The sequence below is a fragment of the Helianthus annuus genome, chromosome 2 (assembly GCF_002127325.2).
Source record: "Helianthus annuus cultivar XRQ/B chromosome 2, HanXRQr2.0-SUNRISE, whole genome shotgun sequence".
NCBI classification, from domain to species: Eukaryota; Viridiplantae; Streptophyta; class Magnoliopsida; order Asterales; family Asteraceae; genus Helianthus; species Helianthus annuus.
This window is the reverse complement of record NC_035434.2, coordinates 35,593,845-35,665,933: the sequence shown is the minus strand read 5'-3', so window position 1 is coordinate 35,665,933 and position 72,089 is coordinate 35,593,845. Positions and strand designations below refer to the sequence as shown.

The 72,089-nt window shown below is 39.0% G+C and overlaps 1 long non-coding RNA gene and 1 pseudogene across 1 annotated transcript; one reads left to right on the top strand and one right to left on the bottom strand.

Moving 5' to 3' along the window:
- Window positions 1–19,789: 19,789 nt before the first annotated feature.
- Window positions 19,790–45,230, top strand: LOC110926803 (annotated as a pseudogene).
- An 11,463-nt stretch (window positions 45,231–56,693) lies between these two features.
- Window positions 56,694–57,097, bottom strand: LOC110927495. Its single transcript, XR_002585669.2, has 3 exons — window positions 57,029–57,097; window positions 56,860–56,931; window positions 56,694–56,757 (listed from the first exon to the last, which is right to left on the bottom strand). It is a non-coding gene; the product is annotated as an uncharacterized LOC110927495 (long non-coding RNA).
- Between the last annotated feature and the right edge of the window lie 14,992 nt (window positions 57,098–72,089).

Sequence of the window (72,089 nt, the reverse complement as noted above, 5' to 3'; positions counted from 1 at the left end):
AACTAGAAAGAACTCAACATGAGGCAAAGACGTTGGGTCGAACTCCTAAACGACTATGATTGCGAAATTCGCTACCATCCTCGTAAAGCGAATGTTGTGGCTGACGCATTAAGTCGTAAGGAACGTACTGTGCTTCATTGTGCTCGTGTTCAATCTGCTATTCAAGCTCGATCTGATATCCAAGCACGCATTACTCAGGCTCAACAGGCTTGTGTTTCACAAGACATGATGGGTAAGGAATTACCCTATCACATTAAGCCTGATCTTGTGCTGAAGGAAGATGGATCGTATTATTTCATGGACCGTTTGTGGGTCCCAAGCCAAGATGATCTTCGCACTTTGCTTATGGATGAGGCCCATAAGTCTCGTTATTCTATTCATCCTGGCTCAGATAAAATGTATAAGGATCTTCGTACTCAGTATTGGTGGCCTGGTATGAAGAAAGACATTGCCTTGTACGTTTCCAAATGCCTTACGTGTCTCAAGGTTAAGGCTGAACACCAACATCCTTATGGTCTTTTGGAGCAACATGAGATCCCAGTTTGGAAATGGGAAAACATTGCTATGGATCTCATTACTAAACTTCCGCGCACTAAGAAAGGTCACGATGCCATTTGGGTAGTTGTTGATCGTCTTACAAAGTCAGCGCATTTCCTGCCGATCCGTGAGAATCTATCTGCTGAAGATCTGGCTAAAATCTATGTGGATGAAATTGTATCTCGACATGGTGTTCTTTTGAACATTATTTCTGATAGAGATGCTCGCTTCTCTTCTCGATTTTGGAGAACCATGCAATCTGCTATGGGGACCCAACTCAATCTGAGCACAGCTTATCATCCACAAACAGATGGCCAAACTGAAAGAACAATCCAGACTTTGGAGGATATGCTTAGAGCTTGTGTGATCGATTTTGGTGGTAGTTGGGATTCACATCTTCCATTGATTGAATTCTCCTACAACAATAGTTATCACTCCAGCATCAACATGGCTCCTTTCGAGGCTCTCTATGGTCGAAAATGTCGTTCACCGGTCTGCTGGAATGAAATAGGTGAGGCTCAGCTTACTGGACCTGACCTCATTCTAAAGACAACTGACAAGGTTAAGAAAGTTCGTGATAACTTACAGGCAGCTCGAAGCCGTCAAAAGAGTTATGTGGACCAACGACGCAAGCCCTTAGAATTCCAAGTCGGTGATCGTGTATTACTTAAGGTCTCACCTTGGAAAGGTGTGATCAGATTTGGAAAGAAAGGAAAACTTGCACCTAGATACGTTGGACCTTTCAAGATCGTTGAAAGAATCGGTAAGGTAGCCTACAGACTTGCATTACCTCCCGAACTTGGAAATGTTCATCCAACTTTCCACGTATCCAATCTCAAAAAGTGTTTAGCTGATGAGAACCTCCACATACCACTTGACGAAATCCGTGTTGATAAAACACTACATTTTGTTGAGAAACCTGTGGAAATTATGGATCGTGAAGTCAAATGGCTTAAACGCAAGCGCATTCCGTTGGTTAAAGTTCGCTGGGAATCTAAACGTGGACCTGAGTTTACTTGGGAACGTGAAGATCAAATGAAGGCAAAGTATCCACATCTATTCTCACGAGTTTCCTCTAAACAAATTTCGGGACGAAATTTCCACAAGTAGGGGAGACTGTGACATCTGTGCTTGTAATCATTGTAAACAGTTCAGTTATCAATGAAATAAAGTTATTTGATCCCTATGTTTGTTTGTTTATGTTTGATGTTTTTCATGTTTTGACTTTTATTCTATTTCAAACTCTATATCGCTTTCTGGAGAATTATACACAAACTGGTGCGTAAACGTAATCAGTTAAACACGACAAATACTCCGGAACATCAATTTATGCTTAACATACCTTAAATAACCTTTACATAACTTAGAAATAAGTTTTGAAGGCTTTGGTATGGCAAAATCCAGTTAATTCGCTTACAGAGACTAAAATTGACAAACTGCGAAAGTATGCCGATTTGAACTGTAACGAACATTCCGGAACATGATCATAAGTTAAACACACCCTAAATATCCTTTACATAGCTTAGAAATAGGCTTTGAGGGGTTCGGTGTGCTAAAATAAACTTTTGGGTCATTCAGGGACTAAAAGCGTCAAAAGTGCATAAGTTTGCATTTTCGCGCATAACTTACGTTCTGAATACATCCGGACATCCAAAAATTTATGTAAGCATTAAAATGTTATGTTTTAATGTTTGGCATGAGAAAAATCCATTCGTCGCGCAATTTGGATCGTTTTTCGCGCTTATGCGCATTCCGTCGTAATTAAGCAAACATCGCGATCGTACAGCCAAACGAACCGAAATCCGAGATATTTTTGAGCACATTTTAAGTTCCCTATACTTTAACTTCATTTTTGAGCTTTGAAATGGGGTTAACGGGGCTTAAACTTGTCAAAAATGGGCCGAAATGCATGTTTCTCAAGTGCAGGGACCATTTTGCAATTTCAGGAAAGTATCAGACCAGCAAGGTCCTACGGACCGTAAGACCTACTCCATACGGTCCGTAAGCAGGTCCCAGTTCAGTTGAAATCATTTTTAATAAAACTCAGCTGCTCCTTGGTTTTGCAAATGGTTTTAAGGTTCCTATGGGCTGGTTTTAAGGTCCCATGGTTTCATAAATCAGTGGGCATGAGGTGTATGGCTAAGATTGAAGCTCGGTTTTCGATAAACGATCCTAACGGTTGTGCGAAAACTATAAATACCCCCACCCATTTCATTCTTTCCCCACTTGAATTCTGAGATTTTCTCTAAGTTGAAGTGTAGAACACTTCATACCTGAGAAATACTTGGAATACCAATCTTGCGGGGACCTTCTGTAAGTATTCTTTCGTGTTTTTCGTTCGTTTTAGCGTTAAAGTCAAACTACGTTTGACTTTCTGCATTGACCAGTTTATGGTCAATGCGAAGTTCGTTTGAACTTCATAACGTGAGCGTAATCACGATGGTTATAGTCCCTAACGACTATACCTACTAATTACCACGTTATCTAGGCTCAGTGACGAGTCGTAGTTTCGGCCAAAATGCGTTTTCTCACGTATTTTGTAACCAAACTACTCTAGGGTATTAAAACCGTTTGTTTTAATACCAAACCTGTTTTCTAACTTTACTAAACATGTTCTAGCATGTTTAGCTCGTCGCTTTTAGATTTGTGCTTGTTTAGGGTCGTAAAGGTAAGCGATCTAATCAATCGCTTATGCTTACGAACCCGACCCATTTGGTCGATCATTAGGATCCGACCAAACATTTTTAGGTGACCATAGTTGTGTAGGGAATAACCTTCTGAGGTTATACCTTATGGTCACGACGTTTAAGTAGTTGTATGATAAGTAGTTCTTATGCCTTAGGTAAATTACCAAAATACCCTCTTTGCGCCAAAATTCATTTTAAGCCTATGTAACATAAATTTTGACATCTAAACTGATTTAGCAACAATATTAAGCATGTTAAGGCATAACTTGCTTGTCATAGGACTAGTTAAGCATTCCGAACGCGTTTTACGCGAGCGACGCGTTAAAGTAGCATAAGCTACCTAAACGGGTCGTAACGGGTCAAAAGCACTTAGGATAGGTTTCGTTTTAGTACGTAGGCTTTGTTAAACCATGTTACATAAGTTCCCCTACTTATTTGGTTTACGAACCCTCGTACTACCCGATCCTCCGATAGGTCCGTTTATTAATGTAGATACCTATATAGGTGCCGTTTGATTCCGTGATCTTCTAGCATTGCTTGGTGGTTATCCTACGACTTCTAAGCAATCACAAGTGAGTACATAGACCCCTCTTTTACTGTTTTTCAAACATTTTGGGGTGAAACACATGTGCCTACTTGTTACTTTCATACTTTCCATGTTTTCACAACTTATACTTGCTATGTTCATTAGTACACTATTAGTACATGATTTCATTATGTTTTGCTATGTATGTTTACTTAACATGCTAGCACATTGATTTACATTACATTACTTTGCGATATATGTTCACATGGCATATTAGCACATTGCTTTTCATGACTTTTCTGCTTTGTATGTTTACTTAGCATACTTAGTACATTGTTTTCACATAACTTGTTTACATTTGGTATAACATTTGGTTTGCATAAACGGTTCTTTACTACATTCATTAACATTAGCTACGCCGCTCGGTAGTAAGTAATGGTACCATAGGACTTGACAAATCCTGTTCCTAACATCCTGGGTTGGTTTGGATGAAAGGAATGACTGAATCCGAAAACATTTTACTTTGATAACCTTTACTCTAAGGTTATCCTGCTGTCTCAAGGCTTGAATGTAATGCGTTAACTTACCACATAAATGTTTGTATCAATAAAACAAGCTTTTACTTGGAAAAACATAACTTTTTGATTTATTCAAAATACTTTGTTTTGTTCCTTTTTACTTAAGGTTAAGTATTCTCATTTTGTTACTTACCATACATAACTTTTGTTTACACTTAACTACATGACTACATTTTGGGTTTTAAACATTGACAATGGTTTAGACAAGAACATTTGATGATTGGTTTGAACATGAACTATATGCTTTGGTGGTTTGTTTAAGTGACTTAAGTAACGATATGTGTGTAGTATGCTACAATCATGGTGGATACACCGCTGGTACTTCCTATATATAAGTGCTTGCATTATATTACATGACATACCGTTATTTAAATCATTCAATTTTGGACTTATACATTTTTGCAAATAACATATTTTTCACAAGACTTTGTTTTACAAAACAATTTATTCCATACAACTTATTTTTACTTGGTTATTCTTTTAACCATACATCATTCTTTTATACATACATATTAACTGATTTGTTATCGCTTTTCAAACATTTTATAAGCAAACACTTAAACTAGATTCATGACAAGTTTTCATTAAACATTTTCTTGAACCTAAGTCATGAATCCTATTTTCATAAAACCTATGTTACTCACAGGCATTTTTATGCTGACGTACCTATTTTCACATGTGTTTCAGGAGCTAATGCATAGGATGATCGTGACACGCTAGGGTGGACTTGGGCCTTAGTGACATAAAACAGAGCTAGACTTAGTTTAATTACGTTATGTACTCCTTAATTCTGTGGTTTTAAGACAATGTAACATGTTGGTTCTTGTTTCGAACGATGTATTCCACCCTTGGGTGATGAATAAAATATTATTTTAATTACCTTGGTTGTGGAACAATAATTCTGTTACAACACTCCCCGACGTTTCCGCCACGATTTGATGTTTTACGTGGTCGGGGTGTGACAGAAGAGTTGGTATCAGAGCCAATGGTTATAGGGAATTAGGTTATTAGTAATGCTTTGACCTAGACTATAACCTTTCTAGGACCCCAACACAAGTTGTCTTGTGTTTAGATCTTAAAACATGCACTTCACCTATCCTTAGGTGATCACCAAAACAAGAACCCAGTTTTCTAAAATGATTTTTGAAAAACAATCCTCTGTTTTCAAATGATTTATTATATGGTTTTGAACCCTTTTGATTTTTCAAATTGATTTTGAAATTTTATCATTTGTTTTTGAATGATTCTTATGGGCCTTGTGCCTTCCAAGTTTTCAAAATCTCGTCAAAGTTTTGGGTTCTAAATAGTGTGAACACGTGCAAACTGGAAGGGTGAATGCCTGTACCCTGGGTTTTCTGTCTAAGGCTAGAGTGTTCGTACAAATCCACATAATCGGACCAGTCACTCTTACCTGGGAACTCTTGGGGTGAGTGTTCACTTATAGGCGAGCATGTCTTCGCTAAGCATTATTTATGGACCCATTTACTTTGATTAGTCACTGTGTGTCATTTGTTTGCTTTGTGATACGGACGAATGACCACCATCCTTGCTTTGTTGATTTTGTTTCGTCTCGTTCTTTTCATCTAATCATCTCACTCGTTTCCTCTCATGTTTTCCTCTTTTTAGCATGCCTCCTCGACGCGAAAATCAGCTACCGAATGCCGAACTGGCAGAAATCATCGCACAGCATATGGCTGCTGCGTTCCCGAATCTTATTGCTCAGTTTAACCAAGCCAACATCAATCAGAACGCTCCTTGTAACTTCAAGAGCTTCAATTCGGCTAAACCACTCAAGTTCAGTGGTACTGAGGGGGCAACTGGGCTCCTTCAATGGTTTGAGAGCATTGAGAATACTTTTCGTCATGTTCAGTGTCCTGATAATCGCAAAGTCGAGTTTGCTTCTAGTGTTTTTCAGAAGAGGGCGCTGACATGGTGGAACGGGGTCATGAGGGATCGTGGTGCTGAAATTGCTTTAGCACAGACATGGGCTGAGTTGAGGACTCTCATGATGAGTGAGTTTTGTCCTCGTCATGAACTGCGAGCATTGGAAAGGGAGTTCGATGATCTGAAACAAGTAAGTGGTGAGCACCGGGCGTATACTGATAGGTACGAAGAGTTGAGTTTGTTATGCCCAACGATGGTTAACCCACTTGATAAGGCTATCGAAAGATACATCGATGGTCTACCTGACTGTGTGCAAGACATAGTTACTGGTAGTAAACCTACCACTGTTCGTCAGGCAATCGAACTATCTGCAACGTTGACTGAGTCGCAGATTCGAAAGGGTAAGTTGCACAGGAAGGGTGACAAGAAGGGTAAGAAGCAGGAGTCTGACAAGAAGGATAGCAAGAAAGGTAAAAGCAAGAAGGGGAGTGATGCAGGTTCTTCGAAGGGTTCTAGGAAGCGGAAGGCTTCCCAGAGCTATACCGTTACTACTCAGGCTCAAGCTGCTCAAAATCAGCCTGCGCAACCTCTCAAGAAACCATACTTTGGCAATGCACCTCTGTGCAATAAGTGTAACGGACATCATCAACCACACCACCAGTGCCGTCAATGCACCAACTGCGGAAGACCTGGTCATCTTGCTGCTACATGCCGCATTCCTGTCAATCAGAATCGGGCAGCTCAGAACCCGGCTCAACAGGTTGCTCAGCAACAAGGTCAAGCAGCACGACCTCACTTCCCACCAGGCTCTTGTTACAACTGTGGGGATCTGACCCACTACTGTAACCAATGTCCAAGGTTGATAAATGCAAACCCGGTTCAAGCTCAGGCTCGTGGACGAGCTTTTAACATAAATGTTGTTGAGGCGCAAGCAGACAACGAAGTGGTAAACGGTACGTTCTTTGTTAATAATCAACCTGCGTCTGTTCTTTTTGATTCAGGGGCAGATAAGAGTTTTGTGTCGTTATCTTTTGAGCCCTTGCTTCGCATGTCTAGAACGAAACTAGGTAAGCCTTTGACAGTAGAAGTTGCGAGTGGTGAACCCATTGTTCTTGATTCTGTTCTTCGCAACTGCCAGTTGAACCTTAACGACCATCTTTTTCCTATTGACCTCACGCCTATGCAACTTGGAGCTTCGACATTATTGTGGGTATGGATTGGTTAGCCAAGCATCGCGCAGAGGTAGTGTGTTTTGAGAAGATCGTTCGTGTGCCGCTTTCGTCAGGTGAGATACTACAGGTTCGTGGTGAGAAACCTGCTAGTAGCCTCAAGCTTATGTCTTGTTTTCAAGCTCGAAAGTATCTGTGAAAGAACTATGTGGCCTTCTTGGCACATGTTACAGCAGATAAAGACCAAGGTAAGTCTATGCAAGATATCCCTGTTGTTCGGGATTATCCGGAGCTGTTTCCTGAAGAGTTACCTGGTCTACCCCCAGCACGCCAAGTCGAGTTCCGTATTGATCTTATACCTGGTGCAAATCCTATTGCCAGGGCTCCATATCGTCTTGCACCTTCTGAGATGCAAGAGTTGTCTAAGCAGCTTCAGGAGCTTTCTGACAAAGGTTTTATCCGTCCTAGCTTTTCACCTTGGGGTGCTCCCGTTCTCTTTGTCAAAAAGAAGGATGGATCCTTCAGAATGTGTATCGATTATCGTGAGCTGAATAAGCTTACCATCAAGAATCGATATCCCCTACCTCGCATTGATGATCTCTTTGACCAGTTATAGGGTGCTACTTGCTTTTCGAAGATTGACCTTCGTTCTGGGTATCATCAACTTCGTGTGCATGCAGAGGATATTCCCAAAACAGCATTCCACACTCGATATGGGCATTATGAGTTCACAGTCATGCCATTCGATTTGACCAATGCTCCTGCTGTTTTCATGGACTTAATGAATAGGGTCTGCAAGCCTTATTTGGATAAGTTCATCATCGTTTTCATTGATGACATCTTGATTTACTCTAAGACGCGAGCTGATCACGAGCGCCATCTTCGTCTTACTCTGGAACTCCTAAAGAAAGAGCAACTTTTTGCCAAGTTCTCCAAGTTTGAATTTTGGCTTAAGGAAGTTCAATTTTTAGGACATATTGTCAACGAACAAGGTATTCATGTAGATCCCTCCAAGATCAGTGCGATTAAGGATTGGGATACGCCTACTACTCCTACTGAGGTTCGTTCTTTTCTTGGTCTTGCGGGTTATTACTGCCGCTTCATCGAGAACTTCTCAAAGATTGCAGTTCCTCTAACTGCTCTAACTCAGAAGAATAAACCCTTTGAATGGGGTTTTAAGCAAGAAGAAGCATTTCAGACCTTGAAGCAGAAGCTTTGTGATGCACCTATTCTGACTTTGCCTGAGGGTAATGATGATTTTGTTGTTTACTGTGATGCATCGAAATTGGGTCTTGGCTGTGTTCTGATGCAAAGGAACAAAGTCATAGCCTACGCATCAAGGCAATTGAAGGTACATGAGAGAAACTACACCACTCATGATCTTGAGTTGGGTGCAGTTGTCTTCGCTCTCAAAATCTGGAGACACTATTTGTATGGCACAAAATGTGTGGTTTTCACTGACCACAAAAGTCTCCAGCATATCTTCAACCAGAAAGAACTCAACATGAGGCAAAGACGTTGGGTCGAACTCCTAAACGACTATGATTGCGAAATTCGCTACCATCCTCATAAAGCGAATGTTGTGGCTGACGCATTAAGTCGTAAGGAACGTACTGTGCTTCATTGTGCTCGTGTTCAATCTGCTATTCAAGCTCGATCTGATATCCAAGCACGCATTACTCAGGCTCAACAGGCTTGTGTTTCACAAGACATGATGGGTAAGGAATTACCCTATCACATTAAGCCTGATCTTGTGCTGAAGGAAGATGGATCGTATTATTTCATGGACCGTTTGTGGGTCCCAAGCCAAGATGATCTTCGCACTTTGCTTATGGATGAGGCCCATAAGTCTCGTTATTCTATTCATCCTGACTCAGATAAAATGTATAAGGATCTTCGTACTCAGTATTGGTGGCCTAGTATGAAGAAAGACATTGCCTTGTACGTTTCCAAATGCCTTACGTGTCTCAAGGTTAAGGCTGAACACCAACATCCTTATGATCTTTTGGAGCAACCTGAGATCCCAGTTTGGAAATGGGAAAACATTGCTATGGATCTCATTACTAAACTTCCGCGCACTAAGAAAGGTCACGATGCCATTTGGGTAGTTGTTGATCGTCTTACAAAGTCAGCGCATTTCCTGCCGATCCGTGAGAATCTATCTGCTAAAGATCTGGCTAAAATCTATGTGGATGAAATTGTATCTCGACATGGTGTTCCTTTGAACATTATTTCTGATAGAGATGCTCGCTTCTCTTCTCGATTTTGGAGAACCATGCAATCTGCTATGGGGACCCAACTCAATCTGAGCACAGCTTATCATCCACAAACAGATGGCCAAACTGAATGAACAATCCAGACTTTGGAGGATATGCTTAGAGCTTGTGTGATCGATTTTGGTGGTAGTTGGGATTCACATCTTCCATTGATTGAATTCTCCTACAACAATAGTTATCACTCCAGCATCAACATGGCTCCTTTCGAGGCTCTCTATGGTCGAAAATGTCATTCACCGGTCTGCTGGAATGAAATAGGTGAGGCTCAGCTTACTGGACCTGACCTCATTCTAAAGACAACTGACAAGGTTAAGAAAGTTCGTGATAACTTATAGGCAGCTCGAAGCCGTCAAAAGAGTTACGCGGACCAACGACGCAAGCCCTTAGAATTCCAAGTCGGTGATCATGTATTACTTAAGGTCTCACCTTGGAAAGGTGAGATCAGATTTGGAAAGAAAGGAAAACTTGCACCTAGATACGTTGGACCATTCAAGATCGTTGAAAGAATCGGTAAGGTAGCCTACAGACTTGCATTACCTCCCAAACTTGGAAATGTTCATCCAACTTTCCACGTATCCAATCTCAAAAAGTGCTTAGCTGATGAGAACCTCCACATACCACTTGACGAAATCCGTGTTGATAAAACACTACATTTTGTTGAGAAACCTGTGGAAATTATGGATCGTGAAGTCAAATGGCTTAAACGCAAGCGCATTCCGTTGGTTAAAGTTCGCTGGGAATCTAAACGTGGACCTGAGTTTACTTGGGAACGTGAAGATCAAATGAAGGCGAAGTATCCACATCTATTCTCACGAGTTTCCTCTAAACAAATTTCGGGACAAAATTTCCACAAGTAGGGGAGACTGTGACATCTGTGCTTGTAATCATTGTAAATAGTTCAGTTATCAATGAAATAAAGTTATTTGATCCCTATGTTTGTTTGTTTATGTTTGTTGTTTTTCATGTTTTGACTTTTATTCGATTCAAACTCTATATCGCTTTCTGGAGAATTATACACAAACTGGTGCGTAAACGTAATCAGTTAAACATGAAAAATACTCTGGAACATCAATTTATGCTTAACATACCTTAAATAATCTTTACATAACTTAGAAATAAGTTTTGAAGGCTTTGGTATGGCAAAATCCAGTTAATTCGCTTACAGGGACTAAAATTGACAAACTGCGAAAGTATGCCGATTTGAACTATAACGAACATTCCGGAACATGATCATAAGTTAAACACACCCTAAATATCCTTTACATAGCTTAGAAATAGGCTTTGAGGGGTTCGGTGTGCTAAAATAAACTTTTGGGTCATTCAGGGACTAAAAGCGTCAAAAAGTGCATAAGATTGCATTTTCGCGCATAACTTACGTTCTGAATACATCCGGACATCCAAAAATTTATGTAAGCATTAAAATATTATGTTTTAATGTTTGGCATGAGAAAATCCATTCGTCGCGCAATTTGGATCGTTTTTCGCGCTTATGCGCATTCCGTCGTAATTAAGCAAACATCGCGATCGTACGGCCAAACGAACCGACATCCAAGATATTTTTGAGCACATTTTAAGTTCCCTATACTTTAACTTCATTTTTGAGCTTTGAAATGGGGTTAACGGGGCTTAAACGTGTCAAAAATGGGCCGAAATGCATGTTTCTCAAGTGCAGGGACCATTTTGCAATTTCTGGAAAGTATCAGACCTGCAAGGTCCTTACGGACCGTAAGACCTACTCCATACGGTCCGTAAGCAGGTCCCAGTTCAGCAGAAATCATTTTTAATAAAACCCAGCTGCTCCTTGGTTTTGCAAATGGTTTTAAGGTTCCTATGGGCTGGTTTTAAGGTCCCATGGTTTCATAAATCAGTGGGCATGAGGTGTATGGCTAAGATTGAAGCTCGGTTTTTTATAAACGATCCTAACGGTTGTGTGAAAACTATAAATACCCCCACCCATTTCATTCTTTCCCCACTTGAATTCTGAGATTTTCTCTAAGTTGAAGTGTAGAACACTTCAAACCTGAGAAATACTTGGAATATCAATCTTGCGGGGACCTTCTGTAAGTATTCTTTCGTGTTTTTCGTTCGTTTTAGCGTTATAGTCAAACTACGTTTGACTTTCTGCATTGACCAGTTTATGGTCAATGCGAAGTTCGTTTGAACTTCATAACGTGAGCGTAATCACGATGGTTATAGTCCCTAGCGACTATACCTACTGATTACCACGTTATCTAGGCTCAGTGACGAATCGTAGTTTCGGCCAAAATGCGTTTTCTCACGTATTTTGTAACCAAACTACTCTAGGGTATTAAAACCGTTTGTTTTAATACCAAACCTGTTTTCTAACTTTACTAAACATGTTCTAGCATGTTTAGCTCGTCGCTTTTAGATTTGCGCTTGTTTAGGGTCGTAAAGGTAAGCGATCTAATCAATCGCTTATGCTTACGAACCCGACCCATTTGGTCGATCATTAGGATCCGACCAAACATTTTTAGGTGACCATAGTTGTGTAGGGAATAACCTTCCGAGGTTATACCTTATGGTCACGACGTTTAAGTAGTTGTATGATAAGTAGTTCTTATGCCTTAGGTAAATTACCAAAATACCCTCTTTGCGCCAAAATTCATTTTAAGCCTATGTGACATAAATTTTGACATCTAAACTGATTTAGCAACAATATTAAGCATGTTAAGGCATAACTTGCTTGTCATAGGACTAGTTAAGCATTCCGAACGCGTTTTACGCGAGCGACGCGTTAAAGTAGCATAAGCTACCTAAACGGGTCGTAACGGGTCAAAAGCACTTAGGATAGGTTTCGTTTTAGTACGTAGGCTTTGTTAAACCATGTTACATAAGTTCCCCTACTTATTTGGTTTACGAACCCTCGTACTACCCGATCCTCCGATAGGTCCGTTTATTAATGTAGATACCTATATAGGTGCCGTTTGATTCCGTGATCTTCTAGCATTGCTTGGTGGTTATCCTACGACTTCTAAGCAATCACAAGTGAGTACATAGACCCCTCTTTTACTGTTTTTCAAACATTTTGGGGTGAAACACATGTGCCTACTTGTTACTTTCATACTTTCCATGTTTTCACAACTTATACTTGCTATGTTCATTAGTACACTATTAGTACATGATTTCATTATGTTTTGCTACGTATGTTTACTTAACATGCTAGCACATTGATTTACATTACATTACTTTGCGATATATGTTCACATGGCATATTAGCACATTGCTTTTCATGACTTTTCTGCTTTGTATGTTTACTTAGCATACTTAGTACATTGTTTTCACATAACTTGTTTACATTTGGTATAACATTTGGTTTGCATAAACGGTTCTTTACTACATTCATTAACATTAGCTACGCCGCTCGGTAGTAAGTAATGGTACCATAGGACTTGACAAATCCCGTTCCTAACATCCTGGGTTGGTTTGGATGAAAGGAATGACTGAATCCGAAAACATTTTACTTTGATAACCTTTACTCTAAGGTTATCCTGCTGTCTCAAGGCTTGAATGTAATGCATTAACTTACCACATAAATGTTTGTATCAATAAAACAAGCTTTTACTTGGCAAAACATAACTTTTTGATTTATTCAAAATACTTTGTTTTGTTCCTTTTTACTTATGGTTAAGTATTCTCATTTTGTTACTTACCATACATAACTTTTGTTTACACTTAACTACATGACTACATTTTGGGTTTTAAACATTGACAATGGTTTAGACAAGAATATTTGATGATTGGTTTGAACATGAACTATATGCTTTGGTGGTTTGTTTAAGTGACTTAAGTAACGATATGTGTGTAGTATGCTACAAGCATGGTGGATACGCTGCTGGTACTTTCTATATATAAGTGCTTGCATTATATTACATGACATACCGTTATTTAAATCATTCAATTTTGGACTTATACATTTTTGCAAATAACATATTTTTCACAAGACTTTGTTTTACAAAACAATTTATTCCATACAACTTATTTTTACTTGGTTATTCTTTTAACCATACATCATTCTTTTATACATACATATTAACTGATTTTTTATCGCTTTTCAAACATTTTATAAGCAAACACTTAAACTAGATTCATGACAAGTTTTCATTTAACATTTTCTTGAACCTAAGTCATGAATCCTATTTTCATAAAACCTATGTTACTCACAGGTATTTTTATGCTGACGTACCTATTTTCACATGTGTTTCAGGAGCTAATGCATAGGATGATCGTGACACGCTAGGGTGGACTTGGGCCTTAGTGACATAAAACAGAGCTAGACTTAGTTTAATTACGTTATGTACTCCTTAATTCTGTGGTTTTAAGACAATGTAACATGTTGGTTCTTGTTTCGAACGATGTATTCCACCCTTGGGTGATGAATAAAATATTATCTTAATTACCTTGGTTGTGGAACAATAATTCTGTTACAACACTCCCCGACGTTTCCGCCACGATATGATGTTTTACGTGGTCGGGGTGTGACAATCCCCTTCAAGGAACTCACTATTGACGAACAGCTACACTTTACTGAGGAACCGATTGAGATCACGGATCGAGAGATCAAAACCCCCAAACGTAGCCAGATACCTCTCGTGCGAGTTCGTTGGAACTCGCGACGTGGCCTAGAGTTTACCTGGGAGCGGGAAGACCAGATGAAGTGCAAGTATCCCCAGTTGTTCCCAAACGAAACCCCCAGCACTGAAGCTACAACCGAATTTCGGGACGAAATTCCAAACTAACGGGGGGATGATGTGACACCCCGTTGAAAAGTTCGCACTCATACTAACTTGAGAGTGGCTGCCTTAACTTTCGGGATGAAAGTTCTTAAAACTTGGGGATAATGTGACACTCTAGGTTTTCCCGAGTAACCCTCTTGTATTAGCAATGTGTACGTACGAATTATTAAATGAAAGTTGTGATTATCTCGTTATGTTATGTGTTGTATGTATGTATAAAATATATAAGTGTATAAATACTAGCGGGCCGAGAGCATGACTCGAGACCACTCGGTCTCGAGTGAACCGTAAATAGTAGGGGCCGGTTGGGCCGCAAACTCCCTTAGCCCACTCGGAAACCCACTTGGGGTGCACCACCTAGTATATATGCCTAAAACCCTCACACACTCTCCTCTACCCTCTCTCTCACCTCATCTTCTCTCTAAAAACCTTAAACCCTAGCAACACCACTCTCTCCTCTTGTCTCGGATCAAGTGTAGCAAAGATCAAGCTCTTGTCCTAGCTCGAAGGTCCTCCTTTCGGCTGATTCCACACTATTCTCACACCAAACACTATTCGGTTAGCATTACACACCTTTAGAATTTGTGAAGCTTGATTGATAAATGATATGCATGCTTTGTTTAAATGTTTTCCATGCATAATTTGTATGAGTAAATAATGTAGATGATCGGTTAAGGATGTCGAGTGATTATATGTTCCTGGTTGGAAATGATCTACATGTTGGTTATGCGTTAAATTGAATAAGAATGTTGTTAAAAATGGTGTGCTAGATTCTTATGACAAATGCATAAATACACTTGAATATAAGGATGAAACGGTGGCTATGTGCTAGATTTAGGACAGATGATGATGATTGAATTGTGACCCGGTTTGGGGTTATGTTTGAATGAATGAACATAGGTTTATAGGGTGAACATGTTTGATTTAAAATGATGAACTGTTTGAATGTGATATGAATGTGATATGAAGATTTGAAAAACTTGTGTTTGGTCCATTTTGGTTAATTGTTAGACAAAGAAACATATTTGTGAAACCTCATTAGATTGTACACAATATCATGAAATCAGAATTCTGTTGGATAGTACAATGCTGGCAGATGTATCAGAATCAGCAGGCAAACGAGTCGAGACCATTGGTTAGATTTTGACTGATCCAATAGTAGAGCAGGCCCAATAACTCAACATGTAACTGTATGCATGCTATGTGTTAGATTTTGTGTAAAATATACGTGACATTCTCTGTACCCAAAACTGACCTATACTGGTAACCATGCTAGGACGTGGTGACCAGCGTGCTTGACAAGTAACCTAATCTACCGAGCAACCCAAGGTGAGTTCACACACTAAAAGCATGCGTCCCAGGGAGGGACACGGACAAATTGCCAACTTTGGGAAAAATACTTTTGAACTATTATTTCCGGGGGAAATCCGAATGGGTAATTACTATCTCCGGGGGAGATACGTTTGGATATTATTTATAAATCACAACTAGCCAAGCTAAACGAAACTCTATCACCTTAAGTCCCTGCTTACAGTACCGATTAATCGCCGGGGGCGAACGGGTTATTAATTGATAGCGCTATTAGGTTTGACAACCTCACACCGTGACCGGGGGGATCGGGCGTGAACTAGTAGACCTTGCATCTTGGTCAATGACGATAGACATTGACTCGGGGCACAAAAACTTTCCGTCAAAAGTTTCGGTATCTACAGTTTAGTGAGCTTACAGATGGGGTAGCTCCCCACAACGTGATTATAAATGCTTTATCTAAACAACTTACGTTTTCAAAAAGTAAAACTTGACACCTCGTGGACTCGCCAACATTATGTTGATACCCTACTGCATGCTTTACAGGTACCCAGTGATTCAGGAGCTAGCAGCTTGCGGATGTGTAGTGGTCGTCTAACCCGTGTGTTGGGTTCTAAACAAACTTGAACTAAGAATCTTGTTCTAAACTATTTTGTCTATGCTTCCGCTACTTATCTGAACAATTACTTAAACTTAAAATTTTTGAACTTTGACTATGATATTTGCTAGCCTTGTGGTTGGTGAGTATTACTTACGTTATTAATTAAATTGCTCAGTATAATTGGTGGCTGGATCCTGGTCAGTCACGCCTCCAAGCGGTGGTACTCCGCATGTGGATTTTGGGGGTGTGACAATACCAAACCTGTTTTCTAAATTCGTTAAACATGTTTTAACATGTTTAGCTCGTCACTTTAGATTTGTGCTTATATAGGGTCGTAAGGTAAGCGATCTAAACAATCGCTTATACTTTCGAACCCGACCCATTTGGTCGATCATTAGGATCCGACCAAACACATTAGGTGACCATAGTTGCATAGGGAATAACCTTCCGAGGTTATACCTTATGGTCATGTCGTTTAAGTAGTTGTATGATAGGTAATTTATATGCCTTAGGAAAATTACCAAAATGCCCTTTTTGCGCCAAAATTCATTTTAAGCCTATGTAACCCAATTTTTGACCTCTAAACTGATTTGGCAACAATATTAGACATGTTAAGGCATATTTTACTTGTCATAAGACTAGTTAGGCGGGCCGAACGCGTTTTACGCGAACGACGTGTTAAAGTAGCATAAGCTACCTAAACGGGTCGTAATGGGTCAAAAGCACTTAGGATAGGTTCCGTTTTAGTATGTAGGCTTTGTTAACCATATTACATGAGTTCTTACGCTCATTTGGTTTACGAACCCTCATGCTACCCAATCCTCCGATTTAGGTCCGTTTATTAACGTAGTTACCTATATTAGGTGTCGTTTGATTCCGTGAGCTTCTAACATTGCTTGGTGGTTATTCTAGCACTTCTAAGCAATCTCAAGTGAGTACATAGTCCCCTCTTTTACTGTTTTTCAAACATTTTGGGGTGAAACACATGTGCCTACTTGTTACTTTCGTGCTTTCCATGTTTTCATATCATATACTTGCTATGTTCATTAGTAGGCATATAGTACATGATTTCAATTATGCTTTGCTATGTATGTTGACTGAGCATGCTAGCACATTGATTTACATTACATTTCTGCTATGTATGTTTACTTAGCATGCTAGCACATCATTACATTTTATGCTTTGTATGTTAACTTAGCATACTTAGTACATTGTTTTACATTACACTTCTGCTATGTATGTTTACTGAGCATGCTAGCACATTGATTTACATGACTTTTCTGCTTTGTATGTTAACTTAGCATACTTGGTACATTGTTTTCACATAACATGTTTACATTTGGTATAACATTTGGTTTGTTCAACGGGATTAAAATACGTTCATTAACATTAGCTACGCCGCTCGGTAGTAAGTAGTGGTACCATAGGACTTGACAAATCCCGTTCCTTACATCCTAGGTTTGTTTGGATGTAAGGAATGACTGAATCCGAAAACATTTTTTGATAACCTTTACTCTAAGGTTATCCTACTGTCTTAAGGCTTGAATGTATGCGTTTAACTTACCGCATAAGTGTTTGTATCAGTAAAGCATGCATTTATTTTGCAAAACATGACTTTTGATATATTCAATCACTTTGTTTTGTACATTTTTACATTCGGTTTAAGTAATCACATTTACTTACCATACATAACATTTGTTACCCATTATATGATTACATTTTAACATTTGACACGGTTTATACAATAACATTTGACAATTATTTTAAACATGAACATTATACATTGGTGGTTTGTTTAAGTGACTTAAGTAACGAGACGTGTGTAGTATGATACAAGCATGGTGGATACGTCGCTGGTACTTCCTATATATAAGTGCTTCTATGATATTACATATCGTAGCGTTATTTGAATCATTTCAATTTAGACATATAACATTTTTCACTAATAACATATTTTTCACAAGACATTGTTTTACCAAATAGATTGTTTTATACAACTCATTTTACTTGGTTATTTTATTAACCATACACCTTTCTTTTATATAATCTGATTTCTTATTACATTTTCATATGATTTATAAAAGAAAACTCTTAACTAGATTCATGACTAATTTTTATTAAACATTTCTTTAAACCTATGTCATGAATCCTATTTTCATAAAACCTATGTATCTCACAGTCATTTTTATGCTGACGTTCCTATTTTCACATATGTTTTCAGGAGCTGTTGCATAGGACGATCGTGACACACTAGGGTGGACCTGTGCTTTACTGACTTAAAAATGAAGATAGAACTAGTTTAATTTTTTTTATGTACTCTTGTTTCCTTTCGTTTAAGACAATGCAACTTTCATGTTTGATGAATAAAACATAACTTTGAATGCCATGGTTGTGAAACAATAATTCTGTTATAACACTCCCCGACGTTTTCGCCACAATTTGATGTTTTACGTGGTCGGGGTGTGACAGAAGAGTTGGTATTAGAGCCAATGGTTATAGGGAATTAGGTTATTAGTAATGCTTTGACCTAGACTATAACCTTTCTAGGATCCCAACACAAGTTGTCTTGTATTTAGATTTTAAAACATGTACTTCACCTATCCTTAGGTGATTGCCAAAACAAGAACCCAATTCTCCGAAACGATTTTAGAAAATCAATCATCTGTTTTTAAATGATTTATTATATGGTTTTGAACCCTTCCAGTTTGATTTTTGGCCTTGTGCCTTCCAAATTTTCAAAAACCTCGTCAAAGTTTTGGGTTCTAAATAGTGTGAACACGTGCAAACTGGAAGAGTGAATGCCTGTACCCTGGGTTTTCTGTTTAAGGCTTGAGTGTTCGTACAAATCCACATAATCGGACCAGTCACTCTTACCTGGGAACTCTTGGGGTTTGTGTTCACTTATAGGCGAGCATGTCTTCGCGATACATTATTTTTGACCCATTTACTATGATTAGTCACTGTGTGTCGTTTGTTTGCTTTGAGATACGGGCGAATGACCACCATCTTTGCTTTTGTCGATTTTGTTTCATCTCATTCTTTTCATCTAATCATCTCACTGGTTTCCTCTCATGTTTCCTCTTTTAGAATGCCTCCTCGACGCGAAAATCCGCTATCTAATGCCGAAATGGCAGATATCATGGCGCAACATATGGCTGCAGTACTCCCAAACATTATTGCTCAGGTGAACCAGGCCAACAACAACCAAAATGCTCCATGCAATTTCAAGAGTTTTAATTCGGCTAAACCACTCAAGTTTAGTGGTTCTGAAGGGGCAACTGGGCTCCTTCAATGGTTCGAGAGCATTGAGAGTACATTTCGTCACGTTCTATGTCCTGAGAATCGGAAAGTCGAGTTTGCTTCCAGCGTATTTCAGAAGAGGGTTCTTACTGGGTGGAAAAGGATTATGAGAGATCGTGGTGCCGAGGTTGCTTTAGCACAAACATGGGCTGAACTTAGGGCTCTTATGATGAGGGAGTTTTGCCCTCGTCATGAACTGAGAGCTTTGGAAAGAGAGTTTGATGACTTGAAACAGGATAGTGGCGAACACCGGGCGTATACTGACAGGTATGAAGAATTGAGTTTACTTTGCCCTACCATGGTTACCCCACTCGAGAAAGCTATCAAAAGGTATATTGATGGCTTACCTGACTCCATTTAAGACATCGTCACTGATAGTAACCCTACCACAGTTCGTCAGGCAATCGAGCCATTTGCGACTTTGACTGAGTCGCAGGTTCGAAAGGGTAAGCTGCATAAAAAGGGTGACAAGGGTAAGAAGCAGGCGTCTGATAAAGGTGAAAGCAAGAAGGGTAAGAACAAAAAGGGTAAGGATTCTGGTTCCTCGAAGGGTTCTAGGAAGCAAAAGGCTTCCCAAAAATTCGCCGTTACTGCGCAGGCAAATCAAGCTGCACCAAATCAGCCTGCGCAACCACTTGCCAAGAAACCATACCTTGGCAATGCACCTTTGTGCAACAGGTGTAACGGTCATCATCAGCCACACCTCCAGTGTCATCATTGCACCAACTGTAGAAGACATGGTTATCTTGCTGCCACATGCCGCCTTCCTGCCAAACAGAATCGGGCAGTTCAGAACCCGGCTCAACAAATTGCTCAGCCTCCTTTTCAGCAACAGGGTCAAGCTGCACGACCTCACTACCCACCGGGTTCTTGTTATACCTGTGGGGATCTGACCCACTACCGTAACCAATGCCCAAGACTCGCCGATGCGAATCCAGCTCAGGCTCAGGCTCGAGGTCAAGTCTTTAAAATGAATGTACAAGAGTCGCAAGCAGACAATGAAGTGGTCAATGGTACGTTCTTTGTAAATAATCAGTCTGCTACTGTTCTTTTTGATTCAGGTGCCGATAAGAGTTTTGTGTCATTATCTTTTGAGCCATTGCTTCGCGTGTCTAGAACGAAACTAGGAAAGCCTTTGACAGTAGAAGTTGCTAGTGGTGATCCCATTGTTCTCGATTCTGTTCTTCGTAACTGCCAGCTGAACCTTAACAACCATCTTTTTCCTATCGACCTCACGCCAATGGAACTGGGGAGTTTCGACATTATAGTGGGTATGGATTGGTTAGCCAAGCATCACGCGGAGGTAGTTTGTTTCAAGAAGATTGTTCGTGTGCCGCTTTCGTCAGGTGAGATTCTACAGGTTCGTGGTGAGAAACCTGCTAGTAATCTCAAACTCATGTCTTGTTTTCAAGCTCGGAAGTATCTGCGAAAGAACAATGTGGCCTTCTTGGCACGTGTTGTAGCAGATAAAGGCAAAGGTAAGTCTATTCAAGATATCCCTGTTGTTCGGGATTATCCAGAGTTGTTTCCTGAAGAGTTACCTAGTTTACCCCCAGCACGCCAATTCGAGTTCCGTATTGATCTCGTACCTGGTGCAAATCCTATTGCCAGATCTCCATATCGTCTTGCACCGTCTGAAATGCAGGAGTTGTCTAAGCAACTTCAGGAGCTTTCAGACAAAGGTTTTATTCGTCCTAGTTTTTCACCTTGGGGTGCTCCCGTTCTTTTTGTCAAGAAGAAGGATGGATCCTTCAGAATGTGTATCGATTATCATGAGCTTAATAAGCTTACCATCAAGAATCGATATCCCCTACCTCGCATTGATGATCTCTTCGATCAGTTACAGGGTTCTACTTGTTTTTCGAAGATCGATCTTCGTTCTGGGTATCATCAACTTTGTGTGCATGAAGAAGATATTCCCAAGACAGCTTTCCGCACTCGTTATGGGCATTATGAGTTCACAGTTATGCCATTCGGTTTGACTAATGCTCCTGCTGTTTTCATGGACTTGATGAATAGGGTCTGCAAGCCTAATTTAGATAAGTTCATCATCGTTTTCATTGACGACATCTTGATATATTCTAAGACACAAGCTGATCATGAGCAACATCTTCGTCTTACTCTGGAACTCCTGAAAAAAGAGCAACTTTTTGCCAAATTCACTAAGTGTGAATTTTGGCTTAAGGTAGTTAAATTTTTGGGGCATATTGTCAACAAACAAGGTATTCATGTAGATCCCTCCAAGATCAATGCAATTAAGGATTGGGATACGCCTACTACTCCTACTGAGGTTCGTTCTTTTCTTGGTCTTGCGGGTTATTACCGCCGCTTCATCGAAAATTTCTCGAAGATTGCAGTTCCCCTAACTGTTCTAACTCAGAAGAACAAACCCTTTGAATGGGGAACCAAACAAGAAGAAGCGTTTCAGACCTTGAAGCATAAACTTTGTGACGCGCCTATTTTATCATTGCCTGAGGGTAATGATGATTTTGTCGTGTGTTGTGATGCATCGAATTTGGGTCTTGGCTGTGTTCTCATGCAAAGGAACAAAGTCATAGCCTACGCGTTAAGGTAGTTGAAGGTGCATGAGAAGAACTACACCACTCATGATCTTGAGTTAGGTGCAGTTGTCTTCGCTCTCAAAATCTGGAGACACTATTTGTATGGTACAAAATGCGTGGTTTTCACTGACCACAAAAGTCTTCAGCACATCTTTAATCAGAAAGAACTCAACATGAGGCAACGACGATGGGTTGAACTTCTAAACGACTATGACTGCGAAATTCGCTACCATCCTGGTAAGGCGAATGTCGTGGCTGACGCTTTGAGTCGTAAATAACGTGTCAAGCTTCATTGTGTTCGTGTTCAATCTAATATTCAAGCTCGATCTGATATCCAAGCCCGCATTTCTCAGGCTCAACATACTTTTATTTCACAAGGTTTGATGGGTAAGGAATTACCCTATCACATTAAGCCTGATCTTGTGCTTAAAGACGATGGGTCATATTATTTCATGGACCATTTGTGGGTCCCAAGTCAAGACAATCTTCGCACCTTGCTTATGGATGAAGCTCATAAGTCTCGTTATTCTATTCATCCTGGCTCAGATAACATGTATAAGGTTCTTCGTACTCAGTATTGGTGGCCTGGTATGAAGAAAGACATTGCCTTATACATTTCAAAATTCCTTACTTGTCTTAAGGTTAAGGCTGAACATCAACATCCTTCTGGTTTATTAGAACAACTAGAGATTCCAGTTTGGAAATGGGAAAACATTGCTATGGATCTGATTACCAAACTTCCGCGCACTAAGAAAGGTCATGATGCCATCTGGGTAGTTGTAGATCGTCTTACAAAGTCAGCGCATTTCTTGCCGATCCGCGAGGATCTATCTGCTAAAAAGCTTGCTAAAATTTATGTCGATGAAATCGTATCTCGACATGGTGTTCCTTTGAACATTATTTCTGACAGAGATGCTCGCTACTCGTCTCGTTTTTGGAAAACCATGCAATCTGCTATGGGGACCCAACTTAATCCGAGCACAGCCTATCATCCACAATCAGATGGCCAAACGGAAAGAACAATCCAGACTTTGGAGGATATGCTTAGAGCTTGTGTGATCGATTTTGGTGGTAGTTGGGATTCACATCTACCATTGATTGAATTCTCCTACAACAACAGTTATCACTCCAGCATCAACATGGCTCCTTTCGAGGCTCTCTATGGTCGAAAATGTCGTTCACCAGTCTGCTGGAATGAGATAGGTGAGGCTCAGCTTACTGGACCTGACCTCATTCTAGAGACAACATATAAGGTTAAGAAAGTTCGCGATAACCTTCAGACAGCTCGAAGCCGTCAAAATAATTACGCGGACCGACGAGGCAAGCCCTTGGAGTTTCAAGTCGGTGATCGTGTATTACTTAAGGTCTCACCTTGGAAAAATGTGATCAGATTTGGAAAGACAGGAAAACTTGCACCTAGATACGTTGGACCATTCAAGATCGTCGAAAGAATCGGTAAGGTAGCCTACAGGCTTGAGTTACCTCCTGAACTTGGAAATGTTCATCCAACCTTCCACGTGTCCAATCTCAAGAAGTGTTTAGCTGATGAGAACCTCCACATACCGCTTGACGAAATTCGTGTTGACAAAACACTACATTTTGTTGAGAAACCTGTGGAAATTATGGATCGTGAAGTCAAGTGGCTTAAACGCAAGCGCATTCCTTTGGTCAAAGTTCGGTGGGAGTCTAAACGTGGACCAGAATTTACTTGGGAACGTGAAGATCAAGTGAAAGCGAAGTATCCACATCTTTTCTCACGAGTTTCCTCTAAACAAATTTCGGGACGAAATTTCCACAAGTAGGGGAGACTGTGACATCTGTGCTTGTAATCATTTCAAACAGTTCAATTATCAATGAAATAAAGTTATTTGATCCCAATATTTGTTTGTTTATGTTTGACATCTTTCATGTTTTGACTTTTATTCAATTTCAAACTCTATATCGCTTTCTTGGGAGTTATACGCAAGCTGGTGCATGAACACAATCAGTTTAACGCGACAAACACTCCGGAACATCAATTTATGCTTAACATACCTTAAATAACCTTTACATAACTTATAAATAAGTTTTGAAGGCTTTGGTATGGCAAAATCAAGTTTATTCGCTTACAGGGACTAAATTCGACAAACTGCGAAAGTATGCCGATTTGAACTGTAAAGGACATTTCCGGAACATGACCATAAGTTAAACATACCTTAAATATCCTTTGCATAGCTTAGAAATAGGCTTTGAGAGGTTCGGTATGCTAAAATAAACTTTATACTCATTCAGGGACTAAAAGCGTCAAAAAGTGCATATGTTTGCATTTTCGCGCATAACTTACGTTCTGAATACATCCGGACATCCAAAAATTTATGTAAGCATTAAAATATTTTATTTTAGTGTTTGGCATAAGAAAAATCCATTTGTCGCGCAATTTGGATCGTTTTTCGCGTTCGTGCGCATTTCGTCGTAATTAAGCGAATATCGCGATCGTACAACCAAACGAACCGACATCCGGCATATTTTTGAGCATGTTTCATGTCCACAATGTTAGGGCAACATTTTAGGGCCTTAAAGTTGGCTTAACGGGCCTTAAACATGTCAAAATGAGCTTAAAACACTAACAGGGACTGAAACTATAAATATGAAAAGCTGTTGCTGATCTGCAGAGTTCAGGCGGGCCGCGTAGCCCAAGCCTGTCTCTTACGCGGGCCGCGTGGGAACATCAGACCTGCACATAATCAATTTTCTTGTTGTTTCCAGTTGTTCCAGCTGTTATACACTCATGCAAATGGTATTTTTGATACTATGGGCCTTTCTAGGGGTGCCCATGGTTTTGCAAAACAAGGGGTGCAAGTGTACGGCCTAGATCGAAGCTCGTTTTACGATGAATGATCTTAAAGGTTGTGCCATATCTATAAATACCCCCACCCCATTTGCTCAAACCCACTTGATTTTTCTGAGATTTCTCTAAGTTGAAGTGTTACCACTTCATACCTGAGAATACTTGGAAAATCAAACTTGCTCGGACCCTTTGTAAGCATTTCTTCGTTCTTTTTATGCGTTTTTAGCTTAAAAGTCAAACTACGTTTGACTTTCTGCATTGACCAGATTATGGTCAACGCGAAGTTCGTTTGAACTTCATAACGTGAGCGTAATCACGATGGTTATAGTCCCTAGTGACTATAGCTAACTGATTACCAAGTTATCTAGGCTTAGTGACGAGTCGTAGTTTCGGCCAAAATGCGTGTTCTTGCGTATAACCAAACTACTTTTGGGTATCAAGACACTTTGTCTTGACACCAAACTTGTTTTCTAAATTCGTTAAACATGTTTTAACATGTTTAGCTCATCACTTTAGATTTGTGCTTATATAGGGTCGTAAGGTAAGCGATCAAAACAATCGCTTATACTTTCGAACCCGACCCATTTGGTCGATCATTAGGATCCGACCAAACACATTAGGTGACCATAGTTGCATAGGGAATAACCTTCCGAGGTTATACCTTATGGTCACGTCGTTTAAGTAGTTGTATGATAGGTAATTTATATGCCTTAGGAAAATTACCAAAATGCCCTTTTGCGCCAAAATTCATTTTAAGCCTATGTAACCCAATTTGTGACATCTAAATTGATTTGGCAACAATATTAGACATGTTAAGGCATATTTTACTTGTCATAAGACTAGTTAGGCGGTCCGAACTCGTTTTACGCGAACGACGCGTTAAAGTAGCATAAGCTACCTAAACGGGTCGTAATGGGTCAAAAGCACTTAGGATAGGTTCTGTTTTAGTATGTAGGCTTTGTTAAACCATATTACATGAGTTCTTACACTCATTTGGTTTACGAACCCTCATGCTACCCGATCCTCCGATTTAGGTCCGTTTATTAACGTAGTTACCTATATTAGGTGCTGTTTGATTCCGTGAGCTTCTAGCATTGCTTGGTGGTTATCCTAGGACTTCTAAGCAATCTCAAGTGAGTACATAGTCCCCTCTTTTATTGTTTTTCAAACATTTTGGGGTGAAACACATGTGCCTACTTGTTACTTTCGTGCTTTCCATGTTTTCATATCATATACTTGCTATGTTCATTAGTAGGCATATAGTACATGATTTCAATTATGCTTTGCTATGTATGTTGACTGAGCATGTTAGCACATTGATTTACATTACATTTCTGCTATGTATGTTTACTTAGCATGCTAGCACATCATTACATTTTATGATATGTATGTTAACTTAGCATACTTAGTACATTGTTTTACATTACACTTCTGCTATGTATGTTTACTGAGCATGATAGCACATTGATTTACCTGACTTTTCTGCTTTGTATGTTAACTTTGCATACTTGGTACATTGTTTTCACATAACATGTTTACACGTATGACATTTGGTTTGTTCAACTCAACGAGACTAAAATACGTTCATTAACATTAGCTACGCCGCTTGGTAGTAAGTAGTGGTACCATAGGACTTGATAAATCCCGTTCCTGACATGCTAGGTTTGTTTGGATGTAAGAAATGACTGAATCGGAAAACATTTTTTGATAACCTTTACTCTAAGGTTATCCTACTGTCTCAAGGCTTGAATGTATGCGTTTAACTTACCGCATAAGTGTTTGTATCAGTAAAGCATGCATTTATTTTACAAAACATGACTTTTGATATATTCAATCCCTTTGTTTTGTACATTTTTACATTCGGTTTAAGTAATCACATTTACTTACCATACATAACATTTGTTACCCATTACATGATTACATTTTAACATTTGACATGGTTTATACAATAACATTTTACAATCGTTTTAAACATGAACATTATACATTGGTGGTTTGTTTAAGTGACTTAAGTAACGAGACGTGTGTAGTATGATACAAGCATGGTGGATACGCCGCTAGTATTTCCTATATATAAGTGACTTTGTTTTGTATATTTTTCACAAGACATTGTTTTACAAAACAGATTGTTTTATACAACTCATTTTATTTGGTTATTTTATTAACCATACACCTTTTTTTTTATATAATCTGATTTCTTATTACATTTTCATATGATTTATAAAAGAAAACTCTTAACTAGATTCATGACTTATTTTTATTAAACATTTCTTGAAACCTAAGTCATGAATCCTATTTTCATAAAACCTATGTATCTCACAGTCATTTTTATGCTGACGTACCTATTTTCACATGTGTTTTCAAGAGCTGTTTCATAGGACGATCTTGACACACTAGGGCGGACCTGTGCTTTAGTGACTTAAAAATGAAGATAGAACTAGTTTAATTTTGTTATGTACTCTTGTTTCCTTTCGTTTAAGACAATGCAACTTTCATGTTTGATGAATAAAACATAACTTTGAATGCCAAGGTTATGAAACAATAATTCTGTTACAACACTCCCCGACGTTTCCGCCACGATTTGATGTTTTACGTGGTCGGGGTGTGACACTACGTCAGTTCTATAATTGGTGGGAGGTGGATATGTTTGATGGGGCCGTTTTGCACACCAAACTGACGATTTACGCCTCCCGGATTTGTCATCGGAATGGGTGGTCAGAAATGCGGGAAAGAAAAGGGGGGTGGGGTTGACTTTTAATATCTTTTCTTTATTTTGTTTATTATATTGCTTGTTTTAAATAAATGTGGGTGGGACATGGATTAGTTAATGTACACTAAAAAGTTAACGTCAGCCGGCGTGTTATAGCATGATATTGATTATGAATGTTTTAGTATCATTATTCTAAATGTGAAAAATCCTATATTTATTCAAAACATTCTTTTCTTTGTGTGAACGTCAGATATTTGAAACAAATGTAGCAGTTGTTAATATAGGTGACTATGCGCTCATTTGCAATCGTCACGTCATTTCAAATTTAAGTTACGTCGGTTCATCTGTTGAAAACATGAGCCACTTAAATATAAACAAAATGTTAATTTGTTGATTGAACTTTTCTCTATTGATATACCCATTGCTATAAGAATGCATCAGAGTCACGTTCGAGTCATCTACAATTGTTAGTTATTCCTATTTGTTAATCGCTCTAATTCAAACTATGTTGTTCATCATTGTTTTACATAAATTTTGAATTAATATATACTAATCAGAACCAAAGAATTATTTGATTTGTATTGACTCGAAACAAGAAGAACCCGATGAAACCAAAGGCGCAACATAGTGGGGGCGGGGAGGGGCCCTCTTTAATACCCTGATAACATCCCCATTGTTTCACCTTTGCAAATTAGGGCTCATCATCACCCATCAAATTAGGGTAAAGATTCTTTCTTCTGCTGGACCCTGTCATCATCAGAAAGTTCACCTTCATCAGATAGATGGAGAATTGGCATTGGCCCACTGAGAGGATCTTATTGTCCGTGTGGGCACGTAATCATCTTCTGGTGGCCCTACATCCTGATTGTACCCAAGGTGCTCTTCCTGTGCAGAAGAAGATAAACCAACATGCAGTTAAATTCCAGGAGAATCATGCTTCGCAATACGGGGTTCAAATCTAGGAGAATCATGCTTGCTAGTATCAATTGGAGTATTACCTAAAGACTGAACCTTATTACTTTCTACAGGGGATTTTTGCGCAATAGCTATAGGAACTATAGGTGATCGACGGTAGGATTTAGGCAATGGAGGAGGAGGAGGAGGGGGTAGAACAACATTCGCAGGTGAAGATCTAGTCACTGATGAATTACAAGCTTCCTTATCATCTCTATCCCAAACAATAGGTGAAAATTTCCTCTTTTTACTACTATTAGACTGAGAACAGTTTTCCATCTTTAAACCCTAATTTGATGGGTGATGATGAGCCCTAATTTGCAAAGGTGAAACGATTGGGATGTTATTAGGGTATTAAAGAAGGGGGGGGAAGACAAGTGGGAGGTGAAATGACTGTTCTACTCTCATGTGTAATGCACATGATGTGACACCCGGCTCTTCAGGCCGTACCGTATGATTGTAGCACGTATTGTGAATAGGTATCAGGACTATATTTGTTTGGTTATGGTGTTTATACATGAAATTTAATGTGTTGGTATAATTAAATTTTGGTAAAAATTTTGTTGGAAGCAGTAAGATAAACGCTTATCGCGTAACGATTAAAATGCGAAACGAACATCGGTGACCAGCCGGACAGTGTGAAAATCCTAAAAATAGTCTGTTATGATAAGAATAAATATTTTCATCATATTCGTGAGGAAAAATAAATTAAAACGCTAAGAAACTCTGTTTTTCGAGTTTAAGCGCGTACCGCGTGATGCAGCGCGTATACCGACAAAATACTGTCAACACAGCCCGTCAAGGCAACTAAAAATCAATTTAGCAAGAATTTGATAAGTTTATTCTTATAGAATGACAAAAATAAATAAAAACGCTTAAATTCCTATTTTTGCGATTTAAAATGCGTACTGCGCAGCACAGCGCGCATACTAAATATTGTTCAATAATATTTTGGCAAGTTTATTTTTATAGAACACTAAAAATAATTTAAAATGCACTAAAATGAGTTTAAAACGCTAGATAGAATACCCGGTATCTAGTAAAATACCTGTTTTATTCACTAATTTACATATGTATCTATAGGGTGGGAGTTGGCTACAAAGTCCATTTTTCCTACAAAGTGTACAAAGTCATTAAACACCACAAGTTCGGCCATAAAACACACTCAAAACCCATAAATAACAAAGCGGAGATTACTAAAACGTCATATTTGTGGGTTGTGTGTTGTGTTTTGGATGATGAGACTTTGATTATCGAATGCCTAACATTAGTGTGTTTTATGTTGATTATCTTGTTGTGTTTTATATTCATAGTTCTACGATGGTGTGTTTGAAGTTTTTATGGAGTGTTAGGGTTTGGATATTGTGTTTTGGTGATTTTCACTCTGTTATATGTGGGTTTTGAGTGTGTTTTATGGCTAAAATTGTGGTGTTTTATGACTTTGTACACTTTGTAGGAAAAATGGACTTTGTAGCCGAACCCCACCCTGTATATATATATATATATATATATATATATATATATATATATATATATATATATATATATATATATATATATATATATATATAGGTAAAGGGTACTGTACAAATTCCCTTATCGTACATTACGTACACTACAATCTCAGCCGTCAGATCATCTTCCCGCAATGAAAATCGCATGTTGTTTTTTTTAATAATTTCGCATGTGATAAATTTGATGAAATAGCAGGTGTTTTTTTGTAACAATTTCGCATGTGTTAATTCAATTCCGCATGTGATAATTTTGATGAAATAGAAGGTTCTTTTTTTGTAACAATTTCGCATGTGGTAATTCAATTTCGCATGTGATAATTTTGATGAAATAGCAGGTTGTTTTTTTTGTAACAATTTCGCATGTGGTAATTCAATTTCGCATGTGATAATTTTGATGAAATAGCATGTTGGTTTTTGTAACAATTTCGCATGTGGTAATTTTGAAGAAATCGCATGTTAAAAAAACAACATGCGAAATTGTTACAGAAAAACAACATGCGATTTTCAATGCGGGAAGATGATCTGACGGCTGAGATTGTAGCGTACGTAATGTACGATAAGCGCATTTGTACGTTAACCAGCCCCTATATATATATATATATATATAAAAGAATTATGTGTGTGTTAGGAGAGAGAGTGGACAAGGTGGCGGCCTTGGAGGCCACCTCTCACTTGGTTTTGTCACTTGTTAGATCTTGGAATTGGTAGTGATGATTAATCTTGATATCACACTCAACTTTACATTTAATCCAAGACACAATCCTTCAAAATTCATCTCTCTCTTCCCTGTTGAACACCTTACGGCCGAACACCCTCACACACATACACATTCAAAAATTTCAAGTCATTCCATGAAGAATCAAGACCTTTCCAAGGTGATTTCAAGCTAATAAGGGAGTTTGGAAGTGATATCAAGCAAGAACAACCCTCATATTCTCATCTATTTTCAAAGACCCATCTAAAAATCTTGAAGGTATAACCTTGTTTTTAAGTCATGTTCTTGATTCATAGTGATGATGGAAATGTTAGATGGTTTCTCTTGTTCTTGAGTTCAATCACAAAACTTGTATTCTACAAAGAATGAGATTTAAATCAAAGAAGAGTGAATGTGTATATGTATTGTATATAGGGCCGAAAGTTTATGAGTGGGAGTGTAACTTGTTGTGTTTTGATTTTGTGAAATGATTCTTACTTGATTTGATTTTGAAAAGATGATTACATGCATGTGTTGTAAAAGAGTCATAGAAGAAAGTTCTTAAAAAGGTTCCATGATTTGAAGTAGATGTGCTAAAAAGTGAAGTTTTGGAAGTTTATGCATGTGTGTATATGTGTGTATGTCGTGTATGTATATATGTATATGTAAGTGCATACACTAAATTTTGTCATATGTAAATAAAAGAGGGAATGTTGCATTTATGTGAAATGATCTAATGATGATGAGATGAACATGATGTGATTTATAAGAACATGAAGTAAATGTATCCTTAGATGCATTTAAGGTTATGTAAGATAATGATGTTATGATATGGGTATAATAGATCCATCTACTTAGACATGCATGATGATATATGTTTATAAAAAGATGATTTGAGTATGGTTTAGTAAAAATTAATTATGATCAGATTATAAACCTTAAAATAAAGTTATTTTGAAGTGATTAGTGATATATAACTTTGTCATAATGTTTGCTAGCTTAGCATGTTGTACTTGGTGCATTAAAAGTTGTAAAATACGTGAAATCGCATGATTTATGTGACTTAGACAAAAACTGCACTAATCTGATTATAACCATCATTTTAATCAGTAAATAACATGTATTGTGTTAAAATATCGAGTCGTTTTGAGTTGAGATGATTATAGTAACGTTTAACGCAAAACTATGCGTTAAAACGGTCAAAAATCGGCTTTTCGGATGATTTTTGTAAAACTGATTTAGATCAGTAAATTAACTGATGTTTATAATTTAAAAACAAGTATTTTAACTAATTTTAGGTTTACTTGGTGTTTAGTTGGTCATACGTGACTTCCGACGCCCGAAAACGTTACCGAATCGCTAAAATACGCATTTTCAATGAACATTAATGTGGGTGAATTTTGAGTGAATCTTATGTGATAAAATGTGTTAAGTGATTTAGACATGTAAATGTGATAATATGTTAAGCGTTAATCTAATAATGGGAAATTTAGACTATGCATGTATGCATGTACGTTTTGTGCGGTAGAAACGATAAAACTGCGTTAAATGTGTAATTTGTTTGTCGAGCATGAAATTTGGTGCACATGAGATGTTTTATGTATATTTATTTTAAAAATGCCAAGATGGATAAGTTAGTAATAGTTCGGGTATTTCGGTGATAAATTCTGTGAACGTTTATATATATATATATATATATATATATATATATATATATATATATATATATATATATATATATATATATATATATATATATATATATTACGACGCGCAAATTGTATATATAATATGTATAAACGGAAGAGTTAACGAATTTACACAATAACGGTCACCAATAAAATCGTTCAAGTTGCAAAAATCATAATAAATATATATATATATATATATATATATATATATATATATATATATATATATATATGTATGTATATGGACTCATGTATATATATATTAACGTGCCAACATAATCAGAAATGACAACTTTTTGAGAAAATCTCAAAGTTATGTGATAATTCTAAGAAACGGAGAAACTTAGGATTTTTGTGTAATATATATATATTGATTTAGAATTGTTCCTATATTAGGACGTATATAAAAATTAATCTCTGGGATTGCGGTATTAAAATAGGCACCCAACGGTGAGTGTCACTAAACCCCCCCTTTTTACTGCTTTGTACATATTTTGGGGGTAGAACATGTCGTTAAAAGGGTTTAATAATGTTTTCGAAATAAAATATACCTTTTTAATATAAAATATATATATATTTTCGCTGAAAATATATGAGGTTTGATAAGTTACACGTTTCGAAGTAAAACGTTTTAGATGAATAAATGTTGGATATTGGGATGGTATGGTGTTTCCGAGGCGAAACAGACCGTAAAGTTGAGACGGATGCCGGCCTGAGTTTCGAGTGATGGAGATTCAGGGGATTCGTGCAACTACGTGTATTAAATTGTCATATTAGTAGGATATATATATATTGTACGTGAGGCAGACATCATATTGTTATTCGAGAAAGAACCCTGCGCCCATGATGTCGTTTAATCAGATAAGTATTGTACGCGAGGAATTGTTGGTAGATTTATCGGGTTGACAAACCCGTCGTGACCAGTCGCACCGTGTCAATGTCAAACTACGAATTAATATTCTGTTCATTGTCTAATTTTGATTATCCCTGCATGGTTAATATATAGTTCGTATCGTCTAGCTAACATACGAATCTGAAAGTTGACGCTATAATTTAATACAAAACCTGGGCAATATATATTACAGTTGTCGGATCGATGAACCGGCGGATGGCCCATGGATTTTTAATAAGAAAGTAAAATAGACTTTCTACGAATTAAATGGATGTTTTAAATAAACACCTAAACGGAAAGTTTTCCTTGGAATAAAATCTGTTAGTAAACGAATAAGTGAACTCACCTTCCTTTGTGTTGACACTTGATTTTTAACGTGTTCTAAAGGTACTTGAATTCGGCTTCGGGAAATCATGGCGTATCTTGTGTCTGAATGATGCATGTAGTTTGTTTGAAAATGTTGGACAACTTTTAAACTTTCTGGGACTTTTTGTAATAAGATCCGCGAGGATCAAAAACATCTTAACTATGTAGTTGTGTCGTGTTTTAAAACGTAATGTCTAATCACTTATGTTTAAAATAAACCAATATGTCCAACAATAAAATGCATCGCTCGACAAGATATAAATGGGCACCAACTTCCGTCTCCACTACGTTTAATATTCCGCTGCGACGTTTTTGGGGTGTGACACATGACATAATTTAACTGAAAATTATAACTGGGATTGCCATAAAGGACATAACATGCAACATTTTCAAACATTAAGGACAAAAGTCATCAATTTTAAAGGTAAAGGACAGCGCCTGAAATTTTGGACGAACATAAAGAATAAAACTTGTAATTTACTCGAAAAGTATTATATGATTATGGTTATATACAAATATCAAACTCATTACGAAAATTTTCTTAGTAAGTAAAGATAATCTATAATTCAAACATACATTATTAACTTGATGACATATATACCAAGATAGAGGATCATGTACATTAATCCAGAAGTGTGAGAAGTGTATTATAACACTATATATAAAACTATATAGCACCATATAAACACCAGGTAACACCATATAACACCATATAACACTATATAACAAATATAACACTATATTTTGTCTGATAGCATGTCTATGATAGATGTATAGTGTTATATATTGTTATATAGTGTTACATAGTGTTACATGGTGTCATATGGTGTTATATGGTGTTTATATGGTGTTATATAGTGTTATATATAGTTTTATAATACACTTCTTACACTTCTGGAATAAGGTACAGCATCCCTACCCTATATACCAAATCAATTATTAGTGGATATAAGTTAAGAACTTTTGGTTATGATTCTTGATTTGTAAGGATCATCGAGTCATGATTCTGGAATAGTATAATTGGCGTCTTATATTATTTTTCAATTTTCATGTGGCCTCGTGAAATGAAAGCTCAAATCATCCTATTCACCAATTTACCGATCCTCACTGAAGTCATCACTAAAAAGTTCGGACTTCGGTTTCAACCGATACTTCCTCGTCGCTGAAACCGTTTCTTCCAATTCGATGTAGGATGATTTGCCGGAAATCGAAGTAAGGGTCAGAAAACCTCAAGTACCATAATCGATTTTTATTAATTCAAAAACGGTAGCAGCCTTTTATAAATCGATTTTTATTAATTCAAAAGGTGCATTTCTAAGGTGCATTTCTTTTGGGACACATTTTTTTGCTGGTTGTTAAAATCAAACATGTTCCTTCCAATGAAACGATGCGATGGCTTGTAAAGGCAACCTAAGTTGCTATTTACCAATGTTTTAAAAACCGGTTTTTAAATCAAACCGGATTAGGCTAAAAAATGGTTCAACCGGTTGAACCAGGTTGTACCGAGCGGTTCAACCGGGTTGACTAACTAATTCTATAATTTCATAAATTACAACATCAACGCAAAAGTTAATCCAAAAATAAATGATTACATATTAAAAGATGATCCAAAAGTAGATCCATAATAAAAAATAATCCAAAAGATAATCGAAAACCATTCAATTTTCCAACAAGCTCTTTTAAATGAAAGTGTACGATATGTTTAAGCCATTTGAGTGTTGAATACATCAATTATTTTCGTTTCATACAATATTAAATAAGAACTTTTAGTTACGAATAATCATAATATATAAAAATTACGTAAGATAATAACATATATAATAAAAATATGTAACAACCCAAACTAAAATAACCCTGGGCCGGTACCGGTATTACGTTTCAAACCGGTATACCGGATTTTACCGCCGGTACAAACCTTATGCCGTTTCACATATTTACCGGGGTGTTTCGTACCGGATTTACATCTGAAACTGGTAATACCAGTATAACCGGCCGGTATTTACCGGTTTTTAAAACATTGCTATTTACAGTATTATATAATATAATTTTAAGGACCACGTTTAATAATTTAAAGATATGATTTGTAGAAGTTAGGAATAAAAAAGAACAATAAAACAAACAGGAAATTATCTTTTTTATACTTTATTGGACCATCCAAATTGTTTGAAAAGATTTGTACCACTAAGATTGACTTTGGAGAACTAATCTTTTCTTCACCTCATAAATGACAAAAATATAGTCAACGGTGGGGATAGAAGTCAAGTTTTATTCAACCAAGTGTTTGGATGTTTCTTTAATTCAATCAATTCATTTTTCTTGTTCTTTTTTGATGGTTTAGGGTTCCTCTAAACCTACGTCCCTCATCACCTTTAAAACATGCATACATAATATATATACCACCACATCATTCAACTAATATTTTGAATCAATTCCCTTCAAATGTTGAAATGTCTACAAGGATACATTTTTTCATCCTTGTTCTTGTACTCATCACCACCTTAAGCTTCAATGGGGTAGCTCCCCAAACACAAGAGCTTGATCAAAAGGCGCATCGAGCCTCTACCCATGGTGGACCCTATGTAGGTTTGATGAAGCGGTCTGGTACAAGCGGACGAGTGCTAGAACAAACCCAGGATAACCTTGAAGACATGATCAAGGCTAACCCAAAGCCAAGGGTAGTTGGACATAGTCAGCTCAAGACTAATTGGAGATATCAACCAGATGTCGGGGAAGAATATGATATAGAGGGACGAGAGGCCATCCTTTCGAAGAAAATAAGACTGAAACCGAAACGCGGTAATCCCGCTAATAAAGCAACGAGCCCTGTGCCTGCCCCGAAAGTTTAAGAAACATATTTTATGGTTTCGCTGCTAAACAAATGAGTATCATAGACGACTATTTGCTAACAGTCAAAATCCAGTAATTATCGAAGAAATCCTTCAAGTTTCAAATAAGGTTTTCCGATGAAATCTTATGTCAATAATAATCATTTGTTTAATAGTGTTTTGTATAGAGTTATGGTAGGTTTTAGTTTATTTTCATGTGCTTATGCAAGCAATTATAACTTATAAGCTTGTTCTAATATTAAAAGGCCGGTTGATATAACTTAGAAATATATAGTAGCTGTGTGCCATATTACGAAATATAGTATTCGAAATCCTTACTTGTAGCTTTCATAAGCATTTTTTAGATGTATAATATGTACATACAAAAAAAGATTATCATCCAATAACATATGGTATTTTACATACAGTTTATTATGTCCACTTTATGTTTTTTTTTCTTAAAAAATAATAAAATACTGGTAATCTCTTTTAAACAATTGTATCATTAAATTATTTATTTTAAATAAACGTAATATTATCTTTTTTAATATATTTTATGATTGTTATAATATCACAAGATTAGTGCTAAAACTTAAGAACTTCAGAAAGATTGTAAGAGTAAGAGGTAGAGAAATGTGTAACTTATGAAAGTTTATACATAAGGTGAATTTTCTCTCAACATTGAGCTAGTATTTATACTACAAATAAATTAACTATTTCGCGAACAAGTAGTATGGTACATTATCTATAAGTCTGACAAATGATTTATCCACTTGCTTGATAGATCTAGAGGTAAATCTTGATATTCATGGTAAGTGCGATATGTTATTCATAACACTTCCCCTTTGATGACACTTTGCAAACTTTGGAATCTTGAAGTACTGCCTCATTGAAAACCTTGCTAAAGAAAAACTCAGTGAGTAAAAACCTTAAATAAGGGGAAAAGAGTGTAGCGTATAGCTCCCCTTCAGTTTGCAATTTGTAAGGCATTGCATTCTCCGTACATGACGCATGCTAGTATCATGAACGTGTTACCTGAAAGTTGCTGTAAGGAGTGCTTTTGAGAAAAGAACAGCTGAATTGTTGTTGGATTGACCATATCTCATCTCGACCTAATTGTCTCTAATAAGGTCTCGAGTATATGCAAATAATCTTGGTGGTATATGTTTTGTTCTGTCCTTTTTGATATACGCTTCTTTCATTTGTGAGACACAACCTGCGTTATCTTCGTGGATAGGAGTTGGACTTCGATCATTCTCTAGTTCACAAGAAGTCGATATGTGTTGTGACAAAGATCTTAGCTATACACATTCTCTTGAAGCTTCATGTAGGTGCAATGACTTCAGCATGGTTTAAGAATGTTGTGACAAGTGTTTGTTTCTTAGAACGCATGAAATCGCAGTTCCTCCATTCATATATACATATCAAGTTTGAGATTTTGCTTTATGAGGATCAGATAAATAACCTGCAACTGCATAACCCCCTTCTTTTGAATCGTTAGGATAAAACAAGCCTAAATCAACAATACTTCGAATATATCAAAAAATATGTTTAATCCTGTTCCAGTGTCTTTTTGTTGGAGATGAACTAAATCTTGCTAATAGATTAATTGCAAAAGAAATGTCAGGTCTCATACAATTCGTACGATACATAAGTGCTACAATTGCATTGAGGTATGGTACCTCTGGACCAAGAACTTCTTTATTGTCCTCACACGGACGAAATGGATCATTTTCAACATTAAGTGATCTAACGACCATTGGAGTGCTTAAAGGATTTGCCTTATCCATATTGAAACGTTTTAAAAGCTTTTCAGTATAACTCATTTGGTACACAAGTATTCCATTGCTCATGTGGTCAATTTGTAAACCAAGACAATATTTAGTTTTTACAAGATCTTTCATTTCAAATTATTTCTTTAAAAGAACAATTGTTTCATGAATTTCTATATGCGTCCCAATTTATTTAGATCATCGACATAGATAAGTATGATTCCTGACCTTGTCTTCTTAACATTAAAACGAAAACTGATACAAAAATTATATTGTTACAAAAATATTGAAATATTGAATCTAAATAAAAACTGAAAGTCAACAAAATAAATTTTGAATTACTTTCTATTTTAAAAATAGTTTTTCAATTGCTTATTTCTTGATCACTATATAAATATATTAAAAAGTGTGAAAGCTTAAGAATTGTGACACCGCTTTTTTAATGTAATGAGAAAAATATTTTTAAAAAGTAAATGTATTTAAGTTTATAGGATACTAATTGAGTTCATACAACTATTCTAGGATGCTAATGCACTATGAATAATAAATTAAAATAAAAAGAAAACCTACTACAATATTTTTTTTTAATAGCTAACGTTACATTCCTCAAACTCCTATATTCACAAATAATTCATCCTTGCTTGGGATTGAACCCAAGACCTCCCACTAAGAGGCAAGAGCCTCTACCAAGTGAGCTAGCCCCACTTGACTACTACAATATTTCAGTTACTAAATTTGCATGAATCAAACATAAACTATTTAGCATTCAATTCTAAATATTAAACAAACAATTTATGCTATTCTGGACCTAATAACATCTATTCATTAAGACGTATTATTGTAATATATTAAACAAACAATTTGTAAATACTTTCAATAAATCGAGAGTGTATTTCAATTAAACACAAAGTAATCAACAAGAGAATGTTGGAATTGGTGTATCAAATACTCAATTATTTAACGTTTCTATCATGATACGATTCAAAGAGTTACACTTTGTATGACAGACACAAATAACATATTTATAATTGTTAAATATATAACACGATTTATGGTACAACATCAAGGGATTGATTATTTGGAATAATAAATAAAGGTTGGGGACTGAGTAGTAATTAAAAGGTTTACAATTTGGAAAGCAAGTTAAAACATTGGGGTTAATAGGTAAATATATTTATTATAAATTTATTCTTAAATCTAAACCCTAGCCCTAACTATTCACAACCATAACCACAACAACAACCCCAACCCGTCGCCAGCCTCTCTCCCCTTTCTTGTTGACGGCGGGCACTAAGCCGCCGACATAGCCCCACCACCGCGTGTCGCCTTCTCGTTTTGTGTTTGATTGGATCAGAGCTGCTGCGTGGATCTCGAGTGTCGGATCTGCTTCATGTTCGGTTTACTAGCAGAATCATCTATCAATCCATCGTGTGAGCTTTTGGTATTTCGTTGAAGTACTATTATTAAACACCCTATGGTTGGTTATAATTGTTTCATCGAATCGCATATGGATCACTGGAAGGAATTCAACCAGTTTTAATATATGTGTGTTTGTGTGTATTCACACTTCCGTTTATCTGATTCACGTCAGATATTAATTATTATTAAATCAGGTTTCATAAATAATGTTTTAATCTGGTACACTGTGACAATTCCCATAAATGGTATTATAGCCACGTATGCATTCAGTTAGATGTTATGTTTTATAAAAACAATTTTTTGTCATTATGATTATTTTTTAATGTAGCACAAGATCCCTTGATTTGTTGTTTGCGGTTGTATATTTTTGATTTATTTGCAATTTGTATTTTTATGGGTTATTTGGAACCCCTTGTAATAGATAGGTTTATTTATTTAATTGTAGAATTGTAAACCGATCGAAACAAAAAATTGAAGACCGAGGACAGAGACAACCTGGATTGAAGATGAGATATTGGATCTAGTAGGAGCTAATATAATAATGGTTATTTTGTCCCTTTTGTAAGATCGGTTTGGTTTGCGTATGGCTCAAACGAAACTGAACAAATTCACTAATAGCTCGGTTCACATGTTTTGTGGTTGTTCTGTTTATTCTAAATAGTTACAACCGACAAACTAATTTTTAAAATCATAAACGTTGAATTAAAGTGTTTTAATTCGGAAAGGTAATTAATAAAAGGGATATTATTAAAAGAACTAGAAAAAACACCTTTCTTGACGCGCATTGCACGTCATAAGAGGGTGTTTATGACACGCAAATGCGTCTCGTTGATTGAGAAGTCATAAAAATAACATGACATGCATTTGTGTGTCATCTTTTTATGACACACATTTATGACACACTTTAATGACACGCGTTCATGACACACGTTGATGACACTTGTTTTTGACATGAGTTTATGACACGCATTTATGACACTTATTATGACATTCATTTACGCGTGTCATTTTTTTATTGTTTTAAAAATATATATATATAATTACTAATTTACCCTAGATATACATATATAATAACAAAAATAATAAATCACTTTCATCTAATCTAAATATTAATAAAAGACTACAAATAATGCCACATGGCATTCTCTCATTCAATCACATAAATTTTATTTATATTTATTTAATTAATATATTTCTTTTAATACTAATCTATTATATATAATAAACATAAGAATTTGGGCTGACGTGGCGCGTTTTTAGAGCTTCTCACAATTGGTTTTGGCGGGAAACTTCTCGGGTCAAGATATGGGTCTACGCGGTGTCCATTTTGAGGTTATGGCCCGAATATTTAAATAGTCAAATAACCTAAAATCTCACAGCTTCTCTTTCACGCTATGTGCTTTCTCCTTCCTAAAAACCCTAAATACCTCGATCGCCAAATTCTTCTCCTTCACTCCTTTCACTCCTGTTGTTCTTCCTCCTCCTTCTGCTTCAACTCCCCATCTGACGTTGATTTCATCAACAAACCCTAATGAACAATATACCCGATCAATCCGTTCTTTGGTTTCTTCATTCCTTTTTCAAACCCTAAAACTCCAGCCGTACAGAGATTGAAGAGTAGCAGGTTTGGAATCCTTTGGAATCCTCCTCTGATATATGTTCTCCCTTTGTCATGTTATTTGTTAAAACAAAATTGAAGGTCTAAGGATTTCTTCATCGATTACGGGTTTTTCAAAAATCGTGATTTAAGAAACAAACCAAACATTTTCATGTTTTTCGATTAAATGTTGTGAAATTATGATTCATGTGAACAAGATGGAGGTTGGTTCTGGGTGGAAATGGCAAAGGAAGCGGTATCTTTTGTGGGTAGTTCCTGATTGGTGACCCTAAAACAGGTGATATCCTGCTTATATCGAAATTATTACTGATGTTTGTTTTTGGTTTTTTATGTTGAAACCCTAGATCTGACATAACAATCGAACGATGATTATTCCTTCGACATAGCAGGTCAGTACAAGTTTGTTACAGTTTCTTGCTTTCGAGTGAAGATTATTTATCGAAGTTATTTCAAATCCTTTGCTTTCATTTCTGAAGTTGTTATATCTGAATTGGAGTTCCTTTGCTTTTGGATTTACAAGTAAGTTTTTTTGTGTTAGTTTTTTTTAATGTTTGTGAAAATGCATGAACTAATATTGTAGTGAATTTGTTCGATGCAAGGGTCAAAATTTGTGTTCGAGTCAAAGATTATTATGAAGATGGGACTTTTTCGTGTTGTCTTGTCTTGAATGGAAGATGAATAGTAGTTATGCTGTTATAGGAAACATAAAGTTGCATCAGTTAGTTGTGAGTAATTAGAATATGAAATTGACGGGAAAAATAGTAGTTTCCCACTCATTATGCTTGTACATATTTGTAAATAATACGGACCCTCATTTCACAATAAAATAGAACAATAAATGCATGTGGGTGTTTTTGGACTGAGCTTCTCTTTCTGTTCAAACATTCACTACTAAAGTACTACTTGATCTTGTATTATCCGTGTTATTGTTTATCATTTTGTGTTTCTTCATACCTTTTGTTTTTCTGGTTAGTTTTTTGTTAACATCTCATTACTCTTTTACTTTGTAACAGACAATCGAGAGTAGCCCTTGCGGTGAATATGATGATGGAGGGGATGTTAACCTGTCACAGTTGTTATGCTTTTAACCCCACCTTTTATTTCCTCATTTTTGTTTTTATCAATGTTCAGTTTGTAATTGGCTCTTAATAGCTTTTGTCTTTATTCGCCTTCTATTGCAGAACCTTATAGATCTGGCAAGTTCCGAGAGCTCTAAAGCTGAGACAGTTGGAGTTCATCGAAAAGAAGGATCCTATATAAACAAAAGTCTTCTAACTCTTGGAACGATGAGGCCTTAATCATTGCCATTATTTTTTCAGTGTAATAGTTTGCTCTATAAATGTCTACTTCTGGTCATATTTATGTTCAAAACTCCCCCTGCAATAAAACACTACTATTTGTATGTGGTGAAAAAAGTAACAGGTAACGTAAGTTTCCCTCAACTTTTCATAAGTTTTAAGAGGTTGTGATGATGAATTTCAATGCGTCGAGTGAAATCGAGCAAAGATGAGATTATCCGCATCTTGGCGGGGCAACCTGGATTGGATGGTCATGTGAAAGATTGAATGAGTTTCTGGTTAGTCTTTTAGGGGCAACCTGGATTGATTGTAGGATTGGGAGTGACCTACTTAGAATCAAATCGATATGTTAGGTTAAGTTAAGGCTAGCTCATATAATTTTACATTTAGTTGATTGATACATTTTACTATAAAATTTTTTAATATTTAGGATGTTTATTATCGTAACCTTAATACGTGTCTAACTTCAAACTGGGTTTGTGGCAGGGTTTAGGTACGTTAATCCAGTAAGCAATTTGGTGTTTATTATGTATGCAGAATGTAAGTTTTCAAGTTTTAGCATTGATAAAAGCTATATATTTATGTCATTTTATTGGTCATGTGCTCTTAATTGGGGACTAAAGTTGTCTTTCTTTGACCCGACCCATTTCAACCTAACTCCATTTGTCCTTTGATCCAACCCGCCCATCTTGCCACACGTAATTACTAATTAGAATTTAATTTCATTATTTTCCCGAGTCAAGTTTAAATCTATTTTTTTCAGATTTTTTTCAACTGGAATGGAGTAAAGGTGCGTTAATTTGATAGTGCATCATTTGTCAGGGATACAGAAAATAAGGTAGGTAGCATTATTTTACCTCTCACGTAAACATTTTTTTAAAAGTTGTATGTTTTTTATTTATTTACATATTAACAACAGGCTAATAACCTTCAATTAAGAAGCCACCAAATATTCTTGGCAGCAATGGAAGTCCCATCAAGTGTTCTTCCATGAGTTAATCATTTTTTTTAATATTTTTTTGTAAAATTTTGGTATAAAAATAAAAATTTTCGGTTGCAGGGCATACTTATCAAATGGGCAGTTTCCAGGCCCGACCATCGAGTGCAAAACTAACGACAATGTAATTGTTAATGTTGTTAATAAGCTGGATGAACCTTTCCTCATCACATGGTATGTGTTTATTTTAGCTTCAGGTTGTTAATTTCGTTTTGCGATATTGTTTCAACCGCGTAATCTATGAAAAATGTGACAACAGGAATGGCGTAAAACAAAGAAAGACTTCATGGCAAGATGGAGTGCTGGGAACAAACTGTCCAATCCCACCAGGTGGACAGTGGACTTATCATATGCAAGTGAAAAATCAGATTGGAACCTTTTCGTATTTTGCTTCGCTCGGTATGCATAGAGCTGTTGGCGCTTTTGGAGGGTTTAATATCCAAGCAAGACCTGTTATTTTTGTCCCATATCTTAAACTTGTTGCTGAGTTCACTATACTTGTCAGTGATTGGTGGAAATCTGATCACAAGGTTTGTACTTTGTTTTTTGTAACATATCAACTTCTCAGAGATATTACAGTTTGTTGGAAGTTATAAACAGTTAAAGTTTCCTTTTGCTAGACGCTAAGACAAAGACTGGACTCCGGGAAAACTCTTCCTAAGCCTGCCGGTCTACTTATCAATGGTAGTCCTTGTGCAACATCTTTCACTGGTCAAGCAGGTATAGAATTATTGATCTCTTTTCGGTAAAAGTGCCTTGTGGGACTGCGCGACATGAACTCGATCTGATATGGGTTGGTTTTATTTTTGATGTATTTCAGGTCAAAGGTACTTGTTTAGGGTGTCAAATGTGGCGTTAACAACTTCGATTAACTTTAGGATCTAGTGTCATACATTGCAATTGGTTGAAGTAGAAGGAGCTCATACTTTGCATGAATCCTATGAATCAATTGACCTTCATGTTGGTCAATCCGCTTCTTTCTTGGTAACACTTCACTCCCCCGCGAAAGGTTATTACATTGTTGCGTCAACTAGATTTACAAAACCAGTTCTTACTTCTACCGGAATCCTTCATTATGCTGGATCTACCGCCAGACCGTCTTTGCCATTTCCCATTGCACCTACCTAACAGGTTCACTGGTCCATGAAACAGGGCAAAACAATCAGGTAACCGGTTAACTAATCCCCAAATTCGCACTTATTGAAAACCGTACTTGCCAATCTGTTTATTGTAGATGGAACTTGACAGCAAATGCAGCAAGGCCCAACCCTCAAGGATCATTTCACTATGGAACAATCCCGATAACCAGAACAGTTGTGCTTGCTAATTCAAAAGCTACTATTGGCGGAAAGCTACGGTATGCTATGAACAAAGTCTCTCACGTCAACCCAGCCACCCCATTGAAGCTTGCTGATTACTTCAACATTAACATTCCTGGAGTATTCAAACTGAACTCAATCAAACCCACATGAAGGTCAATTGATTCATAGTTTAAATTATTTGTATATGCATTTATAAATGGTAGGAAGCTATCAGATGGCCAGTACCTCCTCGTATAAAGTTATATACCAAATAGTTAATACATTTTATGTTATGAGACTTTTAACTACCATATAGTTAATACATTTTATGTTATGAGACTATTAACATATGTGAATTAAAATTTTATATTGTGTATACTTTTTCAAATGATTATCATTCATATTTGGCGAACTATTTCTATTAAAAAAATGATTATCATTCACTAGATAAAAAAATGTTGAAGTATACTATATAATGTTTATCATAAGGGTCTCTCGTGCGTTGTAGTCGAGAAGCACGAGTGCTTACACACACAACGTATATATGATTTTTTAACGTTTTTAAGTTTGAGTTATGTTCTCGGCCCATATTATCAACTCCACTGCAACGCGCGGGTTCCCCACTATTACTTATAAATTGGTTGGTTCAGGTTATGGTTGTGTCAAACACATATTTAGTAAACATGGCATTTCGAACTCATTAGATGTGATTGTTTGGTTTTTTGTTTACTGTGGCTTTTTTTCACCTAAGTAGGCTTTATTTCACATAAGATTCAACATTAGTAGTCAATATGTTTATAAGTTTGCCTATAATTTCACAACTCAGGATTAAGTTTATATTAATCATAAATGGTTTTTATATAAATAACTTTCTCCAGCCCGGGAAGCATTTCCCGGGTGATAACCTAGTGTAACGCCCTGCGTTTTCAAACATCCTACATTTAGAAACCTTACGTGAAATTCTATCTTTGGAAATCTTGTGTTCTTATAACCATTCTTTCATCGTAATCGTTGTAAAATACGGAACTTGCTTCGTAAATAAAACTTGTACATTACACTTTTTACCTAGTTAAATCATGTTTTATTTCATATTTCACCTTGTTACAAGTTAGGGGAAACATTGTTGCACATTATTACACAACTTAACTAACAAAATTACTCATTATAATGTTTTAAAAAAATAAAAAAATAAAGAAATATGGCAGCCCCAATTCAGCAAAATTCAGCCCATATAGTTGGGTTTTGTGGGCTAGTTTCAAGGTGTAACCCCTTCTAAACACTTCCAAAGCCCAACCCATTGAAACCCTAATCCTTCCCCCTATAAATACCACTTATAACCAGCCTCCCTACCACTTTTGCAACCCAAAAAACTCACAAAACATCCACCAAACCGTAGCTGAAAGCAAGGGTTCGAGTAGATTGACACCCCTTCACGAAAATGAGCATAACTCACTCAATTCTTATCCGATTCACTCGATTCTTTTTCCTACTTGCTTGTATAATCATGGGGTTCGATTCCTAGACTTCTCCTTGGAGAAATCAGACCTGGAAATGCCCCGAAATAGTCCATAAACTTTCTGTTTGTTTTTATGTTCATCAAAAACTTGTTTAAACCTATGCAACTTGTGTCCAACACATCTCATACCTATGTCCTAATGCTTACAACTTATCCCATGGTTGGTTAAGCTTAAAAACAAGGTTGAGACATTTAAAATCAGAGGATTAAACCTCATAAACTTGGTGTTTTGTTTAGGGTTTTTAACCCACAAGTCATGTCAAACTTTGTCTTTGATACATGAGTGATTATGGAACAACTTGGGTTGTCCAAACATACAATCCTCACATGATTTGATGATTTCTCTTAGTTAGTGTGTATATTTCTTATTCTTTATTGTATGTTCATGACCCTCCTTGGTTGTTTTTTTTACATCAAGTGTAGTGGTGAACACATAGAGGTGCCTAAATGGAAGACTTGATCTTCCTACCTCCTACATGACTTCTATGACATTTAGAGGTACCAAAATGAAGATTTTAATCTTCTACCTCATGCTTGAACTATTGGACATATATTATATAACCTAAATATATTATTCGAATAATCGAATCTTTGATGATGAACTAGTGTTCATATGTCGGGGTACTAGATTACATCATCCTAGACTATGATAACTTGTCACGATTCTAATGGAACCTTGTTCCATGAAAACATCTAAACTCCTTCGAGTTTCCTAGTGTCAAGAACAAGCATCATATGTACTAAATGATTATTTTCCATGTTATTCTCATATCTTATTTTTATGTTGTTTTAAACACCGAATCTCGACTCTAAACATACTTGAACCTTAACCCTTATACATTCGGACTCTAAATCTCTACTCGTCAACAATTGGATAATCGGAAAACATATGCAAACTTTGTGAGTATACTCGTATTTCCCCCTTTTTACTTTTACCACTTTTGGGGTGTAACATGTTTACCTATTAACTTACACATGAACACTTTATTAAACACATGAACGTTCCTATAACATGCTTGTATACGTGATGACTTGATACTTTAAACTTGGGTTATTCTTATGTGTTGAACTTATCATTAACTTCGTACGAGCCAAACCTTGACATATGTAGCGCTATAGGATTAACGACCTGCCCGTAAACTTGAGGTTATGTCTTGAGCATATTGCGTTTTCTTGGTTTGATATGTTAGACACATGCCATGTTTAAATGTTTATCTTGAATCACATGCTTGCTATGAGGAATTGTTCAAACTTATCTTTTGCTATGTACGTATCAAACTTGTATACTCGCCTTTGCTTTTGCATTGAACTTTATTTTAAACATGTTACAGGTTGAGGACGATGATGCTATGAAATGAAGTAGCGTTGATGCCTAGATACACATATAGACGTTAGGGTTTAAAATGTTGTATCAAAATTTTGTTATGTTATCATGTTGTTTTGTTAAACTTGTCGTATTTGAATATCTTGTAATGTTGACTATTTGAAGTTATGAAATGAAATGAAATTTGGATTTTCTAAATATTGTCACAAATAGCGTTATGATGTCTCTAGCAATCTTCACACTTCGTCTCATCCCGATGTTTCCGCCATTGGTTGGGGTGTGACAGATTGGTATCAGAGCCATAACTATAGGGAATTAGGAAAAGTAGGAATGCTTTCACTTAGTCTATAGTTTTAGAGCCTTATTCGTATGCTTTGCTTGGACTACTACATGATACCTTATTTGTTACTTATTTATGCTCTTTTAAACATGTATGTTACTCATGTGTAATATTTGACATGTTATTCGTACGCATTAAAGCTTGTTCTATTATGTGTTAACACTTGTTTTATCATTTCATTATTTAAGTACCATTCTTGATATGCTTTCTTATGTGTTTATACTTGCTTGTGTATTTCCTTCAACACACACTTCCCTCATGCATTTTACTTGATTATTCTAAATCCGACAACACTCATATTGTACAAATGAGACGAATTCACCAAAATAGGCGTGAAACCCACAATTTAGTGAACGACTCTCAATCTATCTATTCTTCTTTTTACACGAGATATCGCCATTGAGCTAGGAGTGAAATCCACATCTAAATGGCAAATCTCAAATTTCAAATTCTAGTGGACCCTCGTCAACATGTCGAAATTTAAATTTTGACCCGACGAGTACCAACCACACTTAGGATACGAAATCGTCAAGATAGGGGTGAAACCCGCACCTTGTCGACTAGTTCCACTCCTTGATTTTTTCATAAATCCCGCCAAGTCTCGAAATTTCGATTGATTTGAGACATGTAGTAACCGGAAGGGTAAATACCGTTAACCGACCTGTCGGCGAGAGTATTTTACCTATTAGGCCAAAGCATGCTCCTCAAATTCAAAAGACTTTTCGACCACTTTGGTTAGTCAAAGTTCCGTTTGGAACACTCCAAACTTTGGTCAAACATGTGTTTCTATTGTTCATTTTATACGATGCAATCTTTCAACCTCGAGTTTACCTTTGATTTCTCTTTTCACACGCACAACATATCGAACCTTTTCGATACATTTATATATGCATGATTTTCATATAATTTAAATTCATATTCCTTGTAACAACTAGTGGAGAGGTATCATCGAGATTGGAGTGACTCCCTTACCTTGACGATTGACTCCACCCCTCTTCCCTTAAAACGACCTCACCAACGAGTTAGGGGTGATTCCCTTACTTAGGTGACCGTTACCAAAACTTCTTTTTCGAAACATCTTATTATGCAAACTCGATCATACTTTATACCCAAATTGTTTAATGTTATTTAAAAATACCCACTCATACAGATTTCGAAATACATTGTTTTATCAAACGTACTTTTATTCTACAATCTATTTTCACTCAACTCATATACGCGAAATTCATAATCATGTCTTAAAACGTTTTATTACTCAAACTTCAAAACCTTACGAAATGCTACCTATCAATTTAATCGGCCCAATGAAACTCTTGCCCATGAACTTCGTATTCGACTTAATCACTAAAACTTGCTCACATTATATCGTCATACTAGAGACTTCCATTCTAAATTGAAACCAAACCAACCTTTCTCAATTACCTATAGGATCTTATAGATATTATGAGATCGTTTTACCAAAGAATATTTCCAACATCAACGAACCATTTGTCTAAACCCTTTAAAATGAACACTAAGACCTTTGATAAATCCCTTTTCCAAGGATCAACGTATTCACAAAAAAACTCCAAAATTTCTTGTTAGATGAAACGAACTTACATTTTTCCTACACCTATTTTTCAAAACACGTGGGCAAGAAGACTTCATAGGGACCGACCATCTTCGGATCTCGTAAACTCTTTTAAAACAAAGGTAGCATTTCCATTCATTACGAAATGCGATATGCATGACCAATAAGTACTTTATATACTCTTACATATGCAAACTATATTCTACCCTTTTAAACCAAGCTCAATCTAAATTTGATTCAATAAACTCAATGTTTCGTTTAAACAACTATACATGCATATCATCGTACACATTTTGGTCGATACCTCGCGATAACATCATTTATATCATTCGTATTACATACTCGAACTTTTGAATGCTTTATACACTTAGATCCGTGGTGTCCCAACAAACACTATATACGCAATATTTATTTTTCATACCTACACCTATGTTCATACGTTTTATGCTTCTACTTATACGCATACTACTTATACGTTTTGCGCTTCTACTTGTACACATACTACTTACACATTTTATGTTTATGCTCATACATACATGCGTATTCATACTTAAACTTATGCTCATACTTTCATCCTTACTCATGATTCGTACATTCGTACCTATACGCGAGCGTAATCCGAGGGATTCGCTTACGTGGGTCCCATACATGCTTAAACATAAACATGCTTACATACGACATTCTTCTACGTACACATTCTTATTTTCAAATTCATGTATACCTTGATTCATACATAACTAGTACAACCTATGTGGATCATGCGACGATCAGTATAATCGCGGGTGCACACGGGATTATAGTGATAGGCGTATGAGAACCATAGAGTGTACTACTGTGTATGGTAAGACACGGAACGTAACATGACCCCAAGTAACGAAACGGACGTAATGTGGTTAAAACATGGTGGATACGCCGCTGGTACTTCCTATATATAAGTGTTTTCACCATGTTACCAAACTTTCGTAAAACGTGCCATGAGAAATTCAGTGTGTTGCAGACCTTTTGGACCTAATACAACTTCACGCAACTCACAAACGCATTATATCCGATTATTCATGACGAGACTTCATCCTTAACACACTACGTTCATCTATCCAACACTTATGCTATTCACATACTTGTACTCTTTAAGAGTCATTCGTTCATTCTATACTCGTAATATTTTATACAAAACTCGTTCGCAATCCAGCTTGTTTAAACATTTGAGTCCTAACTTACCTCGTTACCTATAAAATAGCCTCCCTATTCTTGATTCTTGTGAAACTATACTTAGTATACCTCTATTGCTTTATTTAAAGTAACAAACCTTTTCGTTCCTCTCAATAAACAGGTTTTACGAAAGTATGATTTTTTTATACTATCCTTAAAAACTTCCCCTTGCAAATCTACCTTGACGTTCTCCAAAATTTGGTACTTTTCAAAACTTTCAAACTTCCCAAGTTTCAATTCTTAATGATCACCTTTATGCCAAAAACTCTTTCAAGCCTTCCTCTTGAATAAATTTCGGGACGAAATTTCCTAAAGGAGGGGAGACTGTAACGCCCTGCGTTTTCAAACATCCTACATTTAGAAACCTTACGTGAAATTCTATCTTTGGAAATCTTGTGTTCTTATAACCATTCTTTCATCGTAATCGTTGTAAAATACGGAACTTGCTTCGTAAATAAAACTTGTACATTACACTTTTTACCTAGTTAAATCATGTTTTATTTCATATTTCACCTTGTTACAAGTTAGGGGAAACATTGTTGCACATTATTACACAACTTAACTAACAAAATTACTCATTATAATGTTTTAAAAAAATAAAAAAATAAAGAAATATGGCAGCCCCAATTCAGCAAAATTCAGCCCATATAGTTGGGTTTTGTGGGCTAGTTTCAAGGTGTAACCCCTTCTAAACACTTCCAAAGCCCAACCCATTGAAACCCTAATCCTTCCCCCTATAAATACCACTTATAACCAGCCTCCCTACCACTTTTGCAACCCAAAAAACTCACAAAACATCCACCAAACCGTAGCTGAAAGCAAGGGTTCGAGTAGATTGACACCCCTTCACGAAAATGAGCATAACTCACTCAATTCTTATCCGATTCACTCGATTCTTTTTCCTACTTGCTTGTATAATCATGGGGTTCGATTCCTAGACTTCTCCTTGGAGAAATCAGACCTGGAAATGCCCCGAAATAGTCCATAAACTTTCTGTTTGTTTTTATGTTCATCAAAAACTTGTTTAAACCTATGCAACTTGTGTCCAACACATCTCATACCTATGTCCTAATGCTTACAACTTATCCCATGGTTGGTTAAGCTTAAAAACAAGGTTGAGACATTTAAAATCAGAGGATTAAACCTCATAAACTTGGTGTTTTGTTTAGGGTTTTTAACCCACAAGTCATGTCAAACTTTGTCTTTGATACATGAGTGATTATGGAACAACTTGGGTTGTCCAAACATACAATCCTCACATGATTTGATGATTTCTCTTAGTTAGTGTGTATATTTCTTATTCTTTATTGTATGTTCATGACCCTCCTTGGTTGTTTTTTTTACATCAAGTGTAGTGGTGAACACATAGAGGTGCCTAAATGGAAGACTTGATCTTCCTACCTCCTACATGACTTCTATGACATTTAGAGGTACCAAAATGAAGATTTTAATCTTCTACCTCATGCTTGAACTATTGGACATATATTATATAACCTAAATATATTATTCGAATAATCGAATCTTTGATGATGAACTAGTGTTCATATGTCGGGGTACTAGATTACATCATCCTAGACTATGATAACTTGTCACGATTCTAATGGAACCTTGTTCCATGAAAACATCTAAACTCCTTCGAGTTTCCTAGTGTCAAGAACAAGCATCATATGTACTAAATGATTATTTTCCATGTTATTCTCATATCTTATTTTTATGTTGTTTTAAACACCGAATCTCGACTCTAAACATACTTGAACCTTAACCCTTATACATTCGGACTCTAAATCTCTACTCGTCAACAATTGGATAATCGGAAAACATATGCAAACTTTGTGAGTATACTCGTATTTCCCCCTTTTTACTTTTACCACTTTTGGGGTGTAACATGTTTACCTATTAACTTACACATGAACACTTTATTAAACACATGAACGTTCCTATAACATGCTTGTATACGTGATGACTTGATACTTTAAACTTGGGTTATTCTTATGTGTTGAACTTATCATTAACTTCGTACGAGCCAAACCTTGACATATGTAGCGCTATAGGATTAACGACCCGCCCGTAAACTTGAGGTTATGTCTTGAGCATATTGCGTTTTCTTGGTTTGATATGTTAGACACATGCCATGTTTAAATGTTTATCTTGAATCACATGCTTGCTATGAGGAATTGTTCAAACTTATCTTTTGCTATGTACGTATCAAACTTGTATACTCGCCTTTGCTTTTGCATTGAACTTTATTTTAAACATGTTACAGGTTGAGGACGATGATGCTATGAAATGAAGTAGCGTTGATGCCTAGATACACATATAGACGTTAGGGTTTAAAATGTTGTATCAAAATTTTGTTATGTTATCATGTTGTTTTGTTAAACTTGTCGTATTTGAATATCTTGTAATGTTGACTATTTGAAGTTATGAAATGAAATGAAATTTGGATTTTCTAAATATTGTCACAAATAGCGTTATGATGTCTCTAGCAATCTTCACACTTCGTCTCATCCCGATGTTTCCGCCATTGGTTGGGGTGTGACACCTAGTAACCAATATATATAAATATCACTTATCTTTGTCTTTGTCTTTATCCTTATCTTTTTTTTAATATTAACAAATCCAATTAATAATATTATAAATATCTAAATCTAATATCTAATAAATTATTAATATCCTTTGTTTTAGACTCTTTGTTTTTTTACTTAATAATAATATTACCCAAAACTTTTATACTTTTCTAATTTAGACCCTTTGTTTTTTTTACTAATTAATCTAAAGCTTTTCATCTTTTCCAATTTAACCCAAACTCTTTTTAATTTTCAATCAAGCTTTTCATTTCGTTCTAAATTTTGTGAGTTAACGCACTGCAAGGTGCGTGTGGGGTTCAACATTTTTCGTATATTTTTCCCGTTTGGCCCGTCAAAACACATCTATTTTTCTCCGTTTGACACGTTCGTCGCAACGCACGGGTCCTGGATTAACTTAGTTATTTTTTCTATGTTTTACGTTTCGATTTAATTTCTCTGCAACGAGCGTGCGTAATTCAAAGATTTTACGTCTGCTTTTCACTCGGCTTTATTTTTTCCGCTTTTATTTAGTTTGTTTTTACGAGTTTTCCGGTGTTGGTGATCGCTGATAATGGTATAGCATTGATACTACTTGACACAGTTTTACGACAACCGCTGCAACGCAAGGGCTTAATACTAGTAACAAAATAAATATATATATCCAAACAACCCATTGCATAATCATTTATAAGTATACTACAAATATTTTAACGTTAACAAAAATAATGTTTGAAGATACATTCTTCGACACCTAAAATAATTGTTTGTCACCTAAAAATAAAAATTGTCTTAAAACTCAACCCTAGTTCGCGTATTCCATCAACATCCGCATTCGTATAATCATCTTTTTCTCCCCAACCTGAAAAAAAATTAAATAAAGAAAAGAGTAAATTACAAGTTTTGTCCTTTATGTATGTCCAAAATTGCAGGCGCTGTCCTTTGTCTTTAAAATTGATGAGTTTTGTCCTTAATGTTTGCAAATCTTGCACGTTATGTCCTTTAGGCCAAACCCAGTTAGATTTTTTGGTTAAATCTGGTCATGTGCCTTGCACATGAGGGCATTCTTGTCATTTGACCTTTTCAGGGGCTAGTTTGCAAATAACTTTTATTAAAGGGCCATGTTGTATAACTTAAAAACAAAACATTATATAAACATCCCTTCATTTCCAATCTTTACAAACAAAATCCAAACTCTAATCAGATCAAAAAATGGAATCACAAAATCCTCCTAGAAATCAAAACCTCTATCCAGAAATCATCCAATCAAACCCTAACTCTCTCTCTCTCATCTCTAATCTGATTCATGTGAAACCCTATTTCATATCCTCTCTCTCTCAAACAACAGAAGATGCAGGTGGTTGAGGTGGGTTAGGTGCAGGGTGAAGGCACGGCGGTGGTGGTGGGTTAGGTGCGATGGTGAAGGCACGGCGGTGGTGGTGGGTTAGGTACGGCAGTGGTGGTGGGTGTGATGCTGATGGTGGGTTTAGCGGTGGTAGGTGTACGGTGGTGGGTTAGAAGCGGCGGTGGGTGAAGGACATAACGGTAAATCGCTCCTCCGGCGGCATCCTCCATCTTCTCCATCCCAGCGGTCTTCTCCGGCGACATATGGGTTTTTCAAGTTTGTTGACAAATTTTTAGTTTTGCTGTTAAATGTTCAAGAATGAAGCTGATTAGACTTGAAAAATATGGGTTTTGTTAGTTTTGTAGCTAAAAGTTATTATCTTGTTTCTTTTTTTATGAATTTGTTGATTTGTGTTTGGATTCTGGCCTTTAAGTTTTGACTGTGATTATTTAACAAATGTTTGATAGTCTGCAGTGTATAACAGGGGTGTACAGATTAGTTTTGACTGTGGGTTCAAGAGGTAGATTATTTGTTGTATGTTTAGATTATGTGACCTAAGGCTTGATGACGGCGATAACAGGGGTGTACAAATTCAAAGAGAAGAGTGTGTACAGATTTTCTGAATTAACCTTTTGATTATATAAATGTGGAAAATGAAAATAGTAGGGAAAAGACTGAATTGGTTGTGGTTGATTTGGAGATGGTGGTTGTAGATGATGAAGGGTGGTAGAGGTAGTGGTGGCGGTGAAGGGGGGGTGGTGGTGGAGGTGCAGGATGGTGGTGATAGGTGGTTGCTAATTTTAGAAATATATATATATATATATATACATATATATATATATATATATATGGTTATAAAAATAATATTTTAAATTATTTTGTTTTATTTTTACATATTAGCCCCTTGATATAATTTATCTTACACAATAGTCCTTGGACAATGAAAATTACAATAGTACCCTCACATGACTTGCACATGACCAGATTTAACAAAAAAAATTAACTGGGTTTGGCCTAAAGGACATAACGTGCAAGATTTGCAAACATTAAGGACAAAACTCATCAATTTTAAAGACAAAGGACAACACCTGCAATTTTGGACAAACATAAAGGACAAAACTTGTAATTTACTCTAAAGAAAATCTTAAATTAACATTCAGATACTTTGTTATTTAATAGGATGGAATGATATACTTGTTTTGTGACCGAAGGAAAGTACCTACACAAAACAAAACTTATGAGACAGATTAACCTTATAAGTACCTGCACCAAGATCAACCTATGTTTTGGTAAACGGTGAATTCGCCCAGCTTGAGACTATGTTGCTAAAATGAGTGTGTCAGCCAAATATGAGTAATGGGTCAAAAAGGGCGAATTTTGATACAAATGCAAACCAATTATGTTTCTTTTCCGTTTTTTCAATTTTAAAACACTGCAATATTATACAAGAGGTTTTTTTAACATCTAAGAGATTTTAAACTTTAAAACCATTTGGGTAAGGTAAACTTTTAGCAAAAACTTTGGCTAACGTAACCCCTAGAAAAATTTACCTCCATAAACATATAGAGTGTGGGCTCAGTTATACCTTTCCAACGGTTTGCCCACCCAACGTCTATGCTCCATCTATCGTTTCAAAGTTACGCAAAATAAATACTTGTTAAATCTTAATTTGGCAATGGGTTTTGTTGGATCTTACTTTCGGGTTGAACTATCAAGATTCCAGCTAACGAAAAGCATAGCCAAATACATAGCACCCAATGAGATTACCAAGTGGAAAAAATCATAATTGTAAGGGATATCATCCTCCATTAGATATTCTTGTTTCTTGAGCTGAAGTTAAAAGAAATCTGTATGACTCTATGCATAAGCAATCTATCACAAATTAAGAAGAAAAAAAGATATTATGATGTTAAACATCAAAAAAGGAAGAACCTGAAATGTTTGTGAATCAATCCCGGTGGAAAATGTTGCGATAACAATTGCTGAAACCCCAATCAAGAAGCCCTGGATGTGCAAGAATTTAACAAAAATATATAGTCAATATCATAGATTCATTATCTAATGTTTTGAGGTCTAAAATCGAGGGGGTAAGCTTAATTACTAGCACGGTTATCCAATCGACATGCTTGTTATGGTGCTTTTGAGGGCTGCATTTTTCATCGGCAGGCTCACTGTAAAATCCATAAAAATTTATGTTTGTTAAATAAAGAACCTAAGTAATGTAGTTAGGTTCTTTATTGGGTATATGCAAGTTAACAATATTGACAATTTAAGTACTCTAGATACTACACTAGATGATAACAAACCTTCTTAAAGCAGACTAACATAGGAAAACAACATAAGATGCCATGATCCCTGATGACAGAAGTCCTCTTTGTTTACCTGTTTCAAGTTTTGTGAAAGTCAGGGGGGGTTGTTTTCTAAAATTATAGGATCAAATACAAAGTCACCTAAATATAAGAAGTCGTAAGAAGGGTATCAAACAGACTCCGATTAACCTCATTCAAGCGGCATTGGAACCGTCTCATCGAACTCTACGATATGAGATTTTAGGTTTTCGCTTTTGGATGTTTAGCTTGTAGATTTTAGAATTTTTGTTTAGATCATTGTGTCTTTTCTATATTTGGGTCATTGTGTTATACTTTTCGGCATTCTATTATATTTTGCTCGACATTGTGTTATATTTAGCGATCCATTGTGTCTTTTTGTACGCTTCTCATTTTTAGGAGACTTCATAGGATAACTTTACCTTAATGTTAGTAGTCTGTTTGCAGTTCTGAATTATAAGTAGAGCTGAATTTTTAATATAATGTTAAGAAAATTTAATGGAGGACATGCATACCTTCGAATGCAAGGATATAGCTATCATGACAAGAAGCAAAACGGTGGTCCATGTGATGAAAAATATGCATACCTTCGAATGCAAGGATACACACTATCCAGGTTACTGTCTTCAATCTTTCAAACAAAAGAAACCTGATGAAACAATGGTTAACCGGGCAGGGTTAACTCACTGGTCTCGTCAAGAAGGGTTAATCCCTTCCTCTCGAGGATCGCTGGCTGGTCACCGGTGGGTTGATCTCCTGCACAAGGAAACAAACCGTGACTCGTAACAAGGAGGATGGGGTGGGGGGTGCTCCTTGTTACCACTCTCCGGCGTGAGAATCAGTAGTCTGCTCGGGAAGCAAAGTATGATAGTAGTAGTAGTAGTGAGAGAGTTGTGAAGAGATACCTCAAACCTGGTTTGGGGTTGGTATTTATAGCCGAGGAATGAAGGAGGAGGTGGATGGATAGACTGACGGCATGCTGCACCTTTGCAGGTGTGTCAGACATGTCGGCCGGGGAGGCGACGCCACGTCAGTCTGCTGCTCACGTAGCCCTGACAGGCGGCTGCCCATTGGTGCTACTTGCTCTGTGGTGTCAGTCCCACTTGATAGGTAGATAGGGTGCGGTGCAAGCCGCATCGCCGTCTGCGGTAACTGTAGATGTTCTCGCGTCCTACTCTTCTGATCAAGAAATACGCGAGATGCGGTGCCATGCCGCATCGTCAGCTGTGGTGACTGTTGTTGTTATCTAGCTTCTCTGTATTGATAGAAGTGTTCACTGGATGCGGTGCCAGGCCGCATCGCTGTGAATACTTTCGTTTTCATACACCAGATGTGGTGCTAGCCGCATCGCTATACCGTTCCCATATTCCAGGTAAGTCCTCCTCCATCACTGGACAGATTGGATTCAACCATTGTGTCGATGCGTTCCCGCACGGGCATAAGTAGGTTGTTAGCTAGTGGGGGTTTTGATAAGGGTAATGGTCACTCGCGGTCGATGCTGACGCGAGATCTGGGACCATACCCCTTCAAGTCCCCCCACTCTAGTGTTGCTGCCATATGCAAGTTGCATGTGGGAGGAGTACTGGAGTATGGTGTTTAGAAGGTAGTTTGGAGTCTGGAGAAGATCCTAGGCCATGTAGATGGTCTTTGCTCTTTGTGAATCATGCTGGAGGTCTGGAAGGGTCATTTGATGCCTCTTCCGTACCGCTGAGAATATTTCGTCTGATACGAAATTCTCAGCCTCGGGTTGGGTGCCACCTGTTGGTGTGTCGAACCAACCTTGAGACCTTGCTGGGCGTATGCACAAACTTCGAACCAATCCTTGAGATGGTGGTTGAAGGTGTGCACAAACTTCGAACCAACCTTTGAGGTGGTGAATGAAGAAGAGAGTTTTCTGATGTCATGATTGGACATCAAATGATGATCCCTTTTGTGGGGTGTTCATGTTCTTCGAATTAGCTCTCTAGTAACCGCACGTCCTTTGCGGTTACCTCGTTGCTTGACATTGTTGGCCACGGTTGTGGGAACAATGTTGGGTACTTGCGTCATTGTTGGCCATGTTTGGTCGAACAATGTGATTCTGGATAATGGTCAAATAAACATGGTCATAGGTATGGTAATGCCCACCATTGTTTATTCTATCCGTCTTACAAGTAGGGTAACAAAGTCATAAGCAGACTTGTTACCGCTGTTCGATCGCTTGTTGTTCGACGAGATCTCGTATGATTATTGGGGATCTCGTCCGCATCTCTTCCTTAGCCACCTTCCTTCACGCTCCAATACCGAGGAGTTTTCCTTGAAGTAGTTTCGTTCATTGATGTGAACTTAGTTGTGGCTCTTCCGTAGCAACCGTTTGCGGAAGCTGTGGTTGTGTCCGCAGTGACCCATGAGTGTCTGCGGTTTTGTCACCCCATATTCGCTTGAAACGGGTGTGTTGCTTGGATGTGGCTCTTGAAGGATCAGGAGTCAGGGTTGCTGATGTGCGTGCGCGTACATTCCCTTCCTTCTTCTCGTTGAAGAAGTTGTTTATGCACCCTCTGTGGTTGTGAACCGGACAGGAGGGATTTGAAGCTTGAAGAGAATGAAGGCAATGCGGTTTACCTGTTTCTGAGATGCGGTTCAGTCCAAAGAACAACGCTGGTTCTGAGTATCTGACACACCTGTACGGGCTCGTGTGTGTCATCTCCGCATATTCCACGTGTGCTCGTGGGTATGTGCGGACATGTTTATACCCCTTAACCATGGAAAGATATAATTTTTTTGCTATTTTATGGGGTATGTAAAAAAAACGACATGCGGTATGGGTTATGGTGCGGTATACCAGAGAAACCGCATGCCGCTTGTGTTTGGATAATGTTGTCGCTTTTTGTTGTACACGTGGCTGAGCGCACGTGTGAGTTGGTGGAATTTGGTGAGATTTTCTGGCATGTGCTGAAATGAAAGGACAGTTGCACTGCCCGAGGCCATTAAATGCACTGTAGCAGGAGTGTAAACGTCTCCTTTGTCAGGCGCGTGGGCGGCCACGCGCGCGTGATAACCATCAGCGGAAATGGCGCTTGACACGTGGTGCCGCATAATTCGCTCTTTTTGGACGTGATGATTCAGTTTCCATACTGCATTTATTGCGATGAGTATATAAGGGGAAACCATTCGTGGTTTCCCCTCACTTGTTCAAAATTTCAAAAATTTTCGGTGAGAGAAACAGTTTCCTCTTGTCTTCTTCGATAAGATTTTCTGAAATTCCGGTGAGGTAGTTTGAGTTTTTCTACTCACGTTCTTCTCTACATTCATATTTGTGATGGCTGAACCGTCGAATGTACACAATGTGGAGGGTGAGAACCCTGAAGAGCTGTTTGTGGCGGCTGATGAAGATGAAGATGATGATGGTGGTGCCGTCGGTGGTGGTTTACCGGTTTTGAAGTGGTCGAAAAGTGGTTTTAAAACCCTGATGACCACTATCCAGATGGCCGACGACTGGAAAGCCACTTACCCACAAGAGGGTGATACTTGTGCCGATGCTCCGGCCGGCTATATCACCCTGTGGGCTGATTTTTTCACCGATGGCAACCTTCGATTGCCGGTGACTGTGTTTGTTGCTGAGGTGCTAGAGTACTATCATCTCCATATCTCCCAACTAAGTCCATTTGGGATGTTCCGGATTAGGAACTTTGAGTACACCTTTCGTGCCCATAGGTTGGACGTCACCGTTGAGAATTTCCGGCGGTTTTACCAGTTGACGATGAACACCGGATTTTTTCTTTTACTCAACGACATGGGAGTTTGAAGTTGATGACACCTCCCAAGGGTGTGACCGGTTGGAAGAGGAAATTCTTTTACGTCAAAGCCTGTGCGGTCTACGCCCATATGACTTTTCGAGACGTAAATGTGGGTGTTACGGATGAGGATATTCATGTTGCCACCGCAAAGACTGTGGATTGGTTCTCTAGGCTGCGGCCTATTGAACTCAAGAAGTCAGACAACAACCAGTTGTGGGTGTTGCGGATGATGCTCAGCAGGCCGGATAGGAAGGCAAGGCCCGTTCTTCGGGAAAAGATGGTGGTAAGCTTGTTACTCTTGATTATTTTCCTTGCTTCATTATCCTTTTAGTAATGTGCATGCGTTGTATCAGTGGATGCGGTTGGTCTGTGGAGGATGTTTGAGCCCGATTTCGAGGGCAAGGTTGAGCTGATTCCGGTTGATGTACGAGAAGGTTTTAATCTGGAGATTGTTGGCAACTTCCGCGTACCCACACGTGCTGTGCTGAATGCCCCTGTGCCAGAAGGCGAAGAAGGTATTTTCTAAGTTGCTCTTGTTTTCAAAGTTCACCCTTGTAATTTGTTTGCTTGATTGTTTCCCTGCAGGTATTCTTAGGGATCTGGGGAAGTTTGAAAAGCGTATCCCCAAGAAGCACGTGGAGAAGAAGCAGGTGAAGAAAACCGCGCGGGGCCGCGGTAAGGAGAAAACTGAGGGTTCTGCTGCCCCTCCCTTGGTGCCACAGGCCGCAGGTACCTATCGTTCTTGTTACCACAGATATACCGATTACGTGGTAGTGTCTGATACCCTTGAGGGTTTGGGTGTTCCAGGTGGTGGTGCGGCTGTAGGCTGGGCTGCTGTGGGTTCCACCCTTGATGGTGGAAAGAGGAAACCGGAGGAGGCAGCTGTTGCTGGTGGTGAAGTGAAACGTCAGAAGCTGCAGTCTAAAAGGACTGGTCCGACTCAAAAGAAGCCTGCGGTTGCTGCTGGTAAGTATAACTGTTGCAAGTGTTTTGTAAGCACAACTTGTTTATTGATATTTATTGCCTTGTTTGTATTGCAGAACCCCAAGATGCAGGATATTCTCTCTTTGATGCTCCTTTGTCTCCCTCGCATACCACAGCTGTGGATGCGGGGGTACCAAAGGAGCCTGCGGCACCTTCTGTTAAGGTGGTTCCTGATCCCACCGTGCAGGTGGAGAAGTCTGCGTCCCAGATTTTTGATACTGTGAGTTCCTCCAACAACCTAATCAGTCCAAATGATGAAGGAATGGACTTGAGGTTTTCTGATGTTGGACCGCCAAAATCTGGGGCTGGACCGCGGAAGTCTCCCAGTGCTTAGAAGGTGTCTGGTTCCGCGTCCGGAGGTGCGGGTTATGAAGGACCTCCAATTCAGCCTGGAGAGTCTGAGTTGGAATGGTACTACCGTACGTACACTCCGGGTCGGAGTACCAGTTATCATCGACCCCCCTGGGCTGTTTTGCAGGGGGATGATATTTCTAATGATCCTTCTGCATGCAAGGAAATTCTGGGTGGTCTGGGCACCCCATTTGAAGTTGAACGTGCCCGTTCTGCACCCCGTGAGTTGCGCATCAACCAACTTTCTACCATGTTAGTAGGAAGTTCCATAGTGGCGAACGCCATTCTGGAAGATTACAAGGTGCTAGGCCGCAGGGAGGAGGAAGCTGCTCGCTTGCGGGCCGAAGCGGAAGAGTTGGTGAAGGTTGCTCGTGCGGGTGCGGAGCAGCTTGAGAGGGATAGAGCTGCTTTTGAAAAGCAGAAACAGCCCGCAGAGTGGGCTGCAACTGCTGAGTTAAAACAGGTTCGTACTCTTACCAAGTTACTTTCTGAGGAGCGCAAGAGTTGGCAAGAAACTCTTTCTAGTGAGCGTAAGTCGTGGAAAGAATCTTGGGCCAAGGTGAATGAATCACTGTTTCATGTTCGTCAGGAGTTGACGAATGCCAAGGCAGCGAACGCTGCTTTGGGCAAGGAGAAGGTTGCGGCTGAGGTGATTGCGGTTAAAGCCCAACAGGCGGAGGCCCGGGCTGTAAAAGCGCTTGAAGAGGCCAAAGAGGCGGGGGCTCGTGCTGCAAAGGCCCTTGAAGAGGTCAAAGAGAGGGAGAGCCGTGCTTCTAAGGCTCTTGAAGAAGCGAATGCTGAGCGGACCCGTTTGAATCAGGTTTCCGGCAGCCTTCGGGTATGATTTGTTTTACCTGTTTTATCTTTCCTTCTGCCTTTCAAGAATGTTTACTAACTTCGTGGAACATGCTTCTTGCTTTTGAAAGGTTGAGGTTCAGTCTTGCGAGGCTAAGCTCGCAGACACTACTGCCCGCTTGACTCCAGCGGAAGAGCAGGCAAACGCGGCTGTCGAGGCCAGGGATGCCTTGACCTCTTCGTTTAACCAGCTTGAGGCTGACTGTGAGTGGATGCGGAATCACGGTATTGCATGTGTAAGTACCCCATGCCTTTGTATTTGCTTGGATTAGCATGCGATTCTTATCATTCTTTTATTGCAGATTGTTCAGGCTATCATGGATGCACCTGAAACCGCAACTGGTTTAGACTTGGTCAAACAACGTGTCCGCGATGCCGGTTTTAAAGCTGGTTATTGCCGCTGTATCGGTCACATAAACGTTATGTCCAAAGGCGGTTATAATAAAGAACGGTCCGGGTTTCGTGACGTGGACACCGAAGCGCTCCTTAACGCGGTCGTTGCCTCCTTTTATGACACATCTCTCTCTTGTGTGGAGAAGTTGGACGAATGTTTAGAGGCTGCGGATTATGTAGACCGGTTGCGGATGCTATATGCCTATGTAGAAGAGGAGAATCCTGCTGGTGGCGGGCAAGATGGCGCGGGTACCAGTGGTTCAAAATAGGATTTAGGTTGGCCTGTGTGCCCCTTTTTTGTTTTCCTCTTGTATATGTAGGAAACTTTATGTAAATCCATTTATGCACCGCGTGGGTGCCTGAATTTTTTGAATATAAAGTTTGTTGTTCAATTTGTACAAGGGTTTTTACTTCTTGCATGATTGAACGTGTATATGCAGGACTCTACCCATTGTGAATGGGGTTGAGTATACTCCCTACCGTTGTCGTAGGAGTATGCGTCAATTCCATTGTTTGCCTGATTAGGGTTAGGAATTGTGTAGGTTTTGTAAAAACTTGTCCGGAGCTCTACCCATTGTGAATGGGGTTGAGTATATTCCATACCGTTGTCGTATGAGTATGCGTCAATTCCATTGTTTACCTTGTTAGGGTTTAGGAATTGTGTAAGTTTTGTAAAAAACTTGTCTATCCAGCCGGATAGACACTTAATATTCTGCCTTTTGCTGGCCTATTACAATATTTGTGTGTGGTTGGCACTTTGTGTGGGTATCGCGAATGAAGATTTTGCCAATCTGTTTTTGCGGATACCGCAAAGTGGAACACGCATTTGTAATAGTAGTAACAAACAATATTGCATTGAGTTGCTCGTTTATTTATTTGCAAATGGCCTGTGGCCCGATAGGTTACATGAAAATGTAAAAAACATGTCTTACATGTAACAGCGTCTAAGCTGTTGTGCATTCCATGTACGTGCGATAGGTTCGCCTTCTAACGTTTGTAATTTATACGCCCCTTTGCCCAAGACCTCATTGATGAGGTAGGGTCCTTCCCACTTTGGGGCAAGTTTCCCTGGGCGTTCAGCATTAGATGCCTCGTTGTCGCAGAGTACGTAGTCTCCTGGGTTGAAAGTACAAACGCGGACGCGTGAGTTGTAGTACTTTTCAAGTTTGGATTTGTACTTGGCCTTGTTGATGGCCGCGTTTTCACGCCTTTCTTCCAAGAGGTCCAAGTCAATCCTGCGTTCCATACTGTGGTCTATTTTTTCAATAGACAACATTCTGGGAGAAGGGATGCCTACTTCCGCGGGGATCACTGCTTCTGAGCCATAGACCTGGCTGAAGGGTGTCTCCCCGTTGCTTGTTTTTGGGCTTGTGCGGTGAGCCCATAAGATGCTTGGGAGTTCATCGACCCAGCCACGTCTGGCTGTTCCCAACTTTGCTTTGATGCCTTCGACTAGACTTTTGTTGATACTCTCAACCTGGCCATTCCCTTGCGGGTGTCCCACAGATGAGAATATGTGTTCAATGTGTAGTTCTTCTAGCCATTTTTAAAATTCATCGGCAGCAAAGTTGGTGCCGTTATCGGTAAAGATGCACATTGGTAAACCGAAACGGCAGATGATGTGTCCCAAATGAATTTTCTTGTTATCATAGCAGTGGTTGAGGCGAGTGGTTTCGCCTCTACCCATTTTGTGAAGTAATCAACCGCTACTATGATAAATTTTACCGCACCTGGTGCGTCTGGGAAGGGTCCGACCACGTCGATTGCCCATTTCTGAAAGGGCCATGCGGTGGTGACCGGGACCAAGTTGTTCTTGGGGCGCAAAGTTTTTGGAGCATGTCGTTGACAGTTAATACATTTGCGCAACTCTTTGACGGCGTCCAGGTGCATGCCGGGCCAGTAATACCCAGCATTCTTGATTTTGGCCACTACCATGCGTGGTCCTACGTGTATGCCGCACATACCCTCGTGTATCTCTCTGATGAGGTATGTGGCATCCTGGGGGTTGACGCATCGTAGGAGTGGCCCTAGGTATGATTTACGGTATAAGATACCGTCTCCCATTTGATAATGGCACGCTTTGTATTGTAGCTTGCGTGCCTCGGACTTGCTTTCGGGAGTCACACCTGATTGCAAATATGCAATAATTGGTGTCATCCAAGATGTTGTGCCGTATTGGATGACATTGACCTGGCGCAGGGGTACTGAAGGATTTTGTAGAATTTCGATGCGTATCTCCTTTACCAGGTGTTGGAAGCTAGTGGATGCAAGTTTTGAGAGTGCATCCGCGGATTTGTTTTCACTTCTGTTAATATGTCGGATATTGAATGAAGTGAACTTTGATGTTAGTTGCAGGGCTTGCTCGAGGTAGAGGATCATGATATCCCCCTTTGCGGCATAGTCGCCGCGTATCTGCCCTGCAACCAACAAAGAGTCGATGTGTGCTTCCAAATGTTGCACGCCGAGTTTGACTACTAAACGTAGTCCTGCCAGTAGGGCCTCATATTCTGCCTCGTTATTTGTGCCTTTGAAATCGAGGCGGATTGCATATGTAAGTTCTTGGCCATCAGGGCTGACGAGTCGCAGACCTGCGCCTGCACCTTCCTCGTTGGAGGCACCATCAGTAAAAAGTATCCAAGTTTCAGAGGAAGATGGTGCTGGCGTGGGATTTTGTGCTTCTTCGCATTCTTGAATGCGATTGGCCGGTACCTCGGCGGCGAAATCAGCTAAGACTTGGCCTTTAATCGCGGGGCGCGGTTTATAGTGCAGCGTGTGCGCACCCAGCTCGATTGCCCATTTTGCTAACCTCCCAGAAATGTCAGGTTTGGATAGGATCGGGCCGATCCTGTAATTGGTTAGCACCGTGATGATATGGTTTGCGAAATATCGTCGCAACCCGTCTTGATGCATGTACCAGAGCTAATACCAATTTCTCCATTATTGAATATCTTGTTTCTGGGTCGTTGAGCATCTTGCTGATGTAATAGATGGGCGTTTGAACCCCCTCCCGCTCCACTATCAGTACCGCACCTATCGCGTTGTCTGCGGCAGATAGGTATAATATGAGTGGTTCATCCTTGCGTGGTGCGGTTAGAGTTGGGAGTTGTATCAAACACTCCTTCATTTCCCGGAAGGCATTTTCGGCCTCTGCGGTCCACTGGAATTGTTCTTTCTTTAAACAGTTCCGCAGGGTCTTGATGAAGGGATAGGACTTAGCTGCATGGTTGGCTAAGAATCTATTTAGTGCGGCTAGCCTGCCGGCCAGCCGTTGCATTTCTTTCATCGTTGAAGGCGATGGCATGCGCTCGATCGCCTGCACCTTTTCTGGGTTTACCTTGAATCCATCTTTGGTTACGATGAATCCAAGGAATTTGCCTTCTTCCATTCCAAACGAGCATTTCCCTGGATTGAGCTTTATGTTAACGCTTCGCAGAGTTTGGAATGTTCGTTCAATACCAGTGAGCATGGTATCTTCCTCCATGTTCATGACGACTAGGTTGTCCATGTAGATTTCGACACTTTTGCTTATTTGTCCGCGTAAAGTGTCGTTCATTAGTTTTTGATAGGTTGTGCCCGCGTTGCGCAACCCAAACGGCATTTTTGTATAGCAGTAATTCCCGGTGGGAGTGCGGAATGCGGTTTTGTCTTCATCTTCGATTGCCATCTGTACTTGGTGGTAGCCTTTATAGCAATCGAGGAAACACTTCCATCTGAATGGTGCGAGGTTGTCGACTTTTTCGTCGATTTCCGGAAGTGCGTAACAATCCTTGGGACAGGCTTTGTTGAGATCTTTGTAATCGACGCACATGCACCAGCCCCCGGATGGTTTTTCTACCATGACTGGGTTGGATAACCAAGTCTGGTATTTAACTTCCCGCAGGATGCCTGCGGAGAGCAGTTCTTCCACCTGCTCATGCATCGCCTGGTTTTTAGCGGATCCAAGGTGGCGTTGGCCTTGGATCACCGGCTTAATACCTGGCATGGTATTTAAGCAATGTTGCGCAATTTCACGCGGGATCCCAGTCATGTCTGCGGGTGTCCACGCGAAAATGTCTTGGTTCCTGAAGAGAAGTTGCTTCAGGTGCGCTTTGGTGTTAGGGGACAAGGCGTGGCCCAACGTAACCTTTTGTTCTGGGTATCTCGCGTTGAGAACCCATTTTTCTGGTTGGTTGTTGGGGGTAGGCCTTGCTATCCTGGTCGGACGTATTTCGTCCGACATCATGACGTCTCTACGTGCGTAGATTATCGCGACCCCCATTTCGGTTGGGAAACCGACCGCAGAGTGGGGTACGGACGTAATCATATTGAAATCACCTTGGGATTCTCTCCCAAGGAGCACGTCATATCTGGAGGTAAAACCATAAAGTTTACCTCTTCTGTTCGTATGTGCCTTCCGCTGGTAAGGCGCATAGGAAACGTAATTTGGCCGAGGGGAAAGACAGTTTCCCCTACGAACCCGGCCAACGGGTAGTCCACTGCTTGCAATCGATCTTTGTCCTCCTGATCGAACTGGTTGAAGCATTGCTCATAGATGATATCGGAAGTACTGCCCGGGTCGATGAATAGACGCTCGGTGCAGTAATGAGCCAGTTGGCCTGTAATAACGACAGCGCGTCTGTCGCTCGGGCCGCCTCGGAATTTTGGAAAGACGACTTGCTCGTCTTTCCAGTCATTGTCTGGTCTTCTCGCCGCCTTGCGCGGCCTACCTTTACCTCCGTTGATCATGTGGGTTGAGGCCACATACATGGTCCTCTTCCCTGAGGAGGTGCCTTCGCCATGAGGGGTGATGCGCTTGGTGGGTTTCTGCCCACCTGGCAAAAGATGTTGTAGTTTCCCCTCTTTTAAGGCCCGCTCAATCTCCAGCCGGAGACTGATGCAGTTGTTTGTGGTGTGGCCCGAGTACTTATGATACTCACAATAAAGAGTGAGATCCTGATTTTTCTTAGACTTCATTGGTTGGGCCGGTCGCAAGAGTTGTGTGTCCGTAAGGACTTCACTTGGCGACACAGTGATCTCGGTCCAGTTGCGGTCCCGAGAATCTTTCTTTGGCGCCCGGTTGTCCCGTTGGGGATTATGGTTCCTTGGTTCAAATGGGTTGGTCCGCGGGAAGTATGGTTTGGAAATGTTGTCGCGATTTCCAACGTCCCGGTTGCGTTTATTGTTACGCTTGGTCCTCTGGTGGGAGGTTTCGGCTTGGGGTTGTGCCTTTGACATATGCGGTTCAAGGGACCGCTGTGTTTGGGCGTATGTCTTGACTGCGGCCATGACATCTTCCCATTTTTTAGGCAAGCCCTCCTTGCCAGAGATGGTCATAACCATCTGCTTGTCCCTGACGGCCTTGATGAAATGGTTCCGTGCCATTTGGTCTGCCACGTCACCTATTTCTAGGCACTCTTTATTGTACCGGACGACGAATGCTTCTAGAGATTCGTCGTCCCTTTCGCCAGATATTCATGACGTCTAACGAATCACGTTCGTGACGTCGTTGCTGGCTGAAATAGGCGAGGAACTTTGCATGCAAGTCCTCGAATGAGACCAATGACGCCACTGGCAAAGAATCGAACCAAGCCCTGGCCAGACCTGTGAGGGTCTGGGGGAAAAAATTGCACCAAGTGGGTTCATCCCACTGGCCGTTGCATCCCGCGCCCATGAAAACATTCATGTGGTCGTCCGCGTTGGACGAACCGCTGTATTTCCCAATGTTGAATGGGAATTTTGTTGTGGTGACATGGGCGTGGGCAATTCGCGGGGTGAATTTTGAGTTTTCGACCGCAGCTTTCGGCCTGTAGGGCTGGTTTTCAGGGCGCTTTGCAGCCCTGAGGTATGTGTTACGTGGATGAGTGGGAGGAATATAGTTACGTCCTCCCGGTCTGCTGCTGGTGTCATGCGAATCCCCGTAATATGTATGGTCGTCCGGGTCGGTACGGCCATAACCTTCATACTGGGGCAGCGGTCCCAGCCGGCTTTGGATGCCGGAACTGCGGTGGACTGTGGATTGTCTCCTATTACCACCTTGGGGGCCTAGGCGGCTTTGTATTGGTCCTCTGGTGCGGGACCCGTATGAGGAGTCGTCCTCATCTAATGTGCGGACCTCACAGTAAGAGGATCAGCGGTCCTCACGCCTGTTTCTGGAGGCTGGATGTGAGGGTGCCCTGCCGTCGTATTGTAAAATACGACCCGCATGTGTGGTTGGTGCCGGGGTAGGCCCGGCCTGTATTTGCGCTTCAGCGCAAGCTCGGTTATATGTTGCGGCCAGCAGGGCGGCCTGCTGGTCATACCAGGTGTGAGGGTCCATGTCCGGAGGGATCACAGATGCGTACTGTGAAAGGTCGTGTCCGAACGTTAGGGATGGACCCCTTTGCGTGGAGGTGCTAATGTGGCCCGGATTTGGGTCTGGGGGAGCTGTCCCCGCATTCCCTGGGTTGGTGGGGAGTAGATTATCCCCGGTAGTGTTGTTTTTGTGATCAGTCATGATTTTGTGAGAGGGAGAAGGATGGTTGAAAAAGTGCTAAGAGTAGCGGTGGGCGCCAATGATGAAACAATGGTTAACCGAGCAGGGTTAACTCACTGGTCTCGTCAAGAAGGGTTAATCCCTTCCTCTCAAGGATCGCTGGCTGGTTACCGGTGGGTTGATCTCCTGCACAAGGAAACAAACCGTGACTCGTAACAAAGAGGATGGGTGGGGGGTGCTCCTTGTTACCACTCTCCGGCGTGAGAATCAGTAGTCTGCTTGGGAAGCAAAGTATGATAGTAGTAGTAGTGAGAGAGTTGTGAAGAGATACCTCAAACCTGGTTTGGGGTTGGTATTTATAGCCGAGGAGTGAAGGATGAGGTGGATGGATAGACTGACGGCATGCTGCACCTTTGCAGGTGTGTCAGACATGTCGGCCGGGGAGGCGACGCCACGTCAGTCTGCTGCTCACGTAGCCTGACAGGCGGCTGCCCATTGGTGCTACTTGCTATGTGGTGTCAGTCCCACTTGATAGGTAGATAGGGTGCGGTGCAAGCCGCATCGCCGTCTGCGGTAACTGTAGATGTTCCCGCGTCCTACTCTTCTGATCAAGAAATACGCGAGATGCGGTGCCATGCCGCATCGTCAGCTATGGTGACTGTTGTTGTTATCCAGCTTCTCTGTATTGATCGAAGTGTTCACTGGATGCGGTGCCAGGCCGCATCGCTGTGAATACTTCCGTTTTCATACACCAGATGTGGTGCTAGCCGCATTGCTATACCGTTCCCATATTCCAGGTAAGTCCTCCTCCATCACTGGACAGATTGGATTCAACCACTGTGTCGATGCGTTCCCGCACGGGCATAAGTAGGTTGTTAGCTAGTGGGGGTTTTGATAAGGATAATGGTCACTCGCAGTCGATGCTGACGCGAGATTTGGGACCATACCCCTTCAAAACCCTAACTTTTTTCTGATTTAAAAAATCAAATAATAAAATACCTAATCAACAAAAACTTACCAAGATCGTGTTGATTATGTTGGCAGACAACTGAAATCATCAAGCTTGAGATTAGCAGCGATCAAAATTTTTGGATTGGCTTTAGGGTTTTTGAAGACACCAAGCAGAATGGAAAGAGGATGTAAGCAATAAAGTAGCTTATGTCGATTTTTTTCAAGTGGGTACATTTATTGGGCAAAAATGGTGGATCCGAACAGATGAGCGGGAACCCACAAAAAAGATGGCATGAAAATGTGACACCTGTCTCTAATCAAAAGTTTTATTTATTAGGGGTAGGGATGGTTATCACTCACCAGTCATTTATCACTTACAACATCCAATGAAGTTCCACCATGTCATCAACCATTATTTCATCACTCACAAATTTTTTTAGTGGAAATGTTCATCACTCACCACCACACCCAACAATTCCCCCCCCCCACCAACAATTACCCTCACAACACAAATCATCACGCGTCAATTTTATCACAGAAATTCCATTTCACACGTTAACTTTGAGGGGTGGCGGTGGTTTCTTCCTTTGTTTCACGCGTTGAAGTAATATATCACGTACAAAAAAGCCACCGCTTCAGGTGGCCTTATAATAGTAAGATTAGACCGCCGGGAGTGGTGGCCTTGGTTGGGCGGGGGAAGCAGCCAACGCTGGCTAAGCCACTCCGGGCCAGCGTTAGTATTGGCGTTGCCCTTTTGGCGTCGATATCGAGCCTTGCGTGGGGCGGGGTGGCGGGGAGATGTGGCTGGCCATGATTGGACCTTCATTTTTGACCATTTTACATAGCCGTTGGTCATAGCCGTTTGGCTTGGCGGTTTAATGGTAAAAATTAATTTGTTTCAAAAAACCTTACAAAATTTTACCTATAAATACCCCCCCCCCCTTCAATTTTTTTACAAAATTCTTCAACCCACTCTCACACAAAACTATCATTTTTTTCAACTAAACAACAAAACCGAAAATGGTGAACTGGACGGAGGAAGAGGAGATCGCTCTCGTCACTTCGATCGTCGAC